Source organism: Labrus mixtus, chromosome 7 (genome assembly GCF_963584025.1).
Source record: "Labrus mixtus chromosome 7, fLabMix1.1, whole genome shotgun sequence".
In the NCBI taxonomy this organism is placed as follows: Eukaryota; Metazoa; Chordata; class Actinopteri; order Labriformes; family Labridae; genus Labrus; species Labrus mixtus.
In genome coordinates this window covers 712,871-783,955 of record NC_083618.1, presented here as the reverse complement: position 1 = coordinate 783,955, position 71,085 = coordinate 712,871, and the positions used below count along the sequence as shown (strand labels likewise).

General features: G+C 39.9%; 5 protein-coding genes across 12 annotated transcripts; 2 read left to right on the top strand and 3 right to left on the bottom strand.

Annotated features, from left to right (window-relative positions):
• Positions 1-9,412: 9,412 nt before the first annotated feature.
• LOC132977399 (G-protein coupled receptor 61-like) lies at positions 9,413-12,850 on the top strand. Its single transcript, XM_061041931.1, has one exon. It carries the CDS (start codon positions 10,214-10,216, stop codon positions 11,615-11,617), a length of 1,404 nt encoding a protein of 467 aa, XP_060897914.1. The 5' UTR covers positions 9,413-10,213; the 3' UTR covers positions 11,618-12,850.
• A 2,303-nt stretch (positions 12,851-15,153) lies between these two features.
• On the top strand, positions 15,154-48,828 carry LOC132977410 (AMP deaminase 2-like). Of its 8 annotated transcripts, XM_061041944.1 has the most exons (20): positions 15,154-15,206; positions 15,716-15,779; positions 19,908-20,221; positions 36,575-36,705; positions 37,421-37,551; positions 38,097-38,165; positions 39,210-39,321; positions 39,418-39,604; positions 40,001-40,142; positions 40,223-40,312; positions 40,406-40,535; positions 41,232-41,426; positions 41,520-41,651; positions 41,744-41,907; positions 42,071-42,197; positions 42,285-42,448; positions 42,553-42,673; positions 45,044-45,217; positions 45,328-45,438; positions 45,613-48,828. In XM_061041944.1, the coding sequence occupies exons 3-20, from the start codon at positions 20,005-20,007 to the stop codon at positions 45,826-45,828; spliced, it is 2,613 nt and encodes an 870-aa protein (XP_060897927.1). In that variant the 5' UTR covers positions 15,154-15,206; positions 15,716-15,779; positions 19,908-20,004; the 3' UTR covers positions 45,829-48,828. The 8 variants fall into 8 exon arrangements, with proteins under 8 accessions (XP_060897927.1, XP_060897928.1, XP_060897929.1 ...); XM_061041945.1 differs by lacking the exon at positions 38,097-38,165; XM_061041946.1 differs by lacking the exon at positions 19,908-20,221 and having other exon boundaries at positions 15,160-15,206.
• Positions 48,829-48,836: 8 nt separating this feature from the next.
• Positions 48,837-60,063, bottom strand: eps8l3a (EPS8-like 3a). The gene is made up of 20 exons (XM_061041957.1): positions 59,932-60,063; positions 59,246-59,332; positions 57,227-57,300; positions 57,074-57,138; positions 56,828-56,986; positions 54,779-54,928; positions 54,639-54,691; positions 54,436-54,557; positions 54,213-54,376; positions 53,560-53,668; positions 53,373-53,446; positions 53,174-53,248; positions 52,876-53,021; positions 51,206-51,350; positions 51,084-51,127; positions 50,895-50,988; positions 50,710-50,814; positions 50,265-50,359; positions 49,300-49,432; positions 48,837-49,199 (listed from the first exon to the last, which is right to left on the bottom strand). The coding sequence occupies exons 2-20, from the start codon at positions 59,308-59,310 to the stop codon at positions 49,188-49,190; spliced, it is 1,884 nt and encodes a 627-aa protein (XP_060897940.1). The 5' UTR covers positions 59,311-59,332; positions 59,932-60,063; the 3' UTR covers positions 48,837-49,187.
• A 1,612-nt stretch (positions 60,064-61,675) lies between these two features.
• On the bottom strand, positions 61,676-66,250 carry irf6 (interferon regulatory factor 6). Its single transcript, XM_061041930.1, has 8 exons — positions 66,008-66,250; positions 65,491-65,669; positions 64,684-64,879; positions 64,507-64,605; positions 64,088-64,408; positions 63,131-63,523; positions 62,875-62,993; positions 61,676-62,601 (listed from the first exon to the last, which is right to left on the bottom strand). The coding sequence occupies exons 2-8, from the start codon at positions 65,662-65,664 to the stop codon at positions 62,371-62,373; spliced, it is 1,533 nt and encodes a 510-aa protein (XP_060897913.1). The 5' UTR covers positions 65,665-65,669; positions 66,008-66,250; the 3' UTR covers positions 61,676-62,370.
• A 1,762-nt stretch (positions 66,251-68,012) lies between these two features.
• si:ch211-103a14.5 (guanylyl cyclase-activating protein 1) lies at positions 68,013-70,459 on the bottom strand. Its single transcript, XM_061041956.1, has 4 exons — positions 70,131-70,459; positions 69,200-69,349; positions 68,852-68,942; positions 68,013-68,738 (listed from the first exon to the last, which is right to left on the bottom strand). Exons 1-4 carry the CDS (start codon positions 70,326-70,328, stop codon positions 68,608-68,610), a joined length of 570 nt encoding a protein of 189 aa, XP_060897939.1. The 5' UTR covers positions 70,329-70,459; the 3' UTR covers positions 68,013-68,607.
• Positions 70,460-71,085: the final 626 nt, after the last annotated feature.

The window sequence follows — 71,085 nt, the reverse complement described above, 5'->3', positions numbered from 1 at the left end:
CACCTGATCCTGACCTGTGAGTGTTGAATTAAAAGCTTCAAACTGTGGACAGTAATCAGGGCATGGCTTCAAGGGGGGAGTATGTCACACTGTGAGGTGTCGCCAACAGGACAGTGATGCATTACCCCAACCCTGTAGCCCATTAGCTATCCTCTGACTATGACATATCATCTCGGAGTCATAGCCAATTTTCCAGGGCTTCAGGTGTAGCTAGCATTAGAGATACAGAAGTTCAGAGCAGCATTTCCTTTTCCTTGTGTTGCCTTTGTTTACTTTCCGACCAGCAACAAGTAAAGTGAAAATGGAGTTTAAGAGTTAACAGATTTTTAACTGCACTACATGCAGATATGTGTTGACAGAGATTAATAGACAGCTAAAGGGTTCCATGATTACAGAGGATTGCGTTCTACTCTCCTCGTGAACTGTTCACATGTATACAGCCAAAAGTTTCTGAACAACTATGATACCTGAAATATCAAAGGATAGGAAAACACTTCCAAAATGTGCTGACGTGTCTACATATTCTGAATTTTTAAACACAGATTATGTAAATAGAGATTCTACAATAAGACTGGTTGCATGCCACAGTGTTTAAATAAATATATATAACAATCAAGAAGGAAATAATCCATGTGGAGTCCTGATGCGCTGATAAGACTGCTTATACTGTCTACTTCATACTGTCACACCAAGGTTTTGAATAAAGAGCTGCTATCAGGAAACTAGCAATTTGGTACCTTCAAAAACAGTATACAATACCTCATTATACAACTTCTCCATTTGAAGCTAAAATGCTCCATTCAATGTATTTTCTATTTAAACATACAGATGTTTTAGTTACACAATGTAGCCTACTTCAAGCTCTCATCATGCAGAGTGGATCCTGTTAGTGATGTTTCGATGACATCAAGACATTTAACATGACCTCATTCAGATTATATTATTATATATATTTTATAAATAATTAATTGCATCCTGTTGATGGTGCGGTCACCGGTTGCTAGTCAACTGTTGTTAGTTGAATTTTAACTTAAGTTTTAGTTTGTTAAACTACTCGTATGTTTTGTTATGTGACACGTTGTTAAGATTGAAGTTAGATGCTTTCTCTGTGTATTTTGGTGACTTAGAAGTGGAAAGTAGTGTCAGATTGAAATACCTTACGCGGAAGTTCTATACGTTTTTATAGCAACACTTGAATAGAAGAACTGCTAAAATGCAAAATGTTAACATGTAAATGTTGGCTACATTTAAATAAAATAGATAATATTTGTAGGGGTGTTTGAGAGACAGTACTCTGTGACATACTCAAATAAACTCAGTGTGGTAGAGTTTGTCGTCAACCGGAAGGAGGGGTGTGCGACCCCCAGCCCAGTCACATGTCATAGTGTCCTTTGGCAAGTCAAGGATGCCTGCTGCTAAGCCAGCGGCGTGTGAATGTGTGTGAATGGAGTAATAATGTTGTATGGTTGGGCTCTTTAAGTAGAAAACTCTGCTGTCGGTGTGTGAATGTGGTGTGAACAGTTAATGTTTGACATTTACCAAAATGGAAAAGACTTTAACTTTTGTGTCTTTGTAAATAATGCTATATCTGAATCTGATGAGCTGTGATCATCATCCATGTTTCATATTTTAGAACAACAGAGGGATTGTTTGAACTAAAAAAACTGGTTAGACTTGAATGATTTATTGAGAAAGTTAAAAATGGCTAAATGTGGAGAGAATTGGTTTTCAGTTCATGATGACAGTATTCATCATGATTACTTGATATGGAGCTGAGTAACAGTGACTGAGGCACAATGCATCTGCTCGCCCCGCTGTGTAATAATGTGACATGGATCTCATGGAGCAGCAGTAATTATCTATCATTAGCGGGGGTTTTTAGTGTGAGGACACAGAGATACATGTGCAAGAAACTCACACACACACACACACACACACACACACACACACACACACACACACACACACACACACACACACAAACACACACACAAACACACACACGAAAACAAGCATGTAATGCTATTTCTGCTCATCAAATGAAGCCTTGCAGCCATAATGCAGGACATGTGGCCTGATAGCTTTTGTTACAAGTTAAAATGAATGCAGTGCGCCCAGGCTCGACCTACAAACACTAGCCTACAAATCCCATCAAAAGATTGAAATGAAAGTAGATAATTGATCTTACTGACATAGATCTTATAGATAAATTCTGATACATCTCATGGCCTGTAGAGCTTCACTGTTGTCAACAAATCACACAAACAGATCACACTGTTGCACTGGCTGAGATGTTCCTTCTTACGACAAACACGGGCCTTGTAGTTATTGTAAGTCAAACCCCAAATACCAAAACCAGCTGCAGTAAATACTCACAATCTCATCAGATTATTACGAGGCTAAAAACAGTTCACTGTAACTAAGTAATAGTTTACTTCAGCTCATGCAACGTTTGGTAACAATACGATGTGCTCGTGCTTCTTCTGAGCCTTTTCTAAACTCCACAGTTTATACCTGTGACCTGTTATGTAACAATTCAGATCTTCAACAGAATGATGCAACCTCTGCTGAATCCATTTAGTCACATCTTTCTTATGAGTGTACATTCTATATGCATCTTCTATACTGTCTCAAACTCCCCTCTAAGGGTCACAACAGTCTGTTGACGAAGCCGATTCAACCTGATCTGTGTTCCATTTGAAGGTATCACATGGTGTTTGTGTTGTGTTAGGCAGCAGCCTGATGGATAGACTTCCCTCTGACGGGAGATTTACTGTCCTCTTGTGAATAATTGATGAGGTACAGTGGCAGCAGGTTAGGATGATATCCATCAGCTGTTAAGAAGAAGAGCTGCTCGCTGCTCTCAGCCGGGACATGGAGGCTTTGTTTTGTAAAAACTATGACTTTAGTGTTACATTGCATGCACACAACATAATAATAGCTTTATTGATATAGCACCTTTAAAAACAAATGTTTACAAAGTGCTGTGACAGACAAAGCAAATACAGCAACACGACAACAGAACAGAGATCAACAGAGAGGGCAAAATTGTAAAAATGCAAATAACAGGAATAAGACAGATCCAACAGGCAGGTATGGAGAGGCAGTTCAGTACAGTGAAGGAAAATTAGTTTAAAATCAACCAGGAGAGAACAAAATTAAAATTGAGGGAAAGTGGGACGACGTCACATCACAGGCTGTAAACACAGAATGAAGATAAAAAAGAAGGGATAAACAGGACATTGGTTAAATGAATAAAGCAACAGAGAGCTGAAGAGTTAAACCATAAAAGGAGTAGGAATTTAAAAAGACTAAGAGCAGTAAAATGAATACATGAAGGGGATACATTTAAAGGCTAAAACATTTAAAGAAGAGAAAGATAAAAAGGTTAAAAGCAATAACATTAATAAAAGGAAGGGATATATCTTTAAAGGAGAAATCACATAAAAGCAAGTCTATAAAAGTGAGTTTTAAGAAGTGACTTTTTCCTTCAATGACGCTCAAACTTTACCTCAGTATTAGCCAAATACAATTCATGTATGATAAAACTATAACACCATTTTTTACTCATATGTATTTTAAGATCAGACTCTTTGTTTTAGAAGTTTCAATTACCATATAATAATAATAATAATGGGAACATAATAATAGATATGTTCATTCGATTTATCACACAGGAATATTAACTTGAAGCCAAAGAGAGACTTTACATACACAGTTTGTTCACATGGCAGGGCAGGGGAATCTTTTATCACAAAGATGTATTATACTTCAGAGGGGATACTTGCACCTCTCCATCTCACAGATTATCAGAGTTTAAGTTGGTTTGCATGTTCCTCATGATGTGTGGCACATGCACATTAACAGAGCTGCTAAACTTAAAATCTTTGCCAATTCCTTGACTGCAGACCTAAAACCTCTCTAAGAAAGATGACTGTCTCCGTTACTGGACGACATGCACAAGTGGACACACTGCCACCATCTGGCATAAGCAACACATTCAAGGGCCTCTAAGAAGCACAGAAAACCTTTCAGAAAAAAAGCAAAAAATGCTGGTTTGAAACATGGACTTAAGAGTTTATCTGTTCAGGTCTTCACTCAGCAGAGTTATCCAGAGAACTCAGGAAACACTCCTCTTGAAAAGGCCTCATGCCACCAAAGATTGAGAGGTAAAGAAGAGAAATGTCTCAAATCACCTCTTTGAAAAAAAAGAGAGGCTATATTTATTATTCTCTCTGTGTTTATTTCCACTGCTTAGGACTGCACGGCAAGAAAGGTGAACCGTGTTATTTGTTGGGACAAAAAACATGATGTCAGGCTTTATTTCAAAAGTTTAGCAGCACTTTGTGAAAGTCTAATGCATCAGACTGTCATCTCTAACTGAAAGAACAACAATAAATTCTGGTTAAAAAAAGCTGCTTATAAAGTCTGATAGACAGAAAAAACAAAGTGATAAACCATGTGCCGGATCTTCAAATGATTTGTTAAACTTCGTGTGTTGGTGACAAACTCCAAGAGGCTGTTTGCATTTTTCTTATTTAAGGAAACCACATGATCACAATCATACCAAAAGCACATACACATCATGTATTTGTATCACAGCAGCTACTGCCTTTAAGTAATGAAATGTAAAATGTTTCAAGAGAAAGCTTTCACTGTTATTTCAAAGTGATAAAAACAACCTAATCCCTGTTATGGGAGAATCATTATTCTGATACAATCTGAAAGAATATTATGCAATATTGTGTTCAATTCCTGATGCCAAACACTCCATGAATCCCAGGAAGGACAGTGAATCGTGTGGCGGAGCATAAGAAGGATATCCTAAAAAAAAAAGGGACTGCTGTGCCTTGGATACACACAACCACAGAGTATAGCTGTTCTCAATACTCTCCTTTGACTGTCTGCTGCGATATGAACCTTCCTCCCCAAGTGTCTCCACGGCAACATTCATCACTTTACTCTTCATCTGCAACACATTTACATGGTCTAACACATTCAAAAGGTCCAACACATTAACAAGGTGTCTGACAATATGTTGCTGCTATGTTAGACATTTGTTATGAAGCTCTGCTTGAATCATGTTTTTATTTTATTAAACAAAGAAAGGGTAAATGCCTTGATGCTGAACATGCATTTTAAATGTGTGTTGATCGTGTGCGATGGTTGCATTTATTATGTTTTTGGTCAAATGTAATGGCATGATTTTATTTCTGAGTGTGGCTGATTTCTGTGCGGCCATGTCTGTACGTAGTTATTATTGGCAGTGGGGGCTCTCTGGGGTTAGTGCAGCGTCCTTTTGCTATTTCTGAGTGCGAATGTGGAGTCTATTTCCAAGGTTGCCATGGAAACCATTGTATTTGTGTTGGCAGCGATTGGTGCTGCCGGCCGAGCAAGACTTCTATTTTTGTCATGTGTCAACACCTGATATACACACTCTTTTACATACACATACACACTCAGGTGTACATGACTAAATACTGAAAGCAGTAACAGACATATACACACACTTAATGCACGAAACCTACACCACAGTCAAACAGTAGCAGTTTTTTTCAATTGTTTCAGAGGCATTATATGTCACAAAGGCATGTGTACATTTCTATTCTCTGCTTTATGTTAGCAGACATCTTGATACATCCTCACCATGACAACTGTAGTAATCACTAGCCATTAAATCTCTCCACCCAGCTGCAGTGTTTTCAGTGCAGGCATGTTCAGGTTTGAAATATTGACAGAAGACAAAAAATATTTTTTACCATGTAATCAATAAGGTCCAGAAATATTTAAAAGCTGAAAGATCCTTAACATTGACATACAATTGTGAGAATTAGAAAATAAGGGAATATTTTTTTTTCTGATTACATGAAAACTATTGGATTGGATCAAATCCTCAAATCAGGTCATTGAAATGGAAGAAGAGATTACAAGATGGCATAAGATCAGGTATCATATAATGTGTTTTTTCTATAAAAATTCCAGTTTGTGTGGTTGAAAAGATTTCAGAAGGATTGGTAAAAAAAACAAGGATAATTCTGATTAAAGCAGAGGGCTGGAGAACATGAACATGTTGTAATAAAACATAAATATTGGTCAAACGATGCAACATTTTTAGAAAAATTTAGATAATTTTACTTTGCACAAGAATGCTGAATCACTATTGTGACATTGTTGATAAAGTTGACATAACGGCTTTTAAATGGTGAAGGATTTATTTGCCATAAATATGTTCACCTAACAACCGAGAGGATCTTTTGTTTTTTGTATATTGTGGCTCCCCTTGGGGACAAAGTAAGTAATACCATTTAGAGCACTGGTCATCCAGAGTTGGTAATTATTTTAAATCTGTATCGGGATCTGGTTTATCCAATCCAGTTATTCTTTGAAAACCATGGATGAGGCAGATAACCTCATCCTGGATAGCAACAACAAGTGGATTTCCAAATCAATCTTAACCAGATTTAACCATTAAAACTGGTTTTAAAGAAACATGGTAAGTTGTTAAAGAGCTGAAGACCTTTTTCAATTATGTTATTTTCATAATTCATGAATCTATATTTGTGATTTGACAGTCAATGATGTCAAAGATGTTCGTGTTACCATCACATTACATGAAGAGCAGAACATATCAGTATTTGAGAAAATAGAACCAAATTATTTTTTGCATTTCAGTTTGAAAGATGAGTCACATAATCACAATATTTTCTAAAGTACTGTAGATTCAGATTCATATTTTGTCAATATAAATCAAATAATCAATACAACTCTACCTACTCCTCTGTAGCATAAATGAAGTTGAATTAAAATCTGTAAAATAATGCTTGAATAACGCTCTTGCTCAGTAGTTTATTATGAGAATAAAAAGTGCCTTTAACCTTTAAATTGTTATTGTTCTTGATGCAAAAGGTGCTCTCAAATGTTTCTCTCAGTCTTGGCAATGACATGTGGCAATATTCTAATAAGGCTTTTAGTGAAATGGATGAATCAATCTGCGTACATGAGGTGCCGCTAATTAAAACAAGCGTTTTAATAGTCCACGAGGTGAAAGATGTGACCCATGAAATGCAATTGTTATGAGTATGATCACAGGAAACCTTAGAAGTGCAAATGAAAAACACCTAGCATCTAGCAGCTTCATGCTTGCTCCTTCAGCACAGTAGCCTTAGCTATTATGGCCCAGATTTCATTGTCCTCTGCAGACAGTGCAATGAGATGAAGTGTATATGAAAAAGATCACCGTGGCAACAGGAGCCCCATTGAGGAGCTGGGATGGTGGAGGCTGTGGCCTGGCCTAATCAATGGCTCAGCGCCTCAGTAAATCTCACACTGGAGGGCACTTTAAACCATTAAATTACAACCTGAATGTTTGCTGATTAACAAAAATGAATCAACTGGTGAAAACAGCAAGGGATGATGGATTGGATTTGAGGTTGAGGTCTCATGCATTGAACCCATTCATGTTTATGAGTACACACAAGGCCACTTTGAGGCAATATCTTAAGCACCTAAGCATTTACTAGAAAGTAGGCTATCTGTTACACAAGCACAGTTATTCCTGCAGATTTGCAGACTGTACTTCTTCTAATTCCACACCACAAACTAAATGGAGACAATAAACGTAACTGCCTTTAGCATGCTAACCTGCTAATTGTTACAGTATATGTGAGCATGTTTACATTACTTTCCCTGTATGCTAACAGTTTTCAGTTTAGCAACATTTGGTTTGTAACATGTGAATTGTTTACATCGTAGCATTTCAATCATCGATGAAGCATAAAGTATACTGGGCCATGCTTCCAGATTACAATTTTAGCATTAACTGAGCTTTGGCTGGCTAGTTAGACCTTTGTTTTGATCTGTCATAATTTACATTATTTGGAAATAAGAAATTGTGATCTTGTTTGAAAAGACAGGGATTCATATTTCAAAACTGCTCTGGAAGATGTGTTTGGTACATTAAGAAATATTTCCTTTTGTCCTGACTAAAGTCAAGCAAATCAAAAGCATTTATCTAATATAGGGTGAGGCATTAAGTTAAAGATGACTGTTGCTGATGTATAACAGACGTGTAAAGTTTTATTTCGCCAATGCTACCATAATAAAAAGACAATACAGTGTTTCATGCTAATAGTGGGTATGTGTTTTCAGCTACATGATGTGATTTCATTGGGCTTCCCAGTTGGAGCATAGATGCATTAATCTCTGCACGATAACAACTTTGAATCTCAGGACAACCTACCATAACTAAACTCATTTGATGATTTTTTTTAGAAGTGTTGGGCTCACTAAGATATTTTTACTGCTCATTAAGCACTAAATGAAGGGCAAACAAAAAAAAATCAGAAAGTAAATGTTGGCATGACAGTGGGGGCACTAGGACCCTGTGCATACAGAAGCTCCAGTCCTGTTTCTTACAGCCTCTTGCTCCATCTCTGCAGTCACTGTGTGTGAGTGGAGGGGGAAAGCAGAGAGTGAGCTGTATCTTTGCAAGCATTTTACATCAGCATCATTTCAGAAAAATTCACCACCGCCACAGCTGAACTCACCGAGGGAGGAAGATGCACGAGGAAGACCGAGGCATGGGAAGAGAAACAGACAGGGAAGTACCTCAACAGCATTCATGAGGTACAGTGAATGATGTCCACTGTGTGCCTCAGCAGCGGGAGCTACACCAGGTTTTATCCTTGGAGACCAAAACAGCAGGCAGCTGCATCAGGAAATACTCAGTTTCAGGTACATATTGCTCCCTCTCTGCTCCTCCCCACACGCTTACTGATTCCCTCCACATTTTCCTCGCTTGTCTCATCCTCTAATCTGCTTAATATATACTGCTGAGTGCAACGATAATTGTAATGCAACTGTAATGTGATCTACAGAATAGTGGGGCTTTCTTTTTGACAGCGGGTGTAATGCATTAATGATTAATATATAAACGAGTTAGACATGGCTAAATCAGTCAGGAGGGTTCAACTGAATTGGGAGTACCCCTATGTGTGATTTAGAGATGTGGCACACTGAGTGATCACTCATAGCTGATGAGGGAGATTAGAGCCATTTTTTCACCCTGATTTGCACTATAATCACTGCAGACAGGAGAAGGAACATCCAAAGCTTTTTATTTCTCATCAGTGGCAGAGCGCAGTCATAGCGGAAAGAAACTGGATTTCCTTGATCTGACACAAATATAGCAGCAGCCACCCATGTCTGTTTGTTGTGTGTAATCATCATGCACAGTTAATATGCAGACAGCCTCTGCAGCCTATAAATACTCTTAAAATGCATCATACTATGAAGTTAGGACTTCCTTACTGTGGAGTATGACCATAAGGAGTAACTGTCAATTCAGTGAATCTACTGACAAGGCCTTTCACCAATCTTACAAATATGATTTACAAAAGTAGCACATAGTTATAAATGTTAATCAAAAAGGGCTACCACCTACTCTTGGACCAGGTTGGTTTTGGGTAATTAGCAGGATGTGTGGTTGAGTTTATCACCTGTGGCCCACCAAGGAGGGAGAAGACTAGATTAATCATTGACTCTTTTCACTGCAATAATAATATGAGTGTGAAGAAGTTTTAGAGGATCAGTATGATCCGACAGGCTCTGGGAATCACGACACAATTTAAGAGGCCGAATTCTTAAACTCTTATTTCCTGATGATTTATGATTGTTTCATTCATTTTTGCTCCTTCAGTTGTAGCATGTGGCTAAAAAGTTTCCATGTTTCTCCTGCCTCGAATAGTTCATACTGAAATTGATTGAATTGCTTTAAAGGCTGGCTTCGGATTACCCTATCAGTAAAATTGCCTTAACAGGGATTTGAGAAGCTAAGAAGGATTTGATGAAACTTCATCCGAATGAATTAATCTTAATAGGTAGCAGGTGAAAAAAATAAACAAGCAACTTGCACGTGCCACTTAGTGGAAAGATTAGATATATCTAAGAAGTCTAAATAAGGAGTCACATGCAAACTTAGGTGCACACACTTTGACAATTTCTCTTCACCTGTCCTTCTCTCTTGTTTTTAGGTTGGGCTGTGACTGGCAGACAAGAAGTCTTTCTAAATGGACAAGAATTATAAATTCGGAACCCCCTGATGCAGCTTTTGCCCTGATTTAAAGCCGTTGTTTTCTGGCCGTACTTCCTGGCTTTGAAGGATGGGTGATGGGCCTGTGACTGATCTTGCCTGCCTGCCTCATCCCATCCTTCAATGGAGCCGATGTGGAACACCTCCCACCCACCTCCACAGCTCATGTCCAACATGTCTGCCTCCTCTCTGCCTGAGGGCTGGGCTCTGTCTCAGACCCTAGCCCTACTGGCCATGCTGCTCATGGATCTGCTGGCTGTGTTGGGTAACGTGGCCGTCATGGCGGTGATTGCCAAGGCCCCACAGCTCCACAAGTTTGCCTTTGTCTTCCACCTGTGTGTGGTGGACCTGCTGGCGGCCCTGGTGCTGATGCCCCTCGGCATGCTCTCAAGTCGAGCCTTCTTTGGGGAAGCCCTGTGTCGGAGTTACCTCTTTCTCAGCGTGTGCCTGGTTAGTGCTGCCATCCTCTCCATCTCTGTCATCAATGTGGAGCGTTACTACTACATCATACACCCTATGCGCTACGAGGTAAAGATGACTGTTGGTCTTGTAGCGTCAGTACTGGTGGGGATTTGGGTAAAAGCTCTGGCCATGTCTGCTCTGCCACTGCTCGCTTGGTTCCTGCAAGGTGGGAGAACTCCTCTTCTGGAGGGAAGTGGGGTTGGGGGAATAAGCGGTGGGGCAGTCGCACCTCCAGCTGCTCAGGGTCATAGGCGCTGCTCTCTGCATTGGACAGGGGGAGCGTCAAACCGCATGGCCTTCATGGTCCTGTTCACACTGGTCTATTTCCTTTGTCCTCTAATGCTCATTCTTGTGGTGTACTGCAATATGTTCAAAGTGGCTCGGGTTGCGGCCATGCACCATGGCCCTCTGCCCACATGGATGGATACACCTCGTCGCCAGAGGTCGGAATCACTCAGCAGCCGTTCAACGATGGTAACCAGCTCTGGGACCGGGACCGGGACGGGAAGAGGGACCCCTCAGCGACCCTTTGGGGGAGGAAAGGCTGCAGCAGTGCTGGCAGCAGTGGGTGGGCAATTCCTTTGCTGCTGGCTGCCCTACTTTACTTTCCACCTGTATTCAGCACTGGCTGCCAGCCCTCCAGCCACACTGGCCTCTCTTGAGGAGGTGGTCACATGGATCGGCTACTTCTGCTTCACCTCCAATCCTTTCTTTTATGGCTGTCTCAACAGGCAGATAAGGGAGGAGCTGGGCAAGCATCTTCCTTGTCTATTTCGTCGAGCAGGAGCCGAGATGGAGGAAAGACTTCCCAGTCGTGAAGGATCCATAGAGGAAAACTTCCTACAGTTTCTTCAGGGCACTGGTTGCAACTTGGACCCTCAAAACTCTCACAGCACCTCCAGTCCAAAAGGTGAGGCTGGCTGTCCTGTGGCTCAGCCCCAACCACCAGAGCCGGCACAGCCCATACCCATTGATTTCCGAATTCCTGGGCAAATTGCAGAGGAGACTTCAGAGTTTATTGAGAATGAACAGGCGAAAAACAACCATATATGTACAGACAATTAAGTTTGAATTCCTTTATTTCCTGATTATAAGCCTACTTTTGATAATTCAGACATGTGCAGTTTCAGGATATATTCCAGTGAAAACAAGATGATCTATCTCTACTGATGGCTGTCCACTTCATGTCGATGACCTTTGAATCATTGCACTTTAACTCACCAGATTTTGTCCTTGAACAGTTATGTTGACACAATTTGATGCAGTTGATTGCTCTGATCTGTACAGTGAAGGAAACAGTAAAATAACACTGATGTAAGTAGCTAAAGTCCTTCTTTGAAAAAGAAAGAAAAACCTATAGAAGTATATTTTTTTATTCCAGAACTTTGAGGTACAGTATTCCTTCTGATCTCCTATTAGGGAAAGTTACCTGATACATTGACTTCCTCTCAATTGTACCAAAGGCAGAATGCTATAAGGCAATCTGCCTTAGATATTCAGAGGACAAAGTGTTCCAACAAGCTAACTGACACTGTATTTGTGACTGTAAATTATTGCAACAAAAGTAAAGACATGATAGACAGCAATAAAATTGTAAACCGTATTTAGGGGATCCATTGAGGAAAAAGCACTACTGTCACTTTTGATTGGTAGTGGGGCTTTCGTTGTGGATAACGCCGCTCTTAACCCATTTGCCAATCTGCCAATTATAGTTGATGAGGAGGTGTACATGTTGTGGCCTAACTCTCAATGAATCACAAGTTGTTTACAGATAGATCTGATTTTTTTCCCTCCTTGTCGGTGCTTGTCCATACATATCTTTTTTTATGTCCCGAAAAGAAAACCAGATCTTTCGGGAGATCAGTGTAGGACAAAAGTTGGATTAACTCACCCAGCTTCCTGCCGTGTGATGTATTTATAAGTGTATTTGGATATAAAACCTAAAAAACAACATTAATTGATGCACTGCATTACATTCAAATATGATTCTCCCATTTGTAATGTACTAAACTGTGTGTTAAGTTAGTAAAACAGTATGAGTTCAGGGTTATGTGTTTCTCTTAATACACACATTTTCTTTTCAATTGTGAGTACTTGTTTGAATGTTATTTTGAGGAGTATTTTAACTCATATGCAGTAAATGCCTTTGTTTCTTTTCTAGAGGTGATTTTTTTTTTTTTAAATCCAAGAAGTAGAAAACTTTGACTACCCTGTTGTATAACAGCTTTTTATACAGTACCTCATGTGCAAGAAAAGAAAAGAAACATTATTTTACAATCCTGGACAGTTCCCAGTCAAGTATGACTCCTGCACACTCTATTCCAATGTTGTAAGACGACTAAAGCTGGGGTCAAATGTGAGATGAGGTTTTTATTAGAAATGATGGGACAGTTTTTGCTACATTTTTCAGCTTAGGTTTGGTAATGAGATGAATAAGTATTTTATAGCAAACTGTTTGGTGTGATAAACTATGATGCGTCAAAATGATTGATTGAATTAACTGAATCTTTTCTTACATTATGGAAACAGGGTTTTAAAGACATTTTTTTTTAAACAAAGGTTGTTTTTGAGCGACCATGCCAATCCAAAATCAAAAGCTTGTTAAGCTTGGTATCTGCTTTTCATCACGTCTAAATATCCAAAACTGTGAATGACATTCGTTTTAGGATTTACACTTGTTCAGAGATTGTTTTTTATGCTGTGATGAAAACAAAAGAACGACTTCCACTATACTTTATGAGATGAATGGGTTTACAAAAATAAATTGTTACAGGCTGAACGACAGATATTGTTGTAATAAAGAGTTTCTATGTTTGTAAAACATTTTGGATGCATTTTCATAACTTTAGAGTATGGCCTTTACCTTCTTTTATACAACATTTCTGTGCTCTGCTTCAGTAGTGTTATTTCATTGCAAGGGGGGGGGGGGGGGGGGGGGTACAGGGATGCAGTTCAAACACTTTGACCTTAAAGTAACATTTAAACTTCAAAGGCAAAAGCCAGTGATATGACCTTTATTTCAACGAAAGAGATGGATGGATGGATAGATAGATGTTTGGAATCTGCTGGTGTGCGACAGGCCTCACACCTCAGTGATGGACCTCTGTCAAACCGCCCCCAGCTTCACCAGGCTCCTAGGCTCTGCCATCCCCATGGCAATTATTACCTAGTGACATTTCTCAGTGTTGTAGTGGGAGGGAGGAGGAGCTTGCTCAATTGGGAATCCAAATCAGGCACCATTATCTGTGACTTCTTAAAATACACTCTCTAGACTAAACCAGAGCTGATATTTTTCTGTTTTTATGATTTTTTCATTCTTTGATTTGAGGATTGTAGGCTTATGTGAGAACTATACTGAAGTAAATCAGCATATTCTGCTCTTTAGAAAAAAAAAAAATTTGCTTGATTATTTGGAATCTTGGATTGGTCAACCATAATATATGGTTTGTAAATTGTAATTTGAAGCCAGGGTGTACACCGCCTCTCGCCCAATGACAGCTGTTATCGGCTCCAGCCCCCCATGGCCCTTAACAGGGAAAAGCGGTATAGATAATGGACGGATGGATCTTGCATTCTGATAAAGACACAATCTTGATTCAAAGTAAATGATAACGAATCACTTTTTCACTTTTTTTCAGAAATCTCAGACATGTATCCTCACATTTACAGTACAATGCCTTTGATAAGGCAACTTCAGATGTACATGGACTTTCTTTCAAGCAAACTATATATATATATATATTCAAGTTATAGTTCAAGCCAATGAAATTAGAATCAACAATATAATGACTTAGTGTAAAGGGCAAAGGGTATTAAGCTAGAGCAAAATGATGAACAAACGCCTGGAAAGAAGAAGTGAAAGAGGGAAGTCCAACACTTTTTCTGCACTATTTCCTGAGGGAAATATCATAAGCTGCTTTTAAAATCAACTAGTTGTTACTTTGCTGTTTGGTGCTGTAAAGGTTACTAGAAAGTGGGTTTATCAGAATTTTACACTGACATGAGAGTAACCTACTGAGATTGAATAATCAGCTTAAATGAGCTAGAATGACCGGAAGAGATAAGATGAACTGCACACTTTGTGGGACTCTGTCACAGAAAATGACATGAGAACGTTGGTATAACTGTAGGCCTATTTGAATGTTTATATATATCTATATATATATATATATATATATATATATATATATATATATATATGTATATAGATATCTATATATATATATATATATATATATATATATATTAATGCTTTATTCAGTGATGGTTAACAGTTATAAACTCTTGAGTCACTTCTTTAGGCCTATACTCTCATCAATCCAATTATTATTTGTATAGTGCCAATTCATAACGAATGTTATCTCAAGACACTTTACAAAAAGTAAAATACATTACTCTTTTTTTAATAAACGTTTTTAGAAATAAAAGTCAAATTTTTCCATCATTTGAAAACAGCCTGCTGTAGCCTACTTACTGTAACTAACCTCCAAAGAGAACCCACTAGTTTCATTTCCCCATTAAAAAAAACTAACATGAAAATTAAACTGGATTTAAAACTGTTCTTTTTGAGAGAAGAACTGTAAATAATTGAATTCCAGTATTTGGACCTTTGGACAGAAGCAGAGCACAGACACGGTGGGCGGCTCCGGTTAAGGTAAAATGTCCTCTTATCTTTAGTTTGAGGAAACAACATGAAAACATTGAAACCAAAAACAATTGTGTTGAGACAATGAGAAGATAACTCTTTGCTAGCTTAACGTTTGACACTGTTTCCCCTTTAGTTTATGTATAACACTTTAGTAGACTGTAACAGATGTGATCTACAGGTAGCTAACGCAAATTCAGGAATCCAGACTTGGTCAAATAAACCTAATTGTAGTATGTGATTAACTTTTAAAGTCGTTAGTGAGATGACTTGAGCGATGAAAAGCACATTAGGTAGGCTACTATATATGTCAGGTGAAAGAAGCTTGGTTTGAGTAAACTTTACAGTGATATTAAGAAGAACTACTTGAGATAACCTCGGTGTGACTGATAGCTTATCAGCTCGCTTGCTAACTCATCTAGCGTCAGTTAGCATAACATGCTATGCTTTTTGTTTTTAACAGACCGTGCAGTGATTTGTTTAACGTTTAGTGTGACATTTTGCTGTATCTCTTACAGGATATTTCCTGTCTCATATCAAAGCCTACCTCTGCTCCCAGCACGTCCTTCACCATGTCAGATGGTAAGTCAGAAAACTGCAGTGATACAGTGCGAACACTAAAGTAAAGAATCTCAACAAATGTACGTTTTTATGTTAAAAGATACATGTTAACACACCATGTTCCTTTCACTTATAGGACTTATAGCTTAGAGGGTCTGAAGACTCCTGCTTTTTCCAGCTATTATATTTCGTTGTAACCCAGACGTCATGATAGGACATGATGCCTCTAATCACCTAAAGTGGCTTGAACATCATCTGATACATGCTTTTATAAGTACGAATGTGTACTAGATTTTTCAAAAACAGAAGTCAATTCAGCTAGCTATACAACCTAAATTCCTAATTTCACTTAAGAGAGATTACAGTCAGTAGCCTACAACATATGGGATCCTTGCCTTGTACTTACACATGTAACCTAGTTGGCTTAAAAGTGTGTTTGCAGTAAAAGTATTTTAAGACCTATATTACTTCCCTAGTGCAAGCTATACTGACTGAGAAAGTGAGTTTTTCTGCTTGGCCAGCATTGCCTACATGTTGCAGGACGCATTGTGCATGAAAAAGCCCAGTCCACGCCCTGGCCAGTTGTTCTTCTGGGTCACTAACTTTTTACAATGACAGCACTGGTGGTGGGAAGAACATGGGTTTTCCCCCTCACCAAACTGCAGAGCTGCACAGAACTATAAAGAGTACGGTCTAGACCAGCTCTTTTTTGAAAAGTGTCTCGAGATAACAATTGTTATGAATTGGCACTATAGAAATAAAGACTGATTGAGTGATTGAGAACATCAGCCAAAGGCATTTTGCACACTCCAATATACCTTCCTTATACAGTATAGATCGCGCTAAATGTTAAAAACCAGTACCAATTCAGTTCAGTGTTTCCCCTAGGTTTACAGTGTTGGGGGGGGGGGGGGGGGGACACGCCGACACAAACACTTGAAGGAATCTTGGTGTTCATGTGTTACTTTTAATGACAGCTGTCCTTTTTTTTTTTTTTACTTGACCTTCAAGGGGTGCCATTGGGGGGGCGGGCCGCCCCCCTAACATAATGGTAGGGGAAACACTGCAGTTCTTGCAAAGTAACTCTGTTTTCTATAATGCTGAAACATTTCTGAGTTTGCTTTTCTCATGCACATGTTAGGCATCAGTCTTTAAGGACAAAATGTACGTAAACCATATAAAGAAATGATGCCTTGTTACATTTCCCTAGCCTGTGAAAAGCTATCTAAAAAAGAAAGTGAGTACACTGTTGTTTTTGGTGTATGGCCTCCCCAAGCAGCCAATGGTCTCCTTTTTAGCAATGGGTGTGCAGACAGAAAGCTTGACCAAACAGCAGAGAGTAAAGAAGACTAGAAAAGGAATCACAAGCATCAGGCTTACATAACCTGCTTTCAATAATAGGTAAGACCTTGATGTAAGTTTTTTTGTTTTAGCATGATGCATAAAGTGGGCTATACTCATGGGAGTGATAAAGATGTTTGGTTGAGAAAAAAGTAAGCCCATTGTTTTTTAGCCTCTGCTGCTGCAGCACCAGGTGGTGGCCACAGCTCTCTCAAAAACTGGGGCACATTTTAGAAAGGGTTTGGAACACACTTCAACAAGAGTTTGTTTGAACTCTAGGGAAAGTAAATTTGACCTCTTCCACTTCTACCATTCGTCCATCAGATTGTCATCCGTTCAAGATATTGTTGCAAAGCTCATTTAAGCAAAAGTTTGAGTTCAGCTTTATGAATGGACGTTTTTCTCTCTTTTCTTTCAAGCCTGATTACACTCTGATCCTGAACCCTATCCTCTGAAAATACCTTAGGGATTTAGTTAGTGTTAAAGTGATCAGTTTAATAGGTTTGAATGTTTTCAATGTAGTCTCAGACCCAGTTTGTCTTAGAAATACATAATCAACTTTTCACCAATTTCTTGTATTTCCAGTATCATTGTAATTTAATCTAATCTTGCATTGTTCCCATGATTAATCAGGTCTAGTATTTACCTTTAACCTTAGTTAAATTATTCTTATTATTAAGCGTTTTGAGCACAGTCCTGTAGTTACAGTGTTCATGTAGTTGTATTCTGAAGTGTTCGAGGATGATGTTTGTTTTGGAAGAGTCATTTGGTTGGGAGGAAGTCTTCGGTTAGTTGGACAGCAGGAACAGAAAATTTGAAGTTGTCCTCACATTTAGTTCAGTAATTTTTTATGATATTGCATTCAAATAATGACAATGGAGGGCCATACTATGTTTGCTGTCTAGTGTACAATGTTGTGTGCTAAGACAGGTCTAATATTTGTTGCCCAACTGCATACAAATTTTATACCACTAGATGGGGATCTTTACTTTGTTTTGTAGCTCTAGTGCTCTGATTACTCTACTCAAACATTTGCTGTGAGCCCAGTGCTGGACCTTCAAAAGTCTGTCTTCGATGTGTCCATGTGCTGCAGTGTTTAAAAACATCTACAATTCTACAATTCACTTATCAGATGCTTTTATCCAAAGCACCGTACATCAGAGAGTAAGAACAACACAAGCAAGGATCTAGAAAAAAGGGAACAATGTCAGTAAGAGCAAACGATCAGCTTTGAGTCTGATTGGACACACAGGTGCTGACAGGAAGTGACCAGAGGCAAAGTACAACATTGAGGGCAGTTCTTGAGAGCTCTAATCAGTATAGAAACCATCTTATAAGTCATCGTTATCAAACAAAAACCATCGTCATTACCATCATCATCGTCAATAATATGGAGACCATCATCATTAAGTTAGTAGGTATTCATGAAAGAGCTGGGTCTTTAGCTTTTTCTTAAAGGTGCAGAGGGACTCTGCAGATCGAATGGAGTTTGGAAGTTCATTCCACCACCGGGGGGCGACAGAGGAGAAGAGTCTAGTCAGAGACTTAGGACCCTGTTGTGAAGGTCGGATCAGACGCCTTTCATTGGCAGAGCGTCGTGGGGGGGAGGGAGTGTAGACCTGGATGAGAGAGTTAAAGTCAGGAGGAGCCGTTTCTGTGTCTGTTTTGTAAGCAAGCATCTATACTATTGTTGTGTGGCATGAGAAATCCCTCGATCTAAAAAGATTTTACACAGTTGGGTTAATTCAGTGTACGTTCCTCAAGGAAGGCATCTTAATGTGAAAAGCTGAAGTAGAGATCGCTAACTCTAATTTGATTAATAATGACTTCCATGGAGACTGAAAGTTTTTCATATTACAACTGGTTGATGAGTGTGCCTCCATTGCGTGGTGGCACACTCATAATTCAAAGTTGAAAAAAAAGAGGTGCTAGGGCACTTCCTGAGCACTGCCGAGGGGCCCTTGAGCAAGGCACCGAACCCCCAAATCGCTCTGGTGTGCTCCCTGCGTAGCAGTGTGTAGCAGCTCCACTCTGACATCTCTCCATTGGTGCATATCCATGGGTCCATGTCCTATGTGTGTGAGAAGAATGTTTCCCAATAACAGTGTAAACCAGAATTTCCCTCAGGGATCAATATAGGATTTAAAAAATAAATAAAATAAATGTAACGTGTTGTTAAAGAAACAAAACAAATAACATCCAGATTCTGCTTATGTTTTTATGTAATAAAAAGGAATGCTCAGCCACAGGAAGGAAGGATATGAGATAAAGCTGTGCACATAGTTGTCACGGGTTACATTACTAGTCTTGCTTGGCATTGGTTGTCACTATTTATAATACATTATGTCAGGCCTTCCTGGTGTTTGGGCTACCCTTCAGAGTTTTCCACTAAACCAGAATGAGAGTTCACTAGTCAGCTTACACACTCTGCTGTCTGTGCTTATCCACTCCTCATTCTTGGGCGCTTGTTTTGTTCATACCTGTTCGTCTGGATTTTCTGCTTTTATCGGTTTAGTCAGATGTTAGCTAGTTAGCTTTTACGATATCTTATTGCTATTTTTAGACGAGTGGAAAAACTTTTGTCCTTCACTCACCTTGGCACTAAGCTGCTGGTGTGTAGTCTGTCTAGAGGCTTGTTGGCTGTCATGCTAGCTATACACTTTGATCTGCAATGCCTTCCTCTGTGGCTGTTTTCCCCCGCATTGGATACAGGAAGCTTTTTCACTGGTTGCTAGGACAACCAAGGAGGATGTCCCCCAGCAGGAGTCATGGAAGCCTTGGGCTTGATTTCAGCTTGTCTCATTGCAGCGCGCCTGCTGACCTGCTGCTGGCTGGGAGGAGGAGCCAACTTTGCAGAGGAGCTACTCCTGGCCCAGTATGGGTCCTGCCGCCCTGCTGCCCCGCCATGAGACAGAGCTCCTCCAGCATCAGAGCCAGTGCTCCTCTCTCCCTCTGCTGGCCGCTGCACAGCTCTGACTCGCTCTGCTCCAGTAGTAACAGGAGTACAGGCGGCAAGATGTCATCCTCTACGTCCTCCTCCTCCAACAGCGATGGACAAGGGAAGCCTAAACCTAAATCCCCGTTTCGCAAGAGGGGGAGCCTGCAGAGCACCACCAGCCCTGGTGAGTGTGGGCGAGAGGGGGTCCCATTGTAAGAATGAGTGAACTCTCTGCTGTTCTGTCGGTTTGTGGGCAGAAAATAGCACAGATGTTTGTGCAGAGGTATTTAAGAATTCATGCTGCTCTCCAGGAGCATAAAGGGCAGGAACTGAGTTTACACTGCAGCTGCCGTTTGGCTTTGTAACCGGTTTTGAGACATTAGTTGAATTTCTTTCACTGGGGTTGTATTTTTAGAATTCTTCTTTTATTCTGCTTTGTGCTGTAATATTAGACACTACAAAGACTTTTTTTTTAAACAGATCTAGGACAGTACCGGAGTCATTCTATTTTTACATTCTGTATTGTTTAAAAATTGTTTGGAATAAGACATTTAGAAAACATGGAAAATTTTATTTTACAGTTTTAAAATGTATAGGCTGATCACCTTGTTATTGTGCTGATTGGAAACAAGAGGTTATTTTGTGACAGATCAAGAAATGTTTGGCAATTTAGTTTGGTTATTACCATCAATCAATCATTAAAGTAGTTGTAATTTCATTTTTTGACAGTTGAATCATGAAATATTAACACATTTAAGTTAATACAGTCAACATAAGATTTTTGCAGACAAACTTAATCAGGTCAGAAAACCAATTGGACTCTTCAGTTGTTGCGTTTATTGTCTTATTATGAGACTGTTTTGGCCCCTTTTCCTTCTCTAACCATTGCACCAGAAGTTTATCATGGGTTTTCTGGCCTCCCCTTATCTCAACTGCTGGGGTTGGACGTTGCAGTGAGATTGTGCTATGTTGTTTCTCCACCCAGTTTATAAAAAAACAACCCAATTCTGATTTTAGAGATTATTAATCTCAATAATATATTTTTTGTTTTATTTCTACAATAAAGATCACAGTTTTTCATCCTAGTTTTGAATCTAAATGAGATCAATTGTAACTCACAATGCCTTTTATAATTGTTTGGGTTAAGCTGGTTAACTTGACTTAAGTGTTTGTAACTAATATGTAAATGAACATAGTCGTGTTTTAATACTGTAAGTATTACAGTAGTGTATGCATAGGGGTAATATTAACTTTAGAGGCCACATGATCATTACTCAATCATTTTTGTTTGAAAGTTCTTGCTAACTGGCCTCTGTGGTGAGCATTTAGAAAGTTTGACCAGCTATCTAAATCTATTAATTAATCGGCATTAAGTGTTAATATTGATTTGAAGCTACTTCTTTAGTGTGTCATGGAAATCAATCAATCAGTGAAATATAACAGCCGACCTCAGCCGGGTGTTTGGAGGAACACAGCTGCAGACCTCAAGCAGTAACTCATGTCGACACACACTGTGCTGTATTTGCTGAGGAAGCCCATCTTTGCTGCAGTAATAAATAAGTTAGAGGTCTCTCCATCCATGCAGTCATTTAAATCCTCTCAATTAGTCGCTTGGCTGCGCCCTCTGCACTCCCAGGCCTTCATAAGAGCCACATGCAGGCCCTCTGTTATAGTGCGTCCATCTGACAATGCCAGTCTATTAGCATTCGCGATGCCACAATGCTGCTGACGAAAAAAAAAACTAGAGTAGCTGCAGCTTGAGCAGCTGGTGCTTTATCTACGTCATGAACTGAAGCCTTCAGTATTTTCTCTGTTTCTTTGAATAGCAGCACTCGAATATCTCAACTTCTTTGCCTTCACTTTCAAGTCCTTACAGTTTTTGTAGATTCATTACTCTTCAAGCTCGTTGAAGCTGTTCTCTAATGTTGATTTGCTGGTGGTCATATTGATTTCTCGGTCAGTTTTCTCATCTGCAGAAATCTGTCTCTGCCTGCAGGCTGCTCACTCCCACTGGACCTTCATTGCATCACATGAAGCAGAATATATTATGTCCTAGATCTGCAGTCAGAGCTATATGACGTGATATATAGAGGCTATTAAAGAATGTGCCAGAGAGGAGGAGGGGATCCCTAGTACTCCACCTTCTGTTGTGATCTGATCTAATGCATAACAAGATGTTTTACTGACTCACTGGCCTTTCACAAAGCTGCAGGCTAGCTTGCTCTCTTGCTTGATATTCCCACAATTTTAGAAATCTCCTCAGTAGTGTGATCCCTGACTTAATCTTTTTTTTTGTGTTCTTCATGGCACATTTGAGAGTATTTTGTTAGTTTTGATAGCCATGCATCGCTGGACCAATACGTTAAATGTTACTAAGTCTGAAGTATGGATTTGACTGCATCAGAATGGTCTGAAAGTATTGACATTATACCCAGCATCCATCAAATAGGTACAATTTGTGAGAAAGAATGGCCTGTTTATATAATTTTTTTTTCATTCATTGTGATAAATTCTAACTTTTTTGTGTGTACAGATCTTTATATTGTGTTTATGGATAAACGGTTGTGATTGGCTGGATCTGAATCAGGTTCAATGCAAATCCGCCTGTCCCAGGACCAGACACAACTTCTACAGCAAATAAGCTTAGCTTGCATATTTGTCTGGTTCCCAGTTCAAAGGTTTACTTTATTTCAAACAATACTCTCTAAGTCATGAACCCACTTTCATCTGGTCAGGGGGTTCAAGTGCAGTACAAATACTGCACTAAGGGTCATCACACCCCCCCGGCTATTGTTCATTATTAATCAGATATACAGTTCTTGTCATGGCAAGTCTCTGTGGGCTTCTCTCATGAACTCCTGTGTGTTCTGTGTCTCATGACTTGCCACATCGTGTGGACTCTGTTTCCCTTGGGGGGGAGGGGTTTGTTACACCCCTTTTCACATCTACACCCTGTTACCTTGTGGACTTTAACCTACACAACCCTCCCACCTCACTACAACCCCACTCCGTGTTGCTCAGGTAGACAGACACATATGATAAGCAAAGGCTGAGAGTCCTTGTCTTAGAGCTGTGGGTGTTAACAGATTGTAATTGTTAACTACTTAACATTTCTAAACTACTGAAAGACAAAGCAGATCTCCGTTTCCCTGCACAAACTGAGGTTATTATTAATTGATTTAAACTTTGAAATATGTAGCAGGGATATATCCAGTGAAGGCACATTTGGGACAAAGAGCAACTAAAAGGTACGATGAACATGGTCTTTTGTATTAAAACAGGGAAAATAATTTGAACCTAGAGACTGCTGTGTTTATTTTGGGACTTCAGTCATGAGTGTATTGTCTGAAAATGGCTTTTCTACGGTGCATTGTATGGGTTGAAAATCTTAATCTTACCACTAGAGGGAGTCTCTTGCACTAAGTGTTTAGTCCAGTCAGACCATCAGTTTGAAACAAGTGGCCGGTTGTCAGTGTCTCTGCTCTGTAGCTGGTCTGGTCATGACTGAAGAGCAGTTTGCTCTGTGTTTGGGTGGAAAATTCCAGGGCTTTCTTCTGCTATGAATAGCTCAGTTGCTTCCCATGGAACAGTGGAAGTGTGTGAGTCCTGGAAAAGGGATTTTGGAGAGCCAGTAACCAAGGCCTTGAAAGCCGAAACACCAACAGGTGGGCTAGTTGTTGCTGGGGGCTAATAGATCACCAGCAGATCCACAATATCTGTATTCTACACACACACACACACACACACACACACACACACACACACACACACACACACACACACACACACACACACAGAGTCATCATCATGCCTTTGGACATGCCATAGATTTGCACAGAGCTTATACATGTGTGTTATGATAGGTTGTGTTACATCCCTGAGGTACAGTTAAGCATGCTGCTTTGCTCAGTCTCTGCTCTCAGCTCTAGTGAAGATCTGTTTTTGTTTAGTCCATCTCAGTGAATCACAGACGAACCAGCGTCAGGTAATGCTTCTGGTCTTTTATTGTCCTGTGACATCAGTGAGTCAGTGAATCCCTTGCCCACCACCCCCCTGCTCACTTAAAGGGATACTTCACCCGTTGAAACATGAATCTGTATTGACATTGGGTCATATATGTAGAAATGTGAAATACATTTTGAAGTTGGTGCCTTCTTGGCCGAGAAAAAGCAGAAAGTGTCTTTTTGGCTCATGTAGATGAAAGACACCAAATCCCAGAATGCACAGCACCGCAGGCCACTCCCACTAAGGTCCTCGATTTCAGAATCAGAAATACTTTATTAATCCCAGAGGGAAATTCGATCGATACAGTTTCTCCAAAATATACAGTATAGCAGTAGAAATATAGTAATGAAAACATTTACAGACATATTTACTTCAACACATGAGACCATTTCCTCAAGTGATTCAGAGAGAAAACAGACTCTATGTCTGTGTCCATAGGCAAACAGAGAGAGCACCGACACTACCAGTCCGCCCCAGCTCGAGCCGGCCCCCGCTCCTCGTCCTCACCGCCGCCAACAGGCAGGCCTTATGTCTTGGCTGCTGAGCTGGCAGCGGCTGGTGGCGGAAATATAGCAATATAGCCGCGTGACGGTTGCTGCCGACAGGCCGGTCTTGTGTGGCGGCTAGCGGCGGCCAGAACACAAGACGGCAACAGCCGTCTCACCACTATATTTATATTTTTTTGGCCATTATCAGATTTCTCCATAGAGCCTGTTAGCATAGCTTCCAAGCAATATGGCGGACGTTAAGTTTGGATTCTGGGAGTGAGTTCCCACTCACTGATCTGTGATTGGTCTGTAGCTTCAGTGGTCGAAAATATGAGGAACTAGCGTTGAAGTTTCACCCCGCTAACCGCAACAGCTTCCAGTGACGCAAAAATGGTCATTTTGCATCACTGGAAGCTCCTTTTCAGACTCAGAAATACAAAGATTTCCAATCTCAGGGGAAAATGAGGGCGGGATGCACGACCATTCAAAAATACTACCAGGTTTCTAATGATACAAAGATTAATGCAAATGGGTGAAGTATCCCTTTAATGCTCTTTAAGCTCATATTCTCCCCTCACTCACCTACACTTTAGAAAGATGCAACACAAGAAGAGAAGACATCTTCTTCTCAAACGCTTACTTAGGCCATAGATGAATCATCATGAGAGAGCTCTGGGGGATCAGATGTGTGCTCCTAAATTTGTTTGTGGTTTTGATAAGCCATTCAGGCATTTAGAAAAGATGTGTGTCTTTAGTGATGGATATCAACTGTTTTCAAGAAGCTGCTTCCTGCCACTGCTTTCACAATTGAGTGAATGGATATCGCTTTATCGGGAAATATCTTAAAACAAAAAGACAACAACATACATGCCAGCAGGGGAACTTGTATGAAAGGTTTTGTATATCCACTTAAAAAAATCTAGAATCTCTTTGCAAGGGACAGAATTTTAGTTGTTGGAAGTTTTTGTTTTGTTTTTCTAGTCCTAATAGAAGTGCATAAATGCATGCTGGGATGAGAACGTATCGCTTGTTTCTATTAAAATAAATGATCTAATGTGTTGTGATAAATTCAGACTTTTGCAATTTATACATGTAGTGTCTTTACCACAACTCTATTTTTTGTACCATGTTGCCTGTGTAGGATAAGAAAATGACTAGCACGGGATGTAGGAGTCATAATGTGTATTTTTACCTCTGTTGATTGTTTGTTATATTTTGCTCCTTATATTGGTGTGATATAATTTCTGGTAATTTGCTGTTGGCATTGTTTTTTTTGTGGGAGGCTACACAAAGAGGGTGAGTGAGTTTGAATATTTTCTGTTGACCTTTATCGTCTTCATCGTAATCATCATCTTTTGTTTAGAATTATTATCACTCTTTTGTTTAATAATCAACAAACTTATCTGGACTTGAATTTTATTTTGATACGAACGAGTCACAGGTACAGGTACTTTTGTCCTCAGTAAAAGAACATTTGGCACAGTGAAAAAAACAGATGATTTGAGGATGACTTGTTTAGTCTATCGACTGAGACACGAGCAGCCATTTACTTGTCGAATAGTCCTTTCGGTATATATTGTAATTAAGATATTACGGTGGTTTCAACTTCTTAAATCTAATGATGTTCTGCTCTGTTCTGTTTGATTTCATTGCCCTTTTAATTACTATTGTTCATGCTGGGCTAGGGGAGAACATTTGTCTAAACAGTTTATTCACAGTGAGTAAATGTGCAACTTATTCAAATCTCACACAATTTGGTTCAAAAGTTTTATTTAGGCCCAAAGTTTGATTTCACTTCAAAACTTTGTAGCATGTAAAGCTTCGAGTGATCACAGTTTTACCAAACAAGACTCTAAATCAAATGTTCATGTGAGTCTAAACCAAAGAAACAGAACGTCTTATCGGACATGTCTCTTCTTACCATCTCTCTGAAGCAACACTCTGTATCGCCTGCAGCTCTAATCCCTAAGACACCTTTGGTCTCAGGAATGGGGTATCTGCCTCTTGATGTCCGAGCGCTGTTAAGTACAGTGTGCTACATGTTGACAGTGTCAAGTGACTCAGTGCTGCTCTTTGCTATATTCAGATATGGTGAGAGCTGCACTGACAGAGGTGGCTAAAGGTATAGTGACATGAACGGCCTCTGGATAATCACTGATGACTGGAGTGTGTCACTGTGTGTGTTGGATTTGCAATGGGCTTGTGCACACATGTAAATGGCAGTATACAGATCCAATTTTGAGTGTGTTTGTGTGTGTTGGACAGAAAGGAAGGATTGGTTGTTTTTAATAGACACAGGAGTAGAGATACACAACATCAGTGTGAGTGCAGAGTTTACCAGTTAAATGTGTGAATGTTTGTTCTGTTTAATTCACAGAGGGACTTTTTACTGTGTGGTTTAGATGTTCGGTTTGCTTGACAACAATAATGATGTAGCTCTTGTTAGTCCTAGGAGATAGGGTGTGAAAAATGTGCAGACACACTCCCACATGCTATTGATTAGCGTCTCGGGAATGGACAGAAGTTAAAGCAGAAAAGGTCAAGCAAGAGTTGAAAATGTCGACAAACCTCAGACTGCCTTTAAGAAAATACAACGTTTATTTAATGAAAACCATCAGCTTTCTTTTACCGCTCACTTATCAGCTTGCTTTCATTTTATTGTAAGTGAGCAGAGAACATGATGATTAAAGCTGTACAACAGGTTGCATTTTAACTTCAAAGACTAGTCAAGAAAAGAATAGCCTCAGGCTCGTTCAAGTTAATGCCAAAATAACACAGGGAAATTCTCTACATGCATGAAAGCCCTCTTTATATGCTTCTCAATAAGTGTAGGAATGTGAGATAAGATTATTTATGGAGTCAGTTTACAAATGGTAACACCAATAATTGAGGGAAAGACGCAGTTTTGATCAGAAATCTGTGTCACATGCAAGTGATTGCAATATACACTGCAGCTTTGCACCAGCACTCACACTAAGTACTTTTTGCTTCAGTTAAAATATTCCACAAAAATACTTTTTGTTGAAGTAGATGCAGAAGTTCAAATGAATAGGAAGTTTATACTTTCCATTCCACAATGATTCAATCTAATAATAATCCCTCAGATGACTTTGCCGTATGGAATTGTATTTTTAAAGACCTGTCATGGAATATCAACTTCCTCTGGATGAAAACAAAAACATTCTGTATATGCACATGTACTCCTTGGTAAGGCCAAACTGCAGGATGTTCTGGTTCTGTTGAACTCGTTTATTTGCAGCTGGGGGCTACCAGTTAACTACAGAATGTCTTCATCAAAATGCTTTTATTTTCTTAAACATCTGCCTATAGGCAGGGCTGGAAAGAAAAAACACTGAGAGAATCGTCAATGCAGCTTTAGATTATGTTCATCTCAAGTTAAACCTCTGCTGAAACATAGTGTGCTGCCCACTCAGTACACAGCAGACAGGAAATGGAAGCATCACTGACCACCACAGGCTGCACAGCTAGAGCAATGACAGTGACAGCCTTGTGTATGTAGGCCACCATTTACAAAAACAACTGGGGGTTGGTAGACTGTGGTTAGTGTCTGATATTTCTAGCATGGGTAAAGTTTCTTCCACACCTTATTCACCTTATTCCTCACAATAAACCTCTAATCTTGCAAAAACAAATACCATATTTCTGATACAGCTCAGCCACATCATGCCCTCAGATCACCTTCTTATTCAGGAGAGTAATAGGCACTCCTAAAGCTGTCTTCCTGTCAAGCTGGGTTAGCACACAGTGTTTAATTTGGATATGGTAGCATCAAAGACAGGAAAAAACAAACTCTCTCCTATGAGTCACGCAAATACAGCAACATTGTCATCTTAGTTTTCTCTGAGTCAGTTGTATGTGATGGTCTGACTTTGGGTCATTTGTATGTGATGGCATAGCACAAAACATGAGGTACGAAGTCATGCTAGTAGTGTTTGTGTGAGTCAGTATACATTTATATTTGTTGACTGTCATCTTGAAAAATTCCCAAAGGCTCTTTTGAATATTCTCTCTAAAATGGAACCTGAAAAGTACATTCAGACAAATACTGAGCAAAAACAGGCCGTCCTTATGCCGTGCAGCAGTCATGTGAGAGAGGAAGGAAACAGCCTCGTCTGTGAGCATGTGATCATGTGGTCACTTTCTTGCATGTATGTAATATCATAAATAGCTAATATCAGTAAAGGATTTGTAAAAACATAAAGCTAAAGAAATAAACCAATCATAACAGATTAAAGACACAGAATAGTGATGAAAACATCCCATGTCATCTATTTGTCCTGAGTTTAATTCAAAAGTTACATTACACATTTTTTGAGGGGCTTCAGAAAAAGCTTTAAGAATGTTACAAACAACATTGTTGACTCATTGCTTGATTACAGATGATCCTAAAACTATAATTAAAAATACTTATTTTACAAGTGCATGCACACCGTGAGCCACACTGTATGTAAGCAACAAGGCTAATTGCAGAAGTTGTATTGATTCTGATTGCGTCAGTGAAACATCAGTGAGTCATTTTGCTAATTTTTTCCTGCCAATGATTCATTCATTTCATATTCATTTAGCCTTATCTTGATTTGTAGTTGCTTTTGCTTACATGTTAAAAAACAACTACCATAGGTATTTTGAAGAATGGTTCTGAGCTGGCTTTGTAAAGATTCACAATAAGGCTTTTTATTTTTTGAGTCCATGAGGAACAATGTACAGCATGCAGTCTTCTATAGGGGTACATTCATTGTCATGCTTATTATCACACAGCTATGTATGAAGAAAGGCAACAATGTGACAACAAAAGTTGATCAATGATAAAATGGTTTTATTTCTTTGATTAGATTTGACGGATGGACTTAATACATAGTAACAGTAAACTCTGCTTTATCTTTTATAGTTGACATTTATCTGAACATTTAAACAAATTGAGACAAACCACTGCATTGATGCTATTTGAGACCTGCTGCCCTTTAACATTCAGTCTGTTGACATTTTCAAGTTACCAGTGTTTAGACACCACCACAACTCATACAATGTTCCATGTTTGTCTTCTTTCATTTTTTCAGTTTTCATCGTCATGCTTTTTGTGTCTTTAAACCCCTCTTGCATTTTCTGCACAGTTTTCTTCTCTATTTTTCTCTTTTGAGCCCCCGTATGAACAAGGTCAGTGAACTGGATGATGTTAGACATATCGACTGATGATTGTGCAAAGGTCTCAGTAAAGCTGGATCAGAACTGCGTCCATGGCAGTGTTATGTTATTCACAACAGCTGTCTGACATACAAAGATAAAATCGAGTCAAACAGAGTTAATAACCATACCTCTTACTTATACACATCCAGGAGAGACTGATTTATCCCATAATAAACAAGCCAGACCACATGCCACAGATACATTACCCATAAGGCTTTGCTTAAAGGCAATGGTTTGTAGTTGGAGGAGTCAAGGGGAAGGCTCTCTCTTTTACATTTTACATCTCCAGTTTGAAGCTATTTTTCCACATGATTACGGACCATTGACAATGTGGTAGATATAAAGTCTTGTGATCCAAATGCATTGGTTGCAATTCCAACAACAACATCGAGCTCTTTTACACTCACTTAAAGAGCGTATGTATAGCAATGTGTAATCAATTGTTATTGAAATGTAAAGATAGTTTTTAAATTGGGGTATTTGTAACATAATTTAAAGTTTACAGTCATGAGATCACTAAAGCAGAGCTCCCATGTTTGAGAGGAGGGAGATAGAGAAGAAGTGGGAGTGGCCAGAGAGACTCAGGGCCTCCTCCATGTTACAGCACAAAAGAACCTGAAGTGGTTCACTCCAGTCCCTCCCCCTTTTTTTGCCACGTGGTATGATCCAACCCAGTATTTAAATCCGGGAGCTTTGAGGCTGTGTTGTTCATGGGCTGGAAACCAGCGTAATCAGGAAGCTGAGAGAGACAGAGGCAGAGAGAGAGAGAGAGAGAGAGAGAGAGAGTCAGAGGAGAGAAGAAAAGAAAAAAACTGCCTCAGTAGCAAACTGGAGGCTGCGACATTTACAACAGGAGGAACAGAGAAAAGAGAAAGAGGGGGATTGTCTGTGTGAACCTGGTGTTAGATCAGCAAAGAGATTATCCTCTGTCTCTCCGCTGTCATTTGCTCTCTTCCCCTGTGCTGGCGGGGGAGGGTACATCGACCGTCCCAGGCCTAGTTACATGTCCCAGCATCCCGCAAGAGCTCAGTCAAGGCCACTGCGACTGTAACGGAGACTGTGAGAACAGGACAAGACAGGGACACAGAGGTACTGTAACATGTGCTGAGTTATGATGAACAGTACCACAGACAGTAGAGCCTGTAACTGTGGATCCGTATGCTACTCCAAGTTTTTACAGTTATGTGAGAAACATGGTACTTGTCACTCCAAAATGTTCCAGCTCATAGTGACAGATGAGATGCTAGTAAACACAGCTCTGTGTGCTAAAAATAACAGTGTGCAGAAGACATATGGAGGAGATGCATGAATGAAAATAGGATGCATACGCCGATGGAAGGGAACAATATGTCATGCAGCCGGTGTGTAGCCAGGATGCTGATATTTAGACCCTTGATGTATTCAGTAGTTTGATACAGAGTCTGCAGTGAGTGAACATTTGGGGCATCAGGTCCCTGCTGCTGTGTGCTACTTCCTGCATGATGCAGTAATAATACCCAGTGGATTAATCACTGAGATTCTTGCAAGTGTGCTGACAAGAACAGAACCTTGTTTAAGGGTGCGCATAAAACAGCAGAGTCTGGGTAGAGAAAAAGGTGCCACTGATGCTAGAAGAAAATAATCTTATTCAGGATCGCCAACACTGCACTGTGGTCGTTTGTGTGGGCAGAAGGATGCTGACTTACTGAGATGTTCGTTTAAAAAGCCTGCCTGACCTTTCTGTTGTGTGTTGTGTATTTGTAATGGCAGTGACTTTACTCACTTTAAGGCTTTAAGTTATAGATAAATGTAATGTCAAATGTTTCCAATTTAAGGACTGATAACTATCTTGTTGGTTGTTGTCAATCCAGCAGGATTAAGTTCTGTATTAAGTGTGTGGTTGTTGTTCTTTTACAAAGATAATGCCCCAACTCGTTACAAAGACACTTTTATTGCAGGTAGTTATTTTAGTCTGGACATTTCATCTCAAATGTTGATTCTCTTACTCCCAGCCTGCTGAGTACTGATCGTGTGTGTTTTTTTTTTTTTAGATGAAGATCTGAAGTGGAGGTTTATTCTCATCTGTGGTTGCTTAGGAACATCTGAAGCGTATGTCATCACTCCCCCTCTCAGAGATTAATGTGAAATCTGTACAAAAAAAAAGTTTTTTAAAGCTAGAGCAACAATTGAACTGGACAAAAAGTCAACTTAATACATCCAAGCCGGATGCTTCATACATAAAATACAGACACATCCAAGTAGTTTTTATCCTGTGGGTTCAAAAGTTTCTCACATGTAAAGATGTCTATCATGCAGTGTGGCTTTGTGACATCATTTGCTTAAAAACTGAAAATAGATAGAAAAAGTAGATAGCGTCTAATTTCTCACTTGATTTGCCACAATTATTATTGCCATGATTTGATGTTAGTGCAAAAGACTCCCTCTCATTGTCCAACTAATATTCATAAATGTATTTTGGACTGTAATGTATTACATTAGGTGTAAAATAGTGATCTCAGATGAGTTTGCAGGAGTTTGTGAAGAGTACAAACATATTTTCTGCTATTCACACTAAGGCCTGAGAAGTGTTTCAATACTTACATTTATTGACATGCTGCAAAAATAATATTGTTATGACAAGATCATTCCTTTCTTAAACTTTGACAGGCTTATTTTAAGAGACAGACATGTCCATCGCCAATGAGAAAAAACCTAAACTGAGGCTGCCACTGTGCTGCAGTTAAACTGACTGTGCAGGACACACCCGTGCACACACATCTGTAAACAACAGAGAATAGGAGGAACATGCTTTGTTTGCTTAGGCACAATTAGCAGCTACAGTCACCTTCATCTCCTGATAAAAAAAGACACACCTTCTAAACACATAATACAAAACAAAAGTTTGGCTCCTTGTCACAGAGGTGTTGAGCGTAAATTAATCCCATGCTTTGATAGCTGTAAATTTATATAAGAGGCTGATATCTGAGTGGGAAAAAAAACATTAAATTATCCTTTGCACAGGGAAATGGCGTAGCTTGCAGTTAGATTATTACATGCGAGGAGATTTTTGTCAGGATTTTGATGGCGTCAGTGTGGGTTACTGTATGGATCTGCTATCATACTGTATACCTAGCACTGCATGCTGTGAGTCCATGCTGGTGTGGTGAAAACATTCTCTTTAACAATTGCACTGACATTATATATTTAATTAGTTTGTTCACTGGGAAGTTTCGGTCTTCTGGGACTCGGAGATTTTGTAAGTTAGCAAATAAAAGCAGATAAACTGGTTTAGGAGTATTTGACCCAGACTTACTGTTCAGTGTTTTGTTTGACTTCTTCAGTACATAAACCGCTCTGCTACTGTTGTTTTTTTTTTGTTGCACAAGTGCCTTATGCAAAAAAAAAAAACAACATTACTAGAGCAGTTTAAGACAGACTGTTAACTATTGATCGTCATAGGGCAGCAGAGGCAGCTCCACAGATGACTCTCTGGTCAGGTTCAAAAGAACAGGTGGGAAGTTTACGTGGGCGATGTGCAGACCAAGGTCCCAGAGATGTGAGAGAAAGCTGAGATGGGGAGCTTTTTTAATGCTACTCTCAGGTCAAAGAAATTAACTGACAAAGACTACATGAAGATTGCAGGGCTGTGGCATTTAATTCAAATATAGATTAGACACACATGCATTGGTAAACACTTTTAGAGGTAAGGCCAGAGTCTGAGTGTCTCCTCCTGCTAGCTGGATCTGAACTGTGATTTGAAGCAATCCAACAACCTGCAAAAGTGTTTATGTCAAAGCTTCACAGAATAACTACCAACATAGAAAATACTGGTGGTAAGTCCTAGTTAGAACCCAGATGTTTGGTCAGATTCTCTTTGAAATAACCTTGAACTGAATACACAAACAAACAAGCTTTGACTAAATGAGTGATTCCTGGAAGGTTCCCATCAAAAACCTGTTTCCTTTTTTTGTGCTTTCCTTTATTTTTTTCCTGAGTTTCTTCCAGCCCTGTAGTTTTTACTTAAATAGTTTTGATTATAGAGGGTCTCCCTACTGCTGTAATGTCATCGAGATTAATGGGATATTAGGAGTTAAGCATGGAGGATTACATGACAGTGTTCATGTAATCTGTTAGACCATGTGAAAGCATCCAAATGTCTGCTCATGTGTTCATATCATCTGATATATATTGGTCAGGGTGATTTAACTGAATCAGTTTTTCCAAGACAAGTTTTATTACCCCTATAATCAAGGTATAATGGAAATATGATTAAGACCATTTACAAAAAGGGTTGCCAGTTTGTCCACTAACATTAACAAATACATTCTTAATCTGTTAAAGCAACAATATGTAGGATTTTGGTTGGTGTGCTTTGGCGCCAACCGGAGGTGTCTGAGTGTAACTGCATGGGCGTTGGACACATAGTTCTGTTTACACCTACCCCCCTTAGACAATGTGCATTTGTTTACAAGCAGAGGGGGCAACGCCAGCAAAGACGTTGCAAGGAGCCTAACAGCAATGTTCACTGATGTTACCAGATGTGCAAATATGACTCTGCTTACATCTTCAGCCCGTTGTGTATGTGTATTCAACCTGGGCCATGATATCTGTGGGCTTTGACTAAATGGCTACATTGGAAAGGGTCATTTATTTTGCTAGTTGAAACTTATAAAGTCATATTGAAGATCAACACGGAAAGAGACTACTTTTTGGCATACGGTGGATTTATTGATTTATTTTTATGCACACCTGAGACATGACTCGGGTTAGATGACTTTCTGCTAAACTTGAGACAACAATGACGTCAACAGAAGAGCCTAATGTTTGGTCACAGTCTGTTATGAATAATATCTGCAGGGGTGTATACTCTGCTTTTTGCTCGGTCACTCTCTCTTTTCCTCTTCTTAGCTTCATCTCTCTCCTCTTCCTCACTGTAAAGCTGTACGCACAGGATGACCCCGGACAGCTGCCAAAGTTACATACTGCAGTAAACAGGCGATCCGCCGTCCTGTGGACATGAGACGCCATTCTCCCTGTTAAAAGTTATTGTGCTATTAAATCAACATTTGAAACTAGTATTGTAAGGTAAAGTAGTTACATATTGTTGCTTTAAATGTCCTTTTAGTTGATTTTGTGATCAGAAATCTCTGAAATTTTAATTCTTTGAAGCCTCTGTATTATAAGGGGGCAATATGAGTTGGTTGAAATTTTTTTTTCTTCTTTTTACTTTAGCATGTGATTGTCAGCAGAAGTTTGCACATCATTTTAAACTTGTATGTGCCATACTTAAAAGTTTTTCAAGTGTCAGTCAAGTATTGGTCGACTGTGGAGTTACCCTCTGTTCATTTCTGACTCCCCAGCCTCGGAGGCAGACGGCAGATGGCATAGACTAATTGTCACCGGCCAGACACAGCACCAATAACACAACAATTATAGAGGAGAGTGAATGCATCACTCCCAGAGCTGTATACTTTTCACGAGTGGTTGAATTACAGTGTGTGTTGCAGGTGACTGTGCTACTCTCAAAAGTATGGTTATCCTAAACTTATACGCACCCAGAATCAGTGAATTTGATGTTCCTCAGTGAGACAAATCAATTCTTGGTAAATCTCCTTGAGTGTCTTAGGTTTCATCTCAAGTGGAGCCGTTGTCATCTGTTTCTAGCAGGTCATGATTGGGGAAGGCCCCTCTGTGTCATACTCAGGTGTGTGTGTGTACACATGTGTCAGTGTGTACGTTTGAGTCAGGGGGATATTCAAGTGTGTGCAAGCCCATGTGTGATTGAAGTGACACAGGATCTGTTGGTACAGCTGTCTCTCCTTAAGCCCACTTCTGTCCTCTGACATATTAGGAGGATTTGAGGCTCGGTCACACATTTTCCCCTCGGCCGCTGACACCAGAGCTTCGTAGGTAATCATGGTTGTGTCCTGTTTGCATGTGTGCGGGTTCTGTTCGGTTTTCCTTTGTTTTTAATGCCTTGGTGGTACAAGAAAAAATGGGCTTCATGTAAATAAAGTAAGAGACAGATTGCTTAATCGTGAGTGTTCTCTCTGCAGCTTGCTTTTGGCTGATTTTCTAGTTTTCATATGAAATGAAGAGGTAAAAGCAGTTGTGTATATAAGACTGTGAGTCTGAGCTGTAGTGCAGTCTGAGCTCAATTTGTGCTGAAATTATAGTTCTCCCTACTCAACTCACCACACGTTGCAATCTTTGGTAAGCCAAATTTTAACTCCTTCTATTTTTGTCTGTGATTGTTGTACTTACCTGTGTTTGTTTTGACACATTTGTTTGTTTGTCTGTCTGTCGTCAACAGACTGTGAAATGACAAGAATTGTAGAGAGACCGAGATCATTGTTGATGAATTATCTGAGCCTGCGATCGTCCACACGTTTACATCTGAACCCCCATGAGTTGTTGATTAGGATGCTTTTAGCTCTACACTGTACTATGACTTATAGACTGTGTTAAAGAAACTGTGTTAAACTTGTGTTAGTGGTGTGGAGGAGAAAACCCTTAAAATATTGTAAAACTTTGATGGAAATACACAACCGGTTTCCACAGAAGTGGAAGTAATCTGTACAGAAGACACAACTGATACATTTTTTTTTTTTTTTTTTAGACATTTAGCAAAAGAGTCCAAAATATTTTAAATAACTGATACACAACATTCAATAATTGCTTTTTAACTTAGTGGCAGTTTACAGCTCTTATACAGTATGTATTCAGCCTTGATAGGTGATTTATTTAGTCATTGTAATTCATAGCCTCTGCCTTTACTGAGCGTACTGCCTAAAAGAACTGTTACGGTGACACCATGTGTGTCTATCACATCCCACAACCTCTTCTGCTTCTGCCTACAGATCTGAGCGGTGCATCCGGGTCCAAACCTCTCAAGCCCCAGAGATCGCTTCCAGGGACGCCTGTTTCTATCACACACTACCCGATCGACCTGCGAATATCAATGGAAGAAAAGTACAAAGAGATTGTTGAGGTAAGAACTCAAAATCAAATCATAATTCTTAACAGGTGAATCAATAAGAACCATGTTAGATCTTTTAGATACATCATATTTAAATATACTCACAACAGGAGTTAAGTAGATAGTTGATTTAGTAGATTTACTCAGTGATTCTCAAAAAGGTCAAATTGACCTGATTTTCAATGTGTGTGTCTGCAGGTAAAAATTGTGAATATTGTAAATGTGTGTGAAAACTTTAGAGACTGTGGCAACTTTTGTTTAAAGAAAATTGTTGGTCAGTGGAGAGTGACTGGAAATGTTAGGAGAAGAGAGTGGAGGATGACATGCAGCAAATGTAAAGGGGTCGGACTCAAACCCGGGACCACCTTGAGGACTGAAGCCTCTGCACATAGGGTGCATGCTCTGACCACTAGGCCTAAACACCCTGTGGCATCTTCTTTTCAGGATTGAATTGCAGCACTAAGGCTATTTCCTCACTTTATTGGAAGGTAAATGTGTAACATCATGTTTATTGGCAACATTTCAGTGAGCAGTAGACCTTCATCAACCTGATGATGGTCTGGTTTTGAAAAGTTGCCAAAAAATAAATGTTTTCAAGTTAGACAGTATGCTAGTGTTCACTTGAATGTTTTGACCCATTGCCCTCCACACATCTGACTTAGAAAACAGAAGTGCAAATAATTGTTCTGTTTTTTCCCATAATTGTTTATGACTTCTGTTCAACCAGGAGCTATTCACACGCAGCATGGCAGAGAGCGAGATGCGAAGCGCTCCCTATGAGTTTCCAGAGGACAGCCCCATCGAACAGCTGGAAGAGCGACGGCACCGCCTGGAGAGGCAGATCAGCCAGGACATCAAGTGAGGAAATACAAACACACACCACACAAACAAAGGCCAGTTGGACACACTTTACAAAACCTTGGACAGACGAGCAGCTCTGCCCTCACTCTCTACACACAGTTCTGCTTTCTTCCATGCACACATGCTTATCAGCTTCCAACATGCCAGTTTGTGGCCTAACTAATCCCAGCAATCAGCTAACTGGGCAAGCCAGCCGTTAGCACATGTGCTGATGTTATATCATCTCTTCAGAATCTTTTAGAAGTGAGTTGGTTCTGTTTTGGTGCTAGCACAATCCCTCAAAGCTTTATCAATCATGATGTACCACTACCCACCTGAACATGTTACGTTTTCTGTCAATATCCTGTACCATTAATACCTAAGATGCTTCGTGTGTGTGAATGTGTATAAGCCTTTGAGAGAGACTCCTTGACTGAATGTTAAGTGTGCCTGTGCGTGTGTTTGGTCTCTCGGTTTCTTTTGTGTGCTTAACTTCTCACTTCCTCTGATGCCCTCCCGCCGCCTTGCCCACACTCTCCTGCTCCGCTGCTGCGCACCACAAGGCTTGAGCCCGAGATATTGCTCCGCGCCAAACAGGACTTCATGAAAATCGACAGTGCTGCAGATCTGGAGTGAGTGAGCTCTGCTTCACTATGCATGTGTGATTTGTAAAGTGATTTCCTCATAATAATAGGGTCCGACCGATTAATCGGCCAACCGATAAAATCGGCCGATATTAGCACATCACGTGACTATCGGCTAATTATTATATCCAATATGTGCCGATATAACTAGGTTACAAAAAAAATCTTGCAATTGTAAAAAATTTTCTCAAGTGTTTAATAAATGCATTTGAGGGATCAATGCAATAAACGTGTAGAACTATGTCAATCGAACTCTAAAAATCGAAGATAGCTTTTCCTGAAACAGTTATCGGTATCAGCCCCAAAAAATCCCACATCGGTCGGGCCCTAACTAATAGTTCTATTTTTTTTACATGGCCTGCTTCTCTTGGAAATTTCAGAATCAGAATCATCTTTATTGGCCATGTATGTCTACACACACACACACACACACACACACACACACACACAATGAATTTGTCTTCGGTGAACTGTGCTCTCAATGTAAAAAAAAAAAGAAGTTTGCTCTGCACATATCTGAATATCGAAAAAGTGTTCAATATATAAACGCTTATCAATATCTACAGAATATAGGAACTCAAGACTGTTCATACTTCAGCTTCTTATGATGGAATTCGTCCTCCCCCTGCTGGTGACACATTTTCTCTTAAGTAGGAAAGTCTTCAATTAGCTTTCTATGATTGATGGAGCTCAACATGAAATCTATCTTTAACTGAGTTATCACTTCCTGTTGTCTTGGTGATGAAACTTCTGTATCTGGTCAATGCCAGCTCTGTAGGTGAACCATTTAAATCTATGGTATACATGAATAGACAGTAGCATTTGTTCTATATTAAAAATCGCTTCTTAAGTAGAGTGTTGCATGTTGATTTAAGTGAAAGTGTCTGCTCTCTCAGCCCTGTATTGACTTCTGATGCTGCAGTTACAGATTTAAAAAAAAAAAAACAATAACATCTAATTTCTCATCGTTCTCTCTTTCTCTTAATCACTATCATTCCATGTCTCCTTTTCCTCTCTCTAAAAACGTTTAAGGCTTTTAAATGAGAAGAGCGTGGACACTGTGGATGATGGCTTTAGGGAGAGAGCATTGCCGATGGAGAAAGAGTACCAGCGGGTCTCAATATCCGGAGAGGAGAAGTGTGGGGTGAGGGTCTTTTTTCATAGGATTTAAACTTCGTACCAAAACGTTTTATTCAGTTAACACCTTTCTTTTTTTATCACTGACTTTTATGTGCCTCAGGTGCCCTTCACTGACCTGGTCGATGCGGCAAAGTGTGTGGTGAAGGCATTATTCATCCGGGAGAAATACATTAACCGATCTATGCAAAGCTTTTGTAAGACCACAGCCCACGCCCTGCAGGAGCTCGGGTTGAAGCCTCTGGATCTGAGAGTGTATGAGGATATACCAGAGACCCCTGTAGACGCTGGTATGACAAGCACACACCAAACACATGGTTATAATTAGCAGTAATAACGTGAATTTAAGAATGGACAGGATCACATGGAAGAACAACATATTCTTCAGGGTTTTGTTGAATTTCACAGAGAATGCAATGAAGCCTGGCTTTATACTTTTTAGTAGAAATGTAAAAACGTTTCGTTTCATTCCTTTCCCTTGAGCTTTTCGCCATCATCGCATTGGCTTCAGGCTTTTAAGACCAACCTGCAAAACGTAATTCTAGATCTAACGACACGCAGTGATCACCAAGAATCTACAATCTGCTTTCTGTCTAACCAGATACTCGTACTGTATATTATTTTACAATTAATTTATGTTGCATGGATGATATAACCAAACTAACATCAACTTCCTGTTTTCCTAGATGCCCCTGTCCATCCACCTGTTTCAGAGACACACCCCTACGACAACCAGGACCCCAAGAATATGCCCCCAGACACAGGATATGGTTGCAAGATGGTGGATGGAGTAGTGCATGTCTACACCAAGAAAACCAACATGGATAAGTAAGTGTCTGTACAGTAGGAAGACTAGACACTAAAAAAAGCTTCTATTGTTGAACTCTTTCACTATCTTTCTTTTTCAGGAGCTCAGAACTGGACCTGCCATACCCTGACCTGAAGGAGTACATCACTGACATGAATGTGATGATGGCCCTCATTATTAACGGGCCCGTGTGAGTGTTTACAAACATCCCTCAAATGTCATTGTTAAGAAGGTTAGTTTTTATTTCACATTTTAAACGTCTGTTATTTTTTCTTCTTTACAGGAAGTCCTTCTGCTACCGCCGTCTGCAGTACCTGAGCTCTAAATTCCAGATGCACATCCTCCTGAATGAGATGAAGGAGTTGGCGGCTCAGAAGAAAGTTCCACACAGAGACTTCTACAACATACGAAAGGCAAGAGGCAAAATATGAAATGTCATGTTTATATTTAAATAGGAAAGTTGTTCTAGTTTTTATCCAGAACTGAGCGTAAAGGCTAGGATTCATGACTCCCTCTTACCCCCAATTCACACACACTCCGTGCGTGCCGCGGTCCGTCAGCACTGCGGTTTTTCTCCGTCGGACGGCTCGCGCCCATTCACACTGGATCAGTTTCTGAGACGTCAGCGCAGCGGAGCACACCCATGACACAGGAGAACTACAAGATCCCGCGGGAATAAAGAGAAAAACATGCAAACAACATGCTGCTTTGTCTTTCTGAGGATGCATTGTTGTTCATTCGGATCCTGTTTTGACGTAATGTTGATAAAGTGATGAAAAATACGATGGCGAGTCTGTATATTGTGTTTTATTTTGAAATTGACCGGATGCTCTGTGCGTTTCCTTGTCTGACTTCCTGTCCGGGCTGTCATATTCTGTCCAGCTTGACGCTTGCCTGCAGCGTACTCCGGCGAAAATAGACTCGCTGCGTATTTGAAACGGAGCAGAACGTAGTGCCGTTGGTGGCACGCGCCGGAGACGGACCGCAGCGCGCCCTGTGTGAACACAATGATGGACTAGAGTGGCAGCTAAGTACGGACTGCGGCGCGCATCACTGTGTATGTGTGAATTGGGGGTTATACTCTATTTGCTGCTACATCCTGACTCCAGGTGGACACACACATACACGCATCATCCTGCATGAATCAGAAGCACTTGCTGCGATTCATCAAGAAAGCCATGAAGAAATACCCCGAGGAGATCGTTCACATAGAGCGTGGACGCGGTCAGACCCTGAAGGACGTGTTTGAGAGCATGAACCTGACGGCCTTTGACCTGAGCGTAGACACTCTGGATATGCATGCGGTGAGTATAACTAGAGCTCATATACAAATTTATGATATGCAATATACGTTCAGTATAAATTACAAAGAGGTTTCACTTTTTTTTCACTCTCAGGACCGCAACACATTCCATCGGTTTGACAAGTTCAACGCCAAGTACAACCCCATCGGAGAATCCATCCTCAGAGAGATCTTCATCAAGACTGACAACCACATTGAAGGAAAATACTTTGGACACATAGTCAAGGTGTGACATCGCTCAAACATGGCTCATCCAAAAAAACTCTCTCTTACTAAAAACAAGCTGACACATCAATGTTTCTGCTTCATTATTTCCAGGAAGTGATGTATGACCTGGAGGAAAGTAAATACCAGAACTCTGAGCTGCGTCTCTCCATCTACGGTCGCTCCAGAGACGAGTGGGATAAACTGGCTCATTGGGCTGTTAAGCACCGGGTGTACTCTGATAATGTGCGCTGGCTCATCCAGGTGCCCCGCTTGTTGTAAGTTCTCCACCTGCTTTCTTGACCTTGAAGTAGAGATGTGCAGCTAAAAACTGTCTTCTTAACCCTGTCTCTACAAGGAAAGCTACTGTTGGAATAAGCTAATTATTATCTTACTAAATCAGATCAAACAAATGTCACCATCTATCTCCCGTCTCTCCAGTGATGTGTATCACACAAAGAAGCAGCTGTCTAATTTCCAGGAGATGTTGGAGAATATCTTTATGCCTCTGTTTGAAGTCACAATCAGCCCCCACAGTCATCCTGAGCTGCACCTCTTCCTGCAGCATGTAAGAAATTTTTATATAAATATAAGCAGCCTCATGATTCTCACATCCTGAGACTGATTTCTTTGTTTGGGGGGTGCTTGTTTGTAGGTGGTGGGCTTTGACAGTGTGGATGATGAATCCAAACCTGAGCATCACATTTTCAACCTGGACAGTCCGCTGCCAGCTGACTGGACAGAAGAAGACAACCCTCCCTACTCGTACTACCTCTACTACACCTACGCCAACATGGCTGTGCTCAACCACCTGCGACGGTATGGGACAAGCTTGATACCGCTCCTTTCATTTCAACATATAATCAAAAATGTCTTACAATATTATGTTGGGTTTTTTTCTGTTGATCTTTTGTCTGACTCAGGCGGCGAGGTTTCCATACGTTTGTGCTGCGACCTCACTGTGGGGAGGCGGGGCCGATCCACCACCTCGTATCAGGCTTCATGTTATCAGAGAACATCTCCCACGGGCTGCTGCTCAGAAAGGTAAGGACACATTAGACTGGGTTGTTTCCAGAACACTGCTGGGAGCATTTGCTTCAACACATCAAATCATGTAAAATCATCACTTTACCACACACGTGTCACTGTTAAACTTTAAAATTAGGGATGACATGCCCTCTGCCTTTGACTCACGTCATCCCAGAATCTTTTTCCCCACATTCCTTGTCCCTCTTGAGCTGTCCTACAAATAGACCAATTTTTGAGTATGTAGTTGCTGGGCTTGTTTATGATAGCTAATGTCTTGTACAGCTGTGTTTTACATCCTGTCCACTGGCCAGGCAGTAAGTTCGTCCTTCATACATAAAAGACATCTGCCAAATCTCTGTATTCAATGTCATAGACATGTCAGCAAAGTACAAAATCGTATGCGGCAAGATTTGTATGCCTTGATCGTTTCTTTAATATAAATTAGATGCTGGGTTTCACCAAACTGCATACGAAGATGTCCGTACCTTGTATCATTTAGCTGTATCGTTGACCCACTGACCAACGCGTCAAGAAACCTCACCCTATAGAGAACAAACCATATGACGTATTTTTGTAGGCAAACCTGGAAGTAGCATCGCCATGGGGTCTAACGAGAATTCTCCTATGGGATTTTTTCATTGGATTTTGGATCATTTCAGAAAATAAGCTCTGTGGTAAACACATGATTCTGAAGCGTAGGTGTTTTGTTCAGCAGGATAATCTTCACAGATGAACGCCATTTTTATGATGTTTGAAGTGTTAATGCGGCCGACATAAGTAAAAAGCTAACGTTATGCTACAAGCTAACTACACCACGGTCAGATGATTGTGATGTCACTACCGTTATGCTTCAGACGATCTCCGATAAACTAATCCACGTAGCTTAACAAATAGTTTACTAACATAATATTCACCTTAACCTAAAGATTAAACCTACAGGAGACATCTCCGACTAGTGAGAGAGTTCCCGCCCTCTGTGTCCGGCGTGATGACGTTTAATGTCCCCGACAACCACTGTAGTCACATTTAGCCACTTGTTAGCAACCGCCTTTTTAAAGACAAGTAAAAACTTCAAACTTCACAAGTGGAGGTATTACCTAACGTAGTTTATGTGGTCTAAGAAAACACCAACATCTCTTCAGCTTGTGTTAACCACAGACCTTATTTCAGGAGTCTAACCACAAACCCATTCAAGATCCACATTGACTTTTAGACATTAGACCCCATGGCGCTCAAATGCTAACTTACTTCAGGGTTTTAGGACTCATTCCTGTGGCGCTCTATATCTAAGGCTTAGCTTGTCTCTGTAAGACACCAGGGCCGTTTCCAAATATCCACAGTTCAGTATGCAGTACTTTTCAGTAGGGAGTTTCAGTATACTGAACCCTCGTGGTCATTCAGTGGTCATTTTTTGTGTCCACCTCAGTATACTGAACATTTCAGTATGGATATTAACTTCCTGGTTTTATGCAGTATGGATCGGATGCATCCTTTCAGGAAATGAATTGTATTTTACCACCCACAATGCTGTGCGAAATTAAACGTAAATCGTCACTTCACGTGCGCCTCCAAATCAAAACAAACGAGCGTGGATTAATTGAATCTTAATTTAAAGTCCCGACTGAAACCACTACTTTTAATTAACAACAGAAAATATAACAAATGTCTGCATTATTATAAAACCTTTCTCCCCTCTATTTAAATAATGATTTCATTATTTAAATGTGTCTTTATTGGTTTATTTTATATTCTGTATATTACTGTCTTTCATTTCTACTTTCCTTTATGTACTGTATGTTATTTAGTTATTTAATCTTTTACTTGATTTACATTGTGATATTGTTTTTTGTTAATCTGACTGTATATGCGCATTACTCTTCTTGAATAAAGCTAAACAAAAAAAACCGGGTGGATGCGGACGGTTCGCGTAACGTAAATGACGCCACTTCCATACTGAATGAATCAGACGAAGTAGGAACAAATATCTGCCTACTGTGTGCACCTACTGAATAGTAGGTACTAACAGTATACAGCACAGATAGTAGGTACTGTCTACTGACAGACTGAGTAGGTACTTGGCAATTCGGATACAGCCCTGCCAGACAATTCAAATAATTGGAGAAGGCATCAGGATGGTCCACAAGCTGTAGCCAGCTTACCTATCTACCATGGTTAGGCTCCGCCCACAAAATACATCATCATAAGGTCTTTAAAAGCAAAGCCCACAGCAAAATAGTGTTTTGTATGTGACAGGTGATTTGAACTTGCTGTTCTGTAACTTGTGTCTTAGTCTTTGAGCAGCAGCAGCACTGAGCCAAACAAGGATGGGACAAAGATGTACATGCTTCTATTCTAACTGCTCAGTCTCTATTTGATGTCCATCAGGCCCCGGTGCTGCAGTATCTCTACTACTTGGCTCAAATCGGCATTGCCATGTCACCGCTGAGTAACAACAGCCTGTTCCTCAGTTACCATCGCAATCCGCTGCCAGAGTACCTGTCCAGAGGCCTCATCATCTCTCTGTCCACTGATGACCCTCTTCAGTTCCACTTCACAAAGGTCGGTGTGGATCAGCACATGGCCTCCAACAATTTGAGGAAGTAATGAGGCCAAGATTACATTTTTTCTTTGTGTGAGTGTGTGTTTACCAGTGTGTTTTGATGTTCCAGGAGCCTCTGATGGAAGAGTACAGCATTGCTACTCAGGTGTGGAAACTAAGCTCCTGTGACATGTGCGAGCTGGCCAGAAACAGTGTCCTCATGAGTGGCTTCTCACACAGGGTAAACTTCTTGTTTTGTCTGTATTTATTATATATATATTATATTTATATTTTGATGTTTATTACTCACATTACAGTCTTTCATTATTCTCTGTTGTATCCTATACACTTAGTTAGTTGTAGTGTGTCATTTCTTCTCTGAGCTTCCCAGTCATGCTTGTTCTCTTTCTTTCAGGCTAAAAGCTACTGGTTGGGCCCCAGTTATTCCAGGGAGGGTCCTGAGAGCAACGATATCCGCAGAACCAATGTCCCGGATATCCGTGTGGCGTACCGCAGCGAGACGCTCTCTGAGGAGCTGCAGCTCATCACTCAGGCTGTGCGCACCGAGGAGCTGGACACCATAGACGAGGAAGACTCTCTGTCCATGGGACCCCTCCCAGTACGACCCTGAAGTCACGGCCATCCCTGACTCGTCCTGTGAATCCATTAGCCCACCCAGCATGAAACTGAAGCCCCCTGGTGTCTGTCACGATCGTATATTCAGTATAAACACCTCAACATACTCTAGAACTATACTGGACACTGACAGCTACATAAGCCAAGGATACAAGTCCGACACAGCGCTCCATCTTCTACCTTCTTCAGCGTATTGTGTTTCAATCACCTTTTGGTTGCAGAAAAGAATATGAGCCCCTTATATCTTTGCTGAATTTGTAAATTAATATTCAAGCCTGACCTTTCTGTGTTTCTTTGTTACATGTTCAGTCTCAGTCGGGATAGTGAAGAACAACAGAGGGGGCCTGAACCTGAATGACCAGATCCACAATGTAATCTTTACTATTTCTTAGTCTATCCTGGATGTCCCCTGTTATTAATTCTGTTATTCAGAGACATGTTTAAATTCACCAGAGTTTACAGAGCATGTAGGATCTGTATAGTATCTGTGCACGACATAAACCCTGACAACAGGCACACTGACACTCGTCATGCATCAATCAATCATCTTTATTACACAAACTTCTAATGAAGGTTTGCAGTTTGACAAACCAACACAACCAACTTTGACATGTTCTGTGTTTTAAGCTACTGCTGTGCAGCTTAAATCTGAGATGTATACATCAGCTGATTCAAAGGAATCCTACATGAAGAGAGGATCTTTGTCTGTCTGAATCTTGCTGTGTGGCTTTAGGTGTTTTTGCCAAAGTACACACACAGAATTGTTCTTCCGTTATTTATCAACTTAGAAAGAAAAATTAAAGAGACAAACTCCCAAAGCCTTCAAGCCAGGAAAGAAGCAGTATCCTGTAGATGAGTGAAAAACATTCCACAAATGCTGAAAATCACAGGATGGTATTTACTTTGGTGGAACACAGAAAATAAGTGGAAAATTGCATTTTAGATTTCATACACAGCACAAATAAATGTGGACACATGTACCAATGTCCGAGGAGAACACTCCTCACTGTGACCTTACTGTGGCCATGCAAACCTGGACCCTCTCTCCCTGATTCGACTCATTACTCCCCTTCTGGAAAGGTTTTCCCCTCTGCATGCATTGAGCTGTACATACTAGTATGCACTAAGCCAAGACTTCACAGTGCCTTTTCCTTTACAGCTGTGGGCGCTGCTTGCCCAGATTCTGTCTTTATAGGGGGAATGTTGCTTTGTTTCTCTTTCTAAACGTACAAATGTTTTTGTGTTTGCATGTCTGCATGAGTAATATGAATACTGGATGGCAGAGAGAATGACTCTAATGTTAAAGAGTCTTTACTGATTCAGGGCTGCAGACAGGCTTTCAATTCAGAAATCTGTTGCAGCAAACAGATTCACACTAACCATGTGGAAAGGAGAAAAAAAAACCATGCTGGGACATGGTTGAGACTGTTGCATGGTTCTTGTAGCAAAGATTATTTTTGAATCACCTCAAATCTAATGAAAGCTGGGATCATGTTTTGTATTGTACACTTGTGTTATCACACCCTGCCAATTCACACGCCTCCCATCCAGCTCTGAGCACTGGAGCCTGGTTGCTGCTGTCTGGGAATGTTCAATGCCAAGACTCAGAAGATGTCAGCCTTTCTGAATGACCAACTGTTCTGTATTATTACATGTACATGTTTGCTTCTAGCGCATTAGGATGAAAGTGAGGTACATTTGTGTGCTCTGCAGGAACACAGTAGCTTCTAAGTGTTCAGGGGATGCACTGGAGTTGTGTGCTGAACATAGTGAGATGTGGGTTGGATTTCATGTGTAAAGTGTATTTTTTTAAAGGCGATATAGAAATAAGAAATTTTATATTTACAATATAATAATGTTGAAGTTTAACATGGTTTTGTTGATTAGCTTTATGTCATAAAAGTAGAGTTTTTCAATACAGTTTAACGCCGTCAGCCTTTTTCATTTGTTAATGAGGCGCCATCATTTTGTTTCTAGTCTTCATTATTTGACAGGAGCCATTTTTTCCTTACCTGCTTACTTACTCTGGATCATTTTAAGTCTGTTATATTGAATCACAATGATAAGAAGTCGCCACTTGTACTCATCCACTCATATTTAAAAAAAAACAAAAAACAATCCATAATAATAAAAGCACATCTAAAGGTCTATTTTCTGTTCTAGATTTACCATTTTAAAAAAATTTATTTGATGGCTTTGTATAATTTACAAGATTATTGTGGGAACATGTGAGTTAGAATGTGCACCGGCCTGAACCTTTTCCATCCATTTAGCTGTACAGCTTGTTACTGCGTCAGTGTCCACATGGTTTCATTTTGTCTCATACAGTCGGCACAGATCAGTGCATATATTACACAATGCATCCTACCTCACAAATACTCCTCCTCTGATCAGTGTCATCATGCCACCGCTCTTTACGCTCCAAAGCCACAACTTACAGTTATTTTCACATTTTAGAAAGCCAGTCTTTGTTTGGTCAATAAAGAAATAGGAAATAAGTGTGCATTATAATTCTCCATAGTAGATTATTAACTTTTAAAGATTGGCAAAACTGTTGCAGAGTATGTTATTGTCCGTCTAATAATCCATTAAAGTTTATTGCACATGAGAAAGGATTCACAATATGGAACAGCTGAGACTATTGAAAGAAGAAACCGTAACACATTGACTATTTGGATGCCATCACAAATCAATATGTTTGATCAGCTGTTCAGATTTTATACTATATTCACAGATATATTTCTACTATACAGTGCATCCATAACAGGTACTCTAATGCTTACAATCAATATGTGTTTGTGTTCAGATGACATGTTCCTCATGTTTGTATTCACACTGATTTGATTTGAATGTTTGCCTAATTTAATGTTCATTGATTCATCACAGATGTATTGCCTGAAATGGCTTGCCAGTGTTAAACACATTCAGACTCTTCTTCTGATAATGCTCACCTGTACCGTCTGAATAATGAAATAAAGCATGAAAATTCACTGAGCCTCTGTCTGTGAGTCTCATTACCTTTATTCACAGGTTTCAAAATGACATCTCAGATTACTTTTTGTTACAGAGTTGAGATCATTGCAAATTTGTGAAATGTCTTAGTGGGCACCATTAGCTTTTAATGCTGGAGAAACTACCTGACTGGTCTTTAATTTTAGTATAACATGCTGATTGGATCACAACTTTACTTTTAAACATTTCACACATGCAGAAAATGTATTCATTCAACATTCAGCCATCTGTCATTGAAAAGCTGTAAACCTAATTGTAATTATATTATCTCCTTTTTTTCTTTTTCTTTTACAGTCAACCATTAACAACTTGTTTGGTCCATGATGATCTTCTTCATTGTCTTTATATAGCAGCCTGCAGAAATAAAACAGAAAACAGTCTGGCTGTGTTCAGTGTATAGTAATAAATCTTACTCAAACAGTCAAGACAAGCTGAACTATGCTCTTTGACTTACAGCCATGGCGGACCTGACAGCTTGTAACTGGAAGAAGACCCGCCCTCCCTCCTCAGGACACACCTGCTTCAGTTCCTCTCTGCTCATTCCCAGAAGCATGGAGCCGCTTAGCATGCCCAGACAGCGCACAGTGCTGCAAGAAGACAAGGTACAATTATCTGCTGTCCATCACATAATGGAGTTTAAGGACAAAGATACTTAACCAAACTCTAACATGTTACAGGTTTTACAAGACAAAGATGTTTTTTTTAAAGTGAGAAAGAGCTACTCCAGCAATGCAATGTTAAGCCTCCATGAAGATTGTATATTCACATGTAACTGAATTTTTAATTCAACTGTAAAACTCAAAGCAGCAGTGTCAAATATATATTTTATTTCCTAGTAAGACTCTAGCTTCACTGGAAACTACATTTCCCATACTGCACCAGTGTTTTTCACAGACCAAGCAGCAACCTCAATTCCAATATCTCCATTTTTTTAAAGAAGCTGTTTGTACTTAACTCTTAGGTCATGACAAAATGAGACAAACAACCCCTTTGGTGTCAATTTAAGTATGACATCATCCAGGTTATGATGTCATCAGGGCTATATTCATTCGGTTAATCTAACTTCAATTTTACAATCAGTGAAGTGCCTTTTTAAAGTGCAAGAATAGCCTTTTATTATTATTATCATTACACTATAAAACATTATAATGTATAAGCCTCCAAATTCCCCTTTTCGCTTCAGGCAGCCAAAAGAAACAAAATCAATATTTGTAGTCATATTGTTTGTGTGAACTGGCTGATAAAATACTTGTATATGATTTTTATTTGTAAATTCAGTCATTCACATGTATGCATAACTACAGGCTGATTGAAGTCTATCACTAATCTTGTTCACTGATGTTCACATCTAACCATAATAAACAATATATCCTTCATAGAGCGAGAGAGACTCCACCTTTAATACCTGTGTGAACTTACATCTTACTGAAGCCCTTGTCTTCCAGCCAGGCTTTTACCTCTGCAGACTTTGACTTCTTCGTCAGGACGGGAGAACCTCCAGTTTGCTGAGAAAACTGAACATTCATGAACTGTTTTAATAAGGTTGGAAAATACAGATATCACAATAACTATGATGCAATCAGCCTAACATACGACATGATAGAGGTTTCATGCAGCTTAAAGACAGCCTCCAAACATAGTCACATGTTTCATGTGGAGTTTTTCTGCTCCGGTTTACTTTGGTGAATGTCAGCCTGAAGGTCAAAATCACTGAGAGGTGACACGTTATTACAGCTAATCACTTTGTTTAAGTAGTTAACACTGTATTTAGTGAAGTGCTGTTTGAAAGCTTTCCTTGCCGAAAAAAAATTGCTGAAAATGTGACTGTATTTCAGCTTTAAGGTGTTGTCATTTGAATCCCCACCTCCATAGGCTGCTCATCAGGATCCTCCAGGACATTATTGGGTACAAAGCCTTCCTCTCCCCTGTTGTTCCTCACCTTCCACCACTGCTTTGACCTGTCCAGCAGCTGTGGATAGACAACACAAACACTTGTCAAGCTGATTGAGAAAAGGAGAGATGAAGTTGGTTCATATCAGTGATTCTTACTTGGACTATTTCTCCCTTTGTGACAGTGAGCTCTCTGTGGTTTCTCGAGATGAAGTCATACACGACACGCATGGGACCCTTCGACTCAACAGGTCTGAAAAAAATGCACCAAAGCACACCAAAAAACTTTAAGTCCTCCTAAATCATTTACATGGCATTGAGTGTGACTTTACATGCCTGTGTGTGTACCGTGGTTTTTGTGTGGTGTTTGCAGGCGTCCACTTTGCAGAAGTCTACACAGAAAAAGGACATTAGTTAATCTTCTGTCCTCTGTACAGACATCATGCTGAATGTCTGATCTCAGGGTTTACCTGACTGGGTGCAGGTTTTGGATTCTCCTGTCTCCTCACAGGTTGTTTGGGTTCAGAGGCTGCGGACACCTCAGGAGGCTGCCAGCCATCGAAAAACTCCGGAGTGTATGTTGGGATGTCTTCATCATCATCTGGCCATTTGGTACTATGACATTTCAAAAATATCAAAAGTCACAATAAATGATTGATACAGACACAGCAGTCTGCTGCAATGACAACTTCACCAAAACAAATGAAACAAGAATGTTTTAAATTACAAGTCAAAGTCTGGCATTCAGACTAAATGTTAGATAAATATACAAAGTTTAATTTACCAGGAAATTGGCATTAGCTGTATTTCACTGTTGTGAGTTGTTAGCATGAAGCTAATATAAGCATATTTAAATATTAAAAGCTTTAGCCCAGTTGTTCAAGGTCAAGGGGTTACATTCTTGTCTGTTGTAATGGAAAAGACAAGACCAGGTGTTGCTACACAAGTTTATATTTAAATTATATTTTTGAATTATTGTTTATTTGATCTTTTAAGACTTCAAACTGCTATCTAAATCCAACCATCCAAAAAGAGGTTTGAGGAAAAGTTTCCTTTTGGCTGAACTTACAACAACTGTGCTGAGTCAATGCCATGGAGCCAGGACTAAATGATTGTACTTGTTTGTATGAAAATACAAGTCAAAGAGGTTGGGAACAACTGGTTCAGTCATTATTCATATATAGTATTTCACAAGCTTAGCGTATGATTGTTTTCTATTCAAAATCTTCATCAAAAAAGTAACTTAAGCTGCATAATTGATATGGTGCAGTGCAGAAGAAGTGAACTATTTTCAGCTGAATTAAGCACCAAGCATCAGGAGCATCAGGTGGAAATAGTCAAGCACAGGTACCACAAAACCCACACTTTAAAGAGGTCATATCATGCCCTTTTTTGGGGTTCGTATATTTAATCTATGTACCTACTAAAGTATGTTCACAATAGATAAAGTTATAAAAAAGTGTCTGTTTTCATGTACTTCCGCTCCATGCACCGGCTCACTTCTGACTCTCTCTCTAAGGCTCTGAAGTGCCCACGTTCAGAGTCCCCACATGTGCCAAGTCTGATCTGATTGGTCGGCCTGTCAGCTCTGCCGTAATTGGTCAGTCACTCAGCACGGTTCTCGGAAATGTCACGCCCCTTTTACCATATTGGGAATGCAGCCACTTTGGCTCCAAGCAGAGCAAAAACATTAGCACGTTAGCACTACTGTGCTACCGCAGGCTACGGCATATCATGGGCGTGCTACAGAAGTTAATGGCCGTGCAACATGAACTGCTGGGCTTGCCTCAACGAGCCAATGGGCTTAGATCAGTGATATCACACTGACAAGACGTCACACTGACAAATTTTTATCGAGGGGGGCTAGAACCGAGCGTTACATGCAGCTAATGCTACAGCTAACAGGAGGACGTAGGAGAAGACGCGTTTCCGCAGACTTTGAGTTTTTGCACATAGATGTGCCTAAACATGCACAGGACACTTGAAAAACACACTAAAGAGCATATAAAACCAGAAAAAGCATAACATGGGACCTTTAATCACAATTAACAACCCACAATTAATCAACACATGTTAATTGTCACCGCAGAGACATTGTGAGCTGGCACTTCAACAGGTCTAACTCTGTCGAGTGTCTCACCTGGGGATGTTCCAGGCATCTCCGAGAGACTGCCACAGCTGGTCCTCCTCTGCAGAGGCCTCCTCACTCATCAGACGGATACACGCAGGGGTCAGCAGGGGGGCCACAATGGTCTGTGGCAGATCCTCTGGGCAGTGAGATACCACCTGGTGATGGGAAGCATTATTCAAAAGAAGTGCACTAGTCCTGTAGTAAGGTAAGGTGCCGTAAGGTTGAATAAGAGCAACTTTTAAAATTAAGTATACAGATAAGAGTCCGTCCATGTGGTCAAGTTATTAAAAGCTAAAAAGTTACTTACAAATCCCAATGTGGAGAAAAAGGAGTGAACAAATTCAGGAGCACTGGGATTATCAATCTGTCCATTGAGCTCCCCCTGTCAAAATAAAAACACCTCCTCCTATAAATTATCTTCAACACCAGAACTGTTACATGTACTTCACAAACAGTCATAACTTAGGCCATGATGGTTGTGTGTTCTTGTGATTAGGGACACATACCACCAGGTTGAAACCACATTTGATCTTATGGAGACAGTCTGCAAACTCTGCTGCAGGGGGCACACCATCAACAGCTACAAAGACAAAATAAGAAACACAAAAGAGGTTACTGGATTTCTACACTATGAAGAAATACAGGGCTTTTAGATATTGTCCATGCATTTCTTTAGTTTTTGCTTTAACATACCTTTTCCTTTTGCTTTCATTTTCTTCTTTTTCTTTGAATTTTTAGCTACTGCTGCAGCTATTTTCCCCATGAAGATCTCTATGTCACTGACAATGTGATTCAAGATGTCCTGTAAAGAAAGAAGAAAACCATTGCATCATTCTTCTTCTCTTAAATTGTACTTAAAGGCTTTATATGCGATTTTTTTGATCCAGCAGATGTCGCCCTTGAGCACCAGCATGAAACCAAAACAACTCGCGCTGCATTGTTGTGTTAGCATGCTAATGCTAGCGATCTTTATTATGCTCGTATCTTCACACTGCATGTAAATTTACCTGAAATGAGCGTGATCTAGAAACACAGTTAATCAGTGAGTACAGTATGTTATTCTTCTTTTCTCTAGTCCCTCAATTAAACAACTTTTATACACGAGGGGAGGAGTCAGCCGGCCGTCCTGGCGATGTAAACAAACTGAAGATAGGACTCTGAAAACTCTGAAAACATCACAGACAGTGGGACTCGGGTGTTACACCCATTGTAGACAGTCATGACTCACAGAGTTATTTTCAGAGGATATACTTGATTTATATTATATTTAAGTGTGAAAAATCACATAGAAAGCCTTTAACACATATCTACTGTTTCAAAGATTCTAAAACAAAAAGGAAACTCACTACATTCCTTTCCAGCTCTGTGTATGGGCGTGGAGTCGACAATGATTCTTCTTCTTCAGTGTTGTAAGGTTGAGGTGTTGGTATCTGCTCCTCCTCTTCCTCATCATCATCCTCCTCCTCCTGCTGAGGTACATCCAGCTCCTCCTCTATGAGTACAATGGAGGCTGAAGGTTTGTATTTTGTTTTGACTCATAATGATCAATGCAGCTGTTCTCAGACTCACCGTAGTCTGGAGCTGACCACTGGGGGACTGACTCCACTTGAGACTCTTTAGGTTTAGAGAATTTTTCAGCATTATGTAGGTTTTTCATTTCTGCACGTCCTGCTACAGATCCTGTGTTGCTGCTACAAAAAGTGTGAGAGGCATGTTGAGGAAAGAGTAGATAGATTTTGTGGTTTTCACTCTCAATCACTTAAGTTTCTTACTTAATGCTTATGTCATCTCTATGGCGTGTGAAATCCTTTTGAACAAGTTCAGCCTGTAAACAACAAGAAGACGGCATTAAATCTCTTATCTTTTTACCGAACAGTCATGAGAACAGCCATTTCCATGGATTTTTCCTCACCCTGACATCCTCACACTGAAACATAAAGACAGTTTGTGTGTGCTTTCTTCCAAACTGCACTGACACCGTTAGCAGAGAGCTAATTGCTCCAGAATCAGGCACAGCCTTTAGCTCCACGATGTCACTGAGAGCCATGGACTCCAGCTCCTCCTAAAAACCAGAGAACATTTCTGTTTTTACACAAAAGAAGGCATAACTGGGAGAATTCACAGACGGGTGACAAATCAAAGACAGAAACAAAATGAAGTCAACAAGTTCAACTTGGTCTTCATGTTGAATTTCTTGCTACAGTCTCATGTTTTAAAATCACCTGACATCATTTTTCTGACAGAAAAAAGTGATCGTTCGTTCATCCACTCCAGGAATGTATTTTTTATGAAGAACAGATGACATACAGATGACCTAAGAATAAAGCTGTGGTCAACTGGAATACACCAAATTGGAGGGTTGCCTCCAATGTATCAATATTAACAAGCTACAATAATGTTTAACACAAAGTACTTGTATGAGGACAATCTGAATTAATCAATGGTAACAGGCTTCAATTTGTTACTGTTACACCATACCTGACTTACTGTCAGACTCCATACTGTCCCTGACTTACTGTCAGACTCCATACAGTACCTGACTTACTGTCAGACTCCATACAGTACCTGACTTACTGTCAGACTCCATACAGTACCTGACTTACTGCCTGACTTACACTTGTTTGTGCACACTCATGTTGAGGCGTTTAAATACAGTTTTATACTGTATAACACAATGGTGGCCAATTTGTCACTATACTGTATAAGGACATCACTTTTTTGTGGGAAAATTACTTTCTGTTCAAAGACAATGTTTAGGTTTTTATGCTCTCAGGTCCTACTTATCCAGAACAGGTGAATTTGTCACCGCCTCTCATTCCTCAAGAACTCTTTTGTCCCCCTGGCCATACGTCTGTACAACACCTCACGGTTATGGCAGGGGGAAAGCACACAGTAACTCTTGGACTAAATCTTCCTTTTTCCATTTGCCATCTGCACAGCTGTCCCAAGAGTCAGCCTCTAGTTGGACACTTTAATGATAACCTCAATTATTTAAATCGCACCTTTACTGTTATTTAATGTCTGTTTTTTGATCATTTTATTCTTTTTAAACATTGCTAAAAAAATTAGATTCATCTAGGGGTATTCTTTAAATCTTTTTTCAGGTTAATATATATGTATGGGAGGAGGGGCGTCGGTTTTGTGGTTAATTTGTAACAAATGTTTCATGTCATGTACGTCTTTGTAACCTGCTACTGGATGCTTTGAATTTCCCTCGGGATCAATCAATCAATCAATCAATTTTTATTTGTATAGCGTCAACTCATAACAAGTGTTATCTCGAGACACTTTACAAGAAGCAGGTAAAATACCTTACTCATTGTCTGTTAACATTACAAAAGAGCAGGTAAAAGACCTTACTCATTGTTATGTTACAAAAAGCAGGTAAAAGACCTTACTCATTGTTATGTTACAAAAAGCAGGTAAAAGACCTTACTCATTGTTATGTTACAAAGATCCGGCCTATCCATCATGAGCACTTTAGCAAAGCAGCAAAAGTTACAGTGGTAAGAAAAAACTGCCTTATTAAAAGGCAGAAATCTTCAGCCGGATCCCCGGCTCATGACGAAACAGTCTTCACAGGCCTAGACTGCACTGGGCTTGGAAAGGGATAGGGGGAGAGATGGGATAAGATGCAGGAAGAGGGATAGAGAGCAAGGGGGTGGGGGGAGGTAGACCGTCCATCAACAATCCGGTGGGGGGGGAGGGGGTGTGGGGGGATCAATAAAGTATCTATCTATCTATCTATCTGTCTGTCTGTCTGTCTGTCTGTCTGTCTGTCTGTCTATCTATCTACCTATCTATCTCTCTATCTATCTACCTGTCTGTCTGTCTGTCTGTCTGTCTGTCTGTCTATCTACCTATCTATCTCTCTATCTATCTACCTGTCTGTCTGTCTGTCTGTCTGTCTGTCTGCCTGTCTGTCTGTCTGTCTATCTATCTATCTATCTATCCTGCTTACCTTGGTTTCAACGTCTGTAAAGAGCAGGTGGGAGCCACGGATCTCCAGCAGCATGCTCTGAGCCCACACACGACCCATCCCATCCAGAAGCTTCAGCCGCTCCACACAGTCAGCTACACTTCTCAACTCCTTCCCATTCAGGTCACAAGTGAATAAGTGCTGTATAAAAGAGCGTTAACAACACAACATCAAACATGGTGTGGCTCAGAGAGGGTACTCTTCTGTTTCTTATAGTATCTGTCATACCTCCACTCTGTACTGAAATGTTTCCATCATCTTGTTTAGAGATACTGCATACTCCATCCTCTGCACTGTAAAAACATTCAGCTATGAGTCATACCATTCAACTGAACAGGTGAGACATTTGATTTTGTTAGGTACAACAATGGGTTAACTTACAGTAAACTGACTTTGCACTGGGCCTTGAAATATTTGAAGCCTGTGATGACACATCATCCATTGTTGAAAAACCACTGTGAAGACAAAAGTTAAAAATAATACTTTAGAACAAGCAGGAAAAAAATACACAAAACAGTACAGACAGTAATAATGACATTCAAATATAAACAACTAAAAGAACAAAACAAACACGTGCTGAAAGTAGCTGTAAGAAAAATAATTTAAAACATGTTACCAGTTCATATAACACAAAACAAAAATCCAATCAATCCCACTTTCCAATAGAGAAAATGTCTTTCTATTTGACATCATGTTGTGCTAACCTAATCATTTACCCAGAGGAAATCTGGGAAAATGTCAATTCTAGATTTAATTTATAAATTGAATTTCAAACAAAGGTTGATAGATTCAGATTTGTTTTCAGTTGTGCTTTAAACATACATATTTTAAAGTCTTTCTATGTGATTTTTCACACTTAAATATAATATAAATCAAGTATATCCTCTGAAAATAACTCTGTGAGTCATGACTGTCTACAATGGGTGTAACACCCGAGTCCCACTGTCTGTGATGTTTTCAGAGTTTTCAGAGTCCTATCTTCACTTTGTTTACATCGTCAGGACGGCCGGCTGACTCCTCCCCTCGTGTATAAAAGTTGTTTAATTGAGGGACTAGAGAAAAGAAGAATAACATACTGTACTCACTGCTTAACTGTGTTTCTAGATCACGCTCATTTCAGCTAAATCTACATGCAGTGTGAAGATACGAGCATAATAAAGATCGCTAGCATTAGCATGCTAACACAACAATGCAGCGCGAGTTGTTTTGGTTTCATGCTGGTGCTCAAGGGCGACACCGGCTGGATCAAAAAATCACATATAAAGCCTTTAACCTGAAGAATGATGTTGTTTAATATTCAGGGACAATCCAGCATAATGTTTAAGGAGTAAGCTTCAGACGAATGTGAAGTGGCTTTAGCCTATTTTGGATACTAGTCCACAAACTTGCAATGTATGGAAAGTAGAAAAACAAATCTCTGTCTTCCTCTTCCACACCTTTATAGTGGTGATTGTTCAATAATAAGCATGTAATGTTTGTTTTGGTAGCAGAAAGACTCAAGAGTAGGAATCAATGGTAGTTTGGTTAATTGTTCTGGAAAGTTTTTTCCAGGGTGTTCAAATATCACATTCATCTTCCCAAACATGTGGAAACAAAATAAGGCCTCTGCTCTGCACAGAGAGTATCTTCTTGATAGCCATTATTGGATCCATGTAAGAGGTGCACAGTTCTGCTGTTTGTATCCAATCTGTTCTAATCATTTGGGATAACAGCTTATCAAAAAACTTTTCATATAAACAGCTCCCTTGTTATCTAAAAAATCTTGATAATAATAATTGATGTGCCCCATAGGAAGACTTCCCATCTATTAATAGGTCTGAGATACTTGATTTTATATTGTCAAGGGTGTCAAGAGGATAATTGGAAACTCAACCACACCTTTAATGCATCTTTAAAAAAGAATGTGTGGTTTGAATTTGACCTGACAAAACATGAATAATTTTTTTTATCAAATGAAAGGTGCATGGAAGACAAATCCAAGATGCTTTGAGAAATAAATCCGTGTTGCCAGATTTTGTTAGATGAATAACTTATATATTGCCTTTTCATTTTGTCAGACTTTATGGTTCTGGACAAACTTGTTTGTTGTTGTTTGAACTATGTTTGTTCAATACATTTAAAGGAACCCCTCTCTCAGATAAATGAACATGACAGAGTGTATATCAATGTGATCATTCCTCATAATGATGGTGGTCTCTCTTGCCAAAGTTGTAATATTTTTACCATTTTGTTTATTTTTTGTACTTAATTTATAGTGACTAAATCCTTAACGTTTACTGGAATATAGATTACCAAAACATCTACGTTGCAGTGACTCCAAAATGCTAAAAGTTTACAACAATGTTCATTTGCTGAAGGAGGAGACGATCAATCAGTCACATACATTTGTGAAATACATACTTGGACTGGATGGATCCTGCATAGCTGCTGGTGTCATTGCCAAAGGGACTGTCACTCCTGAACATTGTTAGTACTGATCTAACACACCTGTAACAGCAAATATGATGATCATATCATTTAGAAACACCATAAATTAGTAATGTCCCTGGAATGAGCTCAATCAGCAATCTGAACCTGACATAAAACTGAATATCATTTATTATTAACAGAATCCTGAGAATCTCTTCTTTTGTCACTTTTTATTAAAGCAAACTTAAGATGAATCTCTTCTAAAAAAACAAAACACTTTTGTTTGAGCAATAAATCAACAGACTTCATTTTGTTATGGTCACATAGCAACACAACCCGTGATCCCCTTGATAAAATCCTTAAAGTGCTGATGTAGAATATCACGTTGTAAAAAGACCTTAGCTGTCTCATACCAAAAATCAGTCCAAAGGGTAAATTATACTTAAATACCGACATTTTTGAACCATTCAGATTGAATAGTTGAGAATATTTTACACTTGGTAAGTTATTCATGTTTTCTGATTAGAACTGTTCTTCATTACGTTTCTACTTAAATCAGAATGATGAGTTACGTGCTTTGTGTGAACAAACAGAAACACTTCACCGCAGATCCACAACACATTTCACTAAGACATTTACAATTCACTGTGAGGATTCATTGTGAAAATCTCTCTTACCTTTGTCGTCCGGCAGTGGAGTCTTGTTACTTCTCTCTCTGTTTTTGTCTCTGAAGTAAAACGAGCTGCAACTGACGCCCAAGACTTCCTCATAAAGAGAAGGACAAAGTCCTCTCTCAGTGGAATAACCATGGGGAGGGTATTGAGCGATCCTGTTGAGGGTGCGAGATCTTTAGTGTGGCATCCTGACTGAACAAAGGTTACCAGATATGGAGGACGCCACCATAACCTGCCCTTTAAATGGGAACATATCAGCCTGATTACTTTATCGTCTTTTTTCCATCAGTAATTGCAGTCAACTTGTCAGATACCGGGAACTAAAAATAGATTTACAGAGGATCAATTGAGCACACATTAAGTTTATCAACTTCTCTCCAGGGGAGTCTTATCTTATAGAGCGACTGTTTCATGTACTTAAAGTGACATAATAAAAAAAATTAAAAAACAGTGATAGGAAGTCTGAACAATTCCATCAAGTTGTTGATGTTCAGATCTACATCAATATTCCTCCTCTGACTCACAACTGAGGAGGAATCACAGTGGCAAACATTAACCCCAAGAAATTCTTTACTGATGTAATGGGTTTACAGCACGACTATATTTAGCCCAAAGGATCTCACAGGAGAGTCAGAAAAAAACCAACACAAGTCAATAATTATTTTTGATGAGTTAAGAGCATGTTTAAGGCTAAGCTCATTCATAACAAGCTACACAAATCACAGAAGTCCTGTTCATTGAGCTTTAGGGAATAATCTTTCTTAACATCCATTTATCAATTAGAACAAGACTTTAAAATCTGAATGATCAATATCAACTGAATGCAGTGGCGGTTCTAGACCACTTTCCCTGAGGGGGCCAAACTGGGGGCAGAGGGGAACATTAAACCCAGGTGAAAAATAGACAAAGATGATAGTTTTAAAAAATATATATTATGCCAAATAATAGCACACATCATTAAATACCATGATTTATATTTGTTTCAGTAAGAGTATTTAATACTAGATTGTGAGTCTGGTTGTTGAGTCAAATACTGTGTATGTGTTATGAGGGGGGGCTCTTCCTTTTGGAGGGGTGGCCACAGGGGGGACCAAGCTCAGTGTTACAGGGGCACTGGCCCCTGTTGGCCCCTGCCTAGAACCGCCCATGAATGAATGATGGTATTTAAGTGAACTACAATCCTAAAGAAAAGTATAAAATTATATGGCATGAATGACACAACATTCAAATTTGAGTAACACGTTAATGAGCACTTTGACTTTTCACACTTAAAACAACACAAGAATTATTTCCACAACTCTCATTCATTGTAACAAAGTATCATTGTCCTACTTTTAGTTTTGAATTAGTATCAACTAAACATAAATGAGTATTTCTAAGAGTAATGCTGTTCCATATATAGAATAAATGTGTTTTTGATTTAAATATCAGTAAATGTGACATGGATATATTTGGCAGTTATTGTTAGAGTCTTTCCAACCACACAGCTCATCATAGTGCACAGTACACAGCGTTAACTCGTCCCAGAGCTGCTGCTGCTGAGCTGAACCACTGGAGGTCAGCAATGCTGCATGAGCATGTTCAGGAGGTGCAGCGCTGCACTTAACTCACCAATCTGTAAACTTGTGGTTACAAGTAAGTCAACTGGAGCAGAAACATCAACATACAAAGTATGACACGTTAAATTCAACTTCAGACAGCACTGTGAGAGGACTGTGAGGGTAAGAAGAGAGCTCACAAGATCCCGTGTTATTCTGTTGTTTTTATTGATAAAATAAAGAGTACAACTGATAAATGCACTTAGATTTAAACAGGAATAAAACATGATTCAGCAACTCAAAGTGCAGTGGCAATCTGTATTAAAACGGACCCATAACGGCTGAATGTTGTTTTGTTAAATGTCTGTCTGGAAAACATAAATGGCTAAAATCAAAGACATGAATAAAAAATGTCCTAGAGAAAAAAAGAGAAAGACAACAACTCAAGACTAAACCGTAGACGAAGAGTAGGTCACTAACGAATGCCATGACAATGCAACAATCCTCACTTGAATTCATATTTGCTACATTAGACAAACCCTATGCTGGATGTGTTGCTACAAAACGTTTCACGAGGTCAAAAGAGATGTTATTTCTGTTCTGTTTCTTGACTCTAGGAAGGTTGGATAATCACAGACCAACTGTGTTACTCATTAACTTTGCTAAATGTTCCCCTGCAGCAAGCAGGACTTTGGCCCATGCAGTCACCCATCTGTCTATGGTGCCTGCACACATAATGTGTCTAATACAGGCTTTAAAAACCATCACAGTACTACAGAGAAGCTGAAAAACACAGGAACCCTACAGCATACTGTGTACACTTCTAAACTGGTTATACATAAGTACTTCTTTGATAACAGTATATAACTCTCAGTAAATACATGGTGGTTCACAATGTGCTGCTTCACTGTGCCTGCAAAGCCTGGACGATGTTGAGGCCCGGGCCGGGGGGCAGCGCCCAGCCATCCTGGCCCTGGTGAGTTTGCAGCAGGCAGTAAAGCTGCTTCAGGTGGGTCACTATGTTGTCTTTGATATCTGGGATTGAAATCTGCAGGCGGACACTGCCGCTGTCGAAGGATCGTGTGTTGTCTCCAGAAAACATCTCGCTTATCATCCGGGCCACGACAGGTATCACCTGCAGACCAGACCAAGTGTGACTCACTCATTCATAGACTTTAAAAACACTCACATTGGATTACAGCTGCTTGCTTTAAAATGATACTAACATTTATGGAGAAAAAAAATGGATCTGCTGCAATGTTTTTTCACAACATTATTTCCAAATTGCTATTTAGTTTGAGTTAAAGTGACATGTCTGGACTAGTTATATATGAGCCTTTAGAATCCCTTAATGACTGCAAAGATTCATTGTTTCTTTCAAACTCCTGCTTAAAGATTCATTTCTCACCTGAACCATGATGAGTTTCCTCTCCCTGGGCCTCCCATCAGGCCACTCCTCTCCAAAACACAGGTCAATTTCAAAGTTAGGGGGGGTTGATGTCAGGCCACGCTGGTGGGCTATCACCCCTGCACACCATACAAACACATTTATTAGAATTCTTTCTAAGAGAGAGTGAGAGAGAAACCTTGACAACAAACTAAAAGCCTTGAGACCACAGTGTATATAAAAAAAAAAAATTCATTCAAATAAAAGTTCTACTTACCACTGAGGAAGGACTCCAGACAGAAGAGTTTGACCTTCCTCTGACGCTCTATGAGGTTTGGTGCAGCTGGATTTGGAGCACAGGGGCCACACCAGTACACTTTACACTGGCAGAGACGGATTGCGTAGATATCGTGTCCGCTGACCTCCAGGATGAGGCCTCTGTCCATCACATCCAACAGGCGGTTGGTGAAGATCCTCTGCTTGTCGTTGGTGATGTGCTCCGTGGTGGGGAAGCGCAGCTGCTCCAGGTTCACGGGTCCGAACAGCTCCTCCTGGTTCATCATCGGGCCCAGGTCCCCGTAGAAGAGCCTGCAGCCCTGAGGGTTACTGACGTTGGCTGTGGGACACATCTCCTTCCCTCTGTACAGGAAGTTGACCTCCAGGTCTGTCACTGGAACGGAGACAGGTGTAGACACGTGTTAAAAATCATGTTAGACATAAAGCTAATGTTTAAACACCCCCCCCCCCCCCCTTTGGTTACATAACTATGTCAACTGAAATATCGTCGGCCTGCACCTTTAAGAACGTACAAACAATGTGAATCTGCTCTCTCTCTTTATGCAAATTAAAATAGTAAAGAGAGACATGACAGTGAATCCAATGTTCCTCACACCTGTCTGCAGCCGGGGTAATATGAGAAAATCATTCGTTACTTTGAAGTGATTTTTACATTATTACTGGCATTGCAATAATCTTCAAAACATGTTACTGTAGTTGCTCTTTAGAAGTCTCGATAACTGTCTGTTTGTCTCTCTCTCTCTTAATCAAAACGCTTAATGCCAAATGGCTGACGACCTATGACTCTATTTCTGCTCGAGGTTCCTGCCGGTCAAAAGGAAGTTTTCCATGCTGCTGTTACCAAGTGCTGGCTCATTGGTGGATGAATGTTCTGTCCACACGGTGGATTGATGTGTGGGGCAGTCACTTCAACAGAAGCAGAAGAAGTGTAACTTACTTGGGAGAGAACTTATCCAGGTTTCAGGAGAGGCAAACAGGGCGTCAGGCAGAGGAGGGGGCTGCATGGAGTGATCGGGCAGAGGTGCAGGGGGCATGTCGTTGAGAGGGGTGGGTTCCATCTCCACATCTGCAGGCTCTTCTTTCGGCCAGATTTTCCTTGGTTCTTCTTTAGGCCAAATTTTGCCAGGCTCATCCTTAGGCCAGATTTTGACAGGCTCCTCTTTGGGCCAGCCTTGGTTTGAAGGGGAACAGCTGGGGGGCTGCATGGAGGACTCTGAGCCCATAGGAGACCACATAATGAGAGGAGAAGGACTGGTGCCTAAACGTGGAAAAAAAAAGAAGAGGAGATTATTATGTGTTAAAGAACACACAGTAACTGAACATGTAAATATGATGAATGTATGAGGAGTCATTTACCATTTGATGGGTATGGTGGGAGGGACTCTGGTGTATCTGGAACATCCTCCTCACCACCATCTTCATCATGTGGGGTCCAAGAACCAGCGTCCGAGGAGCCTGTTGAAAAATAAAGTGAGTTTCAGAACTGTAAATCTGAATAAATGAAGTCCATCACATGTAAGCAGCTCTAATCACCTTGGTTGCTGAGCGGCTGTGGGATGTCGCAGACATCATATATCTTCAGAGGATTCATGGGAACCTCTTTGGTGCCATCATAGACCAGGTTGAATTCTCGGCTTTTGTTCAGTGCACATCGTAGCTGAGCTTTCCACTTGGCTGGATCGGGTTCATCAACCCCCTCCTGGAACTTCCCGGTCTCCACAGCCCATGCCTGGAGGAACATTTTAACAAAACGCAGGTATCAATGTCACAGTCCTGCTTGAGCTTTTTTTCTTCACAAAATCCCAAATTTCTATTTGATTTTTCTTTGTAAATTTACTTTTGTAGAACATCTGTCAATAATTGTCCAAGAAAATAAAATGGTATGTTATAGTCACATTTAGATGTGCAAGAGACGAGGTCATGAAGCCCAGAATGCATGTCTGGGCTGCCCAAAGACTTGTGTAAATCAGTGTACTTCTTGTGATGAAAGATACAAAAGAAAACTCAAAATACTTGGTCTTTATCGATTCTCTGATTTAAAAAAAAAAAAAATTCAAAATCCAAAACAAAAAACGCCAACCAGAATTTACATTTTTAGACACTTCAAATCCATTATTACCCCTGTAGTTCCTCTTGAAGCTTTAAGAGTGGATGTGACCCAATGGTTTGGACCAAACTTTCGGAATTCTAGAAACCAGAGGGGCCTCATACAAGTCTCTGCAAACAAATATGGGGCCAACATTCTGACCTGTGCAGCAGAGCAATGATTTGCAAATTCATTCTCAAGGTAAGAAACTCACAGTCTGTAATATGTTGTTCTCTGTGAGGTAGAGTGCTCACCTTAAAGATGGTGTCTTCGTCCTCGTGCTGTGGGGTGTGTCTCGTCGCGTGTTTCCACGGGATCCTGAAGCGCATGGCCTCGCGGTCAATCCACACCAGACCCGGGTATCTCGCGCTGTCCACCTGAGCCACCAGCCAGGGCTTCAGCCGGACACGTCGAGGGGTGACAGACATCCCGACTGAAGGAAAAAACACAAACCAGTCAGTCCGCATCCCATTAAGAACTCTGAATCATTTCAACTGCCACAAACTTTTCCTCACGACTCCGAGACAAACAAAAGCTGCTGCTGCTGCCGTGTTCTCCTAAATCCTGCACGTCCGGATTTTCCAAACATGTCCACACCTTGACTTTGTCTTTCACTTGTTTGTTTATCTTATAGCTTACAGAACATGCCGTGTAGCTTATGTAAGAACACCAAATGGACTGTTCAAATGCGATACTTGAAGTAGGCTACAAAACCCGATAACTCAAACTAACCAAGCAAACATCATACTTAATCAATTACGAGAAACATACCTGCGGAGGACCAGGAAGTAGGACTGGTCTTTTCCTCGTCGACCTGCTGACTAACAGCTGGGAATAAAACCCGCCAACGCACTACTGCAAACTTTGTTCGACCAACCTTCACCGATTTATAAACTCTGAGAGCGGCGTGTGAGCAAAACAAACGGACAAATGTTACTGTCGGATTTGTCTTTGGAGCTGATGTTGTTCCCTCGACTGGGCTCTTCCCCCCTCGTTCCTCACCGAAACTCAGGTACAACGTGACGTCACGCCGGTGACACACCTTTTCTGAGCAGCTGGAGGACAGCTTTCCAAAGAGCACGTGGGCAGGTCCCCTTCTTTTTTCAGGATTGTTGAGAGCTGACCTGTATCTCATGAGTCTGACACAGAAATCATTATGAACCATAACTCATATGAAATCATTATAACCTTTGACCTGCATATGTGGCCTTTATTGAATTGTTGCTATAGCCTGAACCATGTTTATTGTGCTTTGTTTATTTTTCACATTATTAATACTGACAGCACAGCGATTTAATCTAATGTCATCCAGGCTGATATTTATTTTAGAGCACACATAGTCATTCATTTTTTTTTATTTAGGCCTAAACTGAAATAACTAATCATCATTTTACAAGACGGCTTTGAAGATTTGCCCTTTATTAAAATAGGCTAACAAAAATAACACATTTTGCACCCTGCATTCTTTATTCCTGTTGTTTGTAAAAATGTATAGGACTACTGCATACTTTTAAGGGATTCTTTAATTTAGGACTGGAAACCCCTCCCCGCCTATTGTAGACCATGTGTCTCATACATCAACTGGGAGTTTCCAGAAGAAAGGAACAGATGATTTTCTTTGAAGTGGCACAAGACTAGTACACTCATAATAATAACGATGATCCGATCGCTAATAGTCGCCCAAACAGGATGACAACAACAAACCACTCCCTGAAACTACTCATGTTTTCAGAGAGTGTGTCTGCTTTGAGGAGCGTTGCCTTTGCTTTTCTTGGTTTCAGTATAGTAAACATAATGAGCATGTTGCCATGTATGCCATGTGTGAGAAATGCTAACTATGCCTTTTGCATTTTCAGATTAGGATCGATGGCTGTACGGGTCTAAAGTGTTCATGGGTGTGTTGCATTGTTTTGGGTCCAAGTAAATTCTTTAAGCTGCCAGCTGCTTTTAGCATCAGAAAGGATCTGAGGGCCGGAGGTGAGGCCATGACTTTTAAGGGGTCACACGATGATCAAAGGGAACCAACAAAAATCATCTTCTTATTACCCAAAGTTAGTTTTTTTCTGACACTAGTGTTTTATCTTCTTTTGGTAAAATGGGCACTCATGCTTCAAAAAATTGAAGATGAAAAAAAAAGTCCCATATTGTCCACATCAAAGCTATGACCTGTTATGAGGGGTTTCAAGTGAACTTGAATGTAAAAGGGTCACAAGTCAAAACTGGTTAGTGGAAGTGACCATCAATCTTTTTATGAATGCTTTTTGGATCTTTTTTTTCAGGCAGTTAGTTAAACTACATGCAGTTTACATGGAGCTCACTATAATCGCCTTCAATAAACCATGGACTATCTAGGGCTATCTAATTCAAGTAGTGACACAAAGTGAAAAAAGATACATTCTGCACCATCTATACATTTTCAAAATGTGTACTCAGAAAATAGTTCTTCTTGTGCTTAATTTTATAATTTCATGCTTTAACCAACAGATCATGAAGGGATCCTTACAACGTGTAGCTCTTGGGAAAATGTTGCACCATGTGCTGTTTAATGCTGTGGAGTAAGATCGGCACAATATTTGAAAGCACTCGTCAGATTTGCAGAAATGCGCATTTACATTTTTCAAATAACCTGCTTGTTTTTATGCACAAAAGAGTTGAAGGGCAACTTAATGGAAAATCTTCAAAGTCCACACATCTGCTTCATGATGTTGTCCCTGTGCAGTCCTGAAGGAAGACTACTATTGAAGCTGGAATCAGCTTACTAAATAAGAAACTTACATGATTTTGGTAAAGTTTTTGTTAGAGTTTATTCCAAAATATTAATTCCAGCTTATAATCAGTAAAGCTGAAGACATGAACACCCACTTCACTTCAGATGTATACATTACGTTGGACAAAAGTGTCTGCCAAATGAGATTGGGACCCTTCACAGTGTAAAGCAGCCCCAGGTTGAGCTGCATTGAATCTGTTAGTATAAAACTCTTTTGCTGCAGAGGCTTAAGATATATAATTTTCATTGGGCCAGGCTACTGTACAGCATATAAAATACTATAGAATAGTCAAATAGCATGCAAATTATGGCACTTAATGTATGTACAATAGACATAAATAATGAGGTCTTTCATTTCAGCAACAGAAGATGAACACGGATACAGTCAGAAAATAAAATGCAGTACATACTTCAGTATTTGAGGAAGAGAGAAAGTCTTGTTTGCTCGTAGTATAAAAACAATGAACAGTTCGACTTTGCTGTACTTTTCTATGAGCCACAGACTACTGCACATCCCTTTGTCCTGATGTTTCCTCAACCCACATCCAATCCTTCAGCTGTGGCACAGTTTAATATACTTCAAGGTCCATTAGGATGGGAATTATTATTTGTTTCCTCTTATCTCTCCTTGAATTTTTTGGACGATATGTGAGAGGTCCAAACTCTCTGTCAGAGTCCTCAGCAGCATCTCATCCTGCTGGACCCCTTCCATGAACTCTTCATAGGAAAGTTCACCTGGAAAACACACAAACACGCTGAATTCAACTTTTGATCACTCTTGATTCTTAATCTCCTTTAAGTTTCCCCCTACCTATGCCACATCCCCTCTTATCTTACTGAACTCTTACCATCTCCATTGATGTCGATCTTGTCAAAAACCATGTTGGTAAAATCCTCCGCTGACATCTCATTGGGGATTCCACTGATTGCACGGATGGACTGAGCATGACACAAAACAAAAAGGAATGAAAGAGTGGTATTCATGTGTAAGTTGTTGCTCTATCTTATCCTGCCAATAGGGGTCAGCTAAGTTTCAACAATCAACGCCTTGCATAACCACAGCCCTCCTCGTAGCCTGAGGTGGGGGTTTCTGTATTTCAGTCAGACATAAGTGGGCTTACTTAGCAGGTCCAGGACAGTGTTAGGCACTAAGCTCTAAGTGGAGTTTAACGTGACATGAGGAGGATCCTACACACCTTAATGATGAGAAGCAGCTCATCACGGTCAATGCATCCACTCCCATCTATATCATACAGTTTGAAGTACCAGCGGAGCTTCTTCTGCACGCCTCCTTTCAGCACCAGGCTCAGAGCGGCTACATACTCCATGAAATCAATGAAGCCATCCTGCAGAAAAAGGGGCATTGTCATTCATTCAAGACGAATTCCTGCATCACTGAAACTCTAGCTGAAAACAGGTGAATCATGGAATTAAGACATTATAAAATAATACAGTCACAAGAAGAAGATTGATTTCCAGTGAGTGAATCTGCTTCACTGTGTGTGTAAAAAGTGGTCGGACGTGTCTTTTTTCAGGTTGTGGGTCAGCTGGGTAAGCAGTGTCTGAGGGATAAGCCCCCTCACTAATAGAATAAGTTACTCGCAAACAGATCTCTATTAGCAGAAATAACGTGGACTATATCCTCTCAAGAAAAAAACACAAGCACACAATGAAGAAACTACAGGCACAGCTTGGGAAATTTAGACCAAATCTGAACAATTGTCTTTGCTTTGACAGAGATAAAAATTGAAGTAACTGGTTTTAAAAAAGTACATTTAATTAGACATGTTTTTTACATATCTGGTTCACTAATGAATGTGGGGATTATAATCTCATTTCCAATCATAGTAAAAATACCTTTATAGACATATAGATATATTATAATTAGGACTAAGGATATTTATATCAGCAGCATTATCAAAAGCTATTTAGCTGCATAATAAACTTATCGCAATGTGGATCAGACCATCCTTACCCTTTTTTTTGCAGAGGATTAAAACATTTAAAAATGTGACTTTCAATGCCATGCAGATAAGACGCAAAACAACTATGATGTGTACACTTCACTGATATAGTGACATTAGAATAAGAGTTTCTACCCTGCTGTAGAAATACAAATCATCTTACATCATTCAGGTCAAACGTTGTGAACATAGTCCTGACATAGTTGTTTGATACATCTGACAGGTTCCTCAGGCCAAAGAATTGCTTGAACTCGTAAAAAGTGAGAAGTCCAGATGGGCATTCTGTCATGAACTTCCTGTACCACTGGTGACTCTCGGCGGCTTGTAGTTCCTCCACAGACGACCCATTGCTGTTTCCCATAGTGCTTTTTCAAAATAGAGATAAAAAAATTCCAGTAAAAACCATAACCAGTATGTGCTGAATCCAGCGAGCATCCATGCATGGCATGACTGAAAACAGTTTGTCAGCAGCAGTAATCAGTGTATGTGTCAGCCAATCATCTCGCTGTGTGCCTGTCAAAGGCTCAGGAGCTGTAATCCACTTTGGCCTCCAGCAAAGACTTAACTAATTAAAGAGAGATAGGAGTCATATGTGATGGATGACACCAGCTTTACCTAATAAAGTAAACTCTGCAACACAAAGATAATACATTATTACTCAACTATGTTATCATGCAATCATATGACCAAAACATGTTTCATACTAGTCTTAATGTTCCCTACTTTTTCAATGAATACTCAATTTTCTTTCATTCTAAAAGTAAGAAAGTATTCAGCAGTGAGTGAGCATAGCAAGTGTTTGGAATAAACATATTTTGAAGTGAGAGTTCAATAGAAAAACACTAAGTTTAGGTTTTCTGTAAATGGCTATATTAGTGCTGTTTCCTGCATCTCTTTGTTCCTGCTTGTTAAGCATTTATTTGTAAATGCATGAATAGTAGGTTTTTTTAAATCAAGACCATACATACTGTGTATAATAACCTACTTTATGTTTCCATGAATTCTCTCTTCTGTTCTTATATAAACATGACTATGAGTCTTGAGTCATGCAAGCCGCTCTGTGAAGCCTTACTGATGCTAACATCATGCTAACATGTTTGCAAAAATACTACCTTGTG

What these genes read in the sequence shown, in the direction of transcription:
- irf6 (XM_061041930.1), bottom strand. Translation starts at nt 65,664, where the DNA reads ATGTCTGTCACCCCTCGACGTGTCCGGCTGAAGCCCTGGCTGGTGGCT. An exon ending in ACGAAGACACCATCTTTAAG is followed by an intron (nt 64,880 to 65,490) that starts GTGAGCACTCTA and finishes ATGTTCCTCCAG; the next exon opens with GCATGGGCTGTGGAGACCGG. An exon ending in CCCACCATACCCATCAAATG is followed by an intron (nt 64,409 to 64,506) that starts GTAAATGACTCC and finishes TTCCACGTTTAG; the next exon opens with GCACCAGTCCTTCTCCTCTC.
- LOC132977410 (XM_061041943.1), top strand. Translation starts at nt 19,771, where the DNA reads ATGCCTTCCTCTGTGGCTGTTTTCCCCCGCATTGGATACAGGAAGCTT. An exon ending in GACAGTGCTGCAGATCTGGA is followed by an intron (nt 38,166 to 39,209) that starts GTGAGTGAGCTC and finishes AAAACGTTTAAG; the next exon opens with GCTTTTAAATGAGAAGAGCG. An exon ending in AAGAAAACCAACATGGATAA is followed by an intron (nt 40,143 to 40,222) that starts GTAAGTGTCTGT and finishes TTTCTTTTTCAG; the next exon opens with GAGCTCAGAACTGGACCTGC.
- eps8l3a (XM_061041957.1), bottom strand. Translation starts at nt 59,310, where the DNA reads ATGTTCAGGAGTGACAGTCCCTTTGGCAATGACACCAGCAGCTATGCA. An exon ending in CAAAACCTGCACCCAGTCAG is followed by an intron (nt 51,128 to 51,205) that starts GTAAACCCTGAG and finishes TTTTCTGTGTAG; the next exon opens with ACTTCTGCAAAGTGGACGCC. An exon ending in GACAAGGGCTTCAGTAAGAT is followed by an intron (nt 49,433 to 50,264) that starts GTAAGTTCACAC and finishes GTCTTCTTGCAG; the next exon opens with CACTGTGCGCTGTCTGGGCA.
- LOC132977399 (XM_061041931.1), top strand. Translation starts at nt 10,214, where the DNA reads ATGGAGCCGATGTGGAACACCTCCCACCCACCTCCACAGCTCATGTCC.
- si:ch211-103a14.5 (XM_061041956.1), bottom strand. Translation starts at nt 70,328, where the DNA reads ATGGGAAACAGCAATGGGTCGTCTGTGGAGGAACTACAAGCCGCCGAG. An exon ending in CAACGTTTGACCTGAATGAT is followed by an intron (nt 69,350 to 70,130) that starts GTAAGATGATTT and finishes CTTTTTCTGCAG; the next exon opens with GATGGCTTCATTGATTTCAT. An exon ending in GATCGACATCAATGGAGATG is followed by an intron (nt 68,739 to 68,851) that starts GTAAGAGTTCAG and finishes TGTGTTTTCCAG; the next exon opens with GTGAACTTTCCTATGAAGAG.